Source organism: Rhododendron vialii, chromosome 8a (genome assembly GCF_030253575.1).
Source record: "Rhododendron vialii isolate Sample 1 chromosome 8a, ASM3025357v1".
Lineage (NCBI taxonomy): Eukaryota > Viridiplantae > Streptophyta > Magnoliopsida > Ericales > Ericaceae > Rhododendron > Rhododendron vialii.
Window position 1 is genome coordinate 9,168,273 of NC_080564.1, and position 66,090 is coordinate 9,234,362.

The 66,090-nt window shown below is 36.8% G+C and overlaps 5 protein-coding genes across 7 annotated transcripts; 1 reads left to right on the forward strand and 4 right to left on the reverse strand.

Annotated features, from left to right (window-relative positions):
- Positions 1–2,410: 2,410 nt before the first annotated feature.
- On the reverse strand, positions 2,411–6,338 carry LOC131335662 (AP2-like ethylene-responsive transcription factor ANT). Of its 2 annotated transcripts, XM_058371130.1 has the most exons (9): positions 5,586–6,338; positions 4,878–5,454; positions 4,422–4,504; positions 3,999–4,007; positions 3,817–3,905; positions 3,576–3,649; positions 3,430–3,480; positions 3,243–3,319; positions 2,411–3,150 (listed from the first exon to the last, which is right to left on the reverse strand). In XM_058371130.1, the coding sequence occupies exons 1-9, from the start codon at positions 5,869–5,871 to the stop codon at positions 2,594–2,596; spliced, it is 1,803 nt and encodes a 600-aa protein (XP_058227113.1). In that variant the 5' UTR covers positions 5,872–6,338; the 3' UTR covers positions 2,411–2,593. The 2 variants fall into 2 exon arrangements, with proteins under 2 accessions (XP_058227113.1, XP_058227114.1); XM_058371131.1 differs by lacking the exon at positions 3,999–4,007.
- A 6,064-nt stretch (positions 6,339–12,402) lies between these two features.
- LOC131335663 (heterogeneous nuclear ribonucleoprotein 1-like) lies at positions 12,403–18,532 on the reverse strand. Of its 2 annotated transcripts, none has more exons than XM_058371132.1 (3): positions 18,080–18,532; positions 14,369–15,209; positions 12,403–12,609 (listed from the first exon to the last, which is right to left on the reverse strand). In XM_058371132.1, exons 1-3 carry the CDS (start codon positions 18,293–18,295, stop codon positions 12,533–12,535), a joined length of 1,134 nt encoding a protein of 377 aa, XP_058227115.1. In that variant the 5' UTR covers positions 18,296–18,532; the 3' UTR covers positions 12,403–12,532. The 2 variants fall into 2 exon arrangements, with proteins under 2 accessions (XP_058227115.1, XP_058227116.1); XM_058371133.1 differs by having other exon boundaries at positions 14,325–15,209; positions 18,080–18,530.
- A 1,161-nt stretch (positions 18,533–19,693) lies between these two features.
- LOC131335664 (thioredoxin-like protein AAED1, chloroplastic) lies at positions 19,694–25,041 on the reverse strand. Its single transcript, XM_058371135.1, has 7 exons — positions 24,536–25,041; positions 22,394–22,440; positions 21,961–22,075; positions 20,491–20,535; positions 20,348–20,407; positions 20,151–20,246; positions 19,694–20,045 (listed from the first exon to the last, which is right to left on the reverse strand). Exons 1-7 carry the CDS (start codon positions 24,815–24,817, stop codon positions 19,926–19,928), a joined length of 765 nt encoding a protein of 254 aa, XP_058227118.1. The 5' UTR covers positions 24,818–25,041; the 3' UTR covers positions 19,694–19,925.
- Positions 25,042–36,519: 11,478 nt separating this feature from the next.
- LOC131335665 (growth-regulating factor 1-like) lies at positions 36,520–42,299 on the forward strand. Its single transcript, XM_058371136.1, has 4 exons — positions 36,520–37,174; positions 38,642–38,869; positions 40,015–40,315; positions 41,240–42,299. Exons 1-4 carry the CDS (start codon positions 36,802–36,804, stop codon positions 42,039–42,041), a joined length of 1,704 nt encoding a protein of 567 aa, XP_058227119.1. The 5' UTR covers positions 36,520–36,801; the 3' UTR covers positions 42,042–42,299.
- Positions 42,300–56,343: 14,044 nt separating this feature from the next.
- LOC131335666 (light-inducible protein CPRF2-like) lies at positions 56,344–57,964 on the reverse strand. Its single transcript, XM_058371137.1, has one exon. The coding sequence runs from the start codon at positions 57,724–57,726 to the stop codon at positions 56,776–56,778; it is 951 nt and encodes a 316-aa protein (XP_058227120.1). The 5' UTR covers positions 57,727–57,964; the 3' UTR covers positions 56,344–56,775.
- Positions 57,965–66,090: the final 8,126 nt, after the last annotated feature.

The window sequence follows — 66,090 nt, forward strand, 5'->3', positions numbered from 1 at the left end:
TAGCTAGGGTTTTGTTTAGTCTTTAATGGATTGAGCTCGTCCCATTATTTGGGCTTTTAGGCCGCTTAGGTGTTCGGTATTAATTTTTTCTTATTTGGGCTTTCAAGCCGACGAGTGTGGGCTTTGTCCCAATGGGTTTTTCGTGTTTGGCTTCTTGCCAAACTTGGGTTTTGGGTCTTGGATAGGCATAGGATTACGTACTCTTAAGTGTTGTAGAACGATTGGATCTCAGACTAGGATTTTGATGCCATCATTCCTTGTTCCTATTAATCTTTGTAACAATTTCAGAGATTAATGAAATTTTTTTGCCTTTCAAAAAAAAAAAGTTTCAAAACTAATTTTCGAAGCAAAAATAGGATATAGTCTCTAAATAATTCTCCCTATCCACCATTTTTCACTTTTTCCCAATGCACATTATGCCGAATTTACAAAGAAAACTACCAAATGGTAGGTGATAAGTATATTATACCATTACCAGATCACTTCAACAAGCAACTGGTAAAGTTGTGCTAGCTGTTGGAGATTTGGTCTCAGCGTTAATGCCAACTATTACACGTTAATCTTTAGAAAATGCCAATACCTTACAAGTTGCAATCATCCGAAAGAATTTCCACCAACATAATTATGATAAACTGTTTGCAATCAGAGAAAAACGACACTTGCTAGCTTTCACAGCTAGCAAAAATCTTTTTTAGAGGTCAAAAATAAGGGCAATCAACCCTACTGTTGGTGACACCGTGACAAATCTACGTTGTTAGGTGCGTGAGACACTATAATTGCGAATTCTCCTGACAAGACGCTCAATAACTCAGCCAAACTTTCGGTAATAATTGACAAACTAATCTTAAACATTTTGCAGATTTTCTGCAAGGAAGAAACTTTCACTTACGCGATCTCCTCGTGCACATCTTCTGGGACTATAACAGTGATACTATACTTAGACTTTTCAATAGTGACTGTGAGAAGGAAAGAAAGAAAAGGAGCGAGACATAACTGGTTATTAGTCGTATAATTTCGGATCCCAAGTGCTCGTGTATTGGCTCGGTAGATCACACTATACATGTCCCAATACCTTGTTCTGGTTTTCGTTACCAGTGTTCGCACCCTTGATAACATGAATTCGTATAGGTAATAAACTAGTATAACCTTTTGATCCAAAAACTACAATTTCCTTGATTAGGTTTTGCATAACACGTACATGCGTCAGTGAGTATAGTTAACAAAACGGTAATGGAAACCTTGGAATGTACTTCTCATCCATCGTGTTGCTCAATTGCATGGCCTAGACCAGTTATTTGACAACCGCATCGTTCTAGAATATGTTAGTGCATAACTCAAAACCCTGAACCACACCAAGTTCAATTAAATTCCCCCGGTAGATTTTCGTTTCGGCGTTCTTGAAAAATTTACTCCAAAAGGTTCGGAGGAATTCAAAGGTGGTAGATTTTCGTTTCGGCGTTCTTGAAAATTTACTCCTAAAGGTTCGGAGGAATTCAAAAGGTGACAGAAGCAGGATAACCAAACTTTTTTTTTTGGATCAAATGTCCAAGGGACTATTGGGCCAACTCATGATGAAGTGCTTTACAGGTTACTAATAGACTCCTTCAATCATGGTATGGGCTTATGATTCGGACCACATTATTATGATCAAAGGATGACATCCGCGGCCACACGTGACAAGGGGAACAAGGCCTACGTACCCACACGTGCTAACAAACGCGGTTTGACAACCATCATTTGTTAATTCTAAATAGAGATCCTAAAGGTAAATATTCAACAAGAAAACTTTCTCCATAGAACAAATCATATTGTTGCAAAGTACTATTTCCTTGCTGGTAATAATTATGGGGAACTAAATCATTCGTCGAACACCCTTCACATCTTCCTTTTGAAAAATGGGATAAAATGTCCATCACCTTTGGAGAAAGCTAAAGCGAAGGAAGAAAGATGTGTATGGTAATGATGGGGTCAAGAGAACTTAACGAGCTGCTGAACGGATCATACGTGTTGTGGTCAAAGGCTTAAAAGGAAAAAAGACCCTAGTTTTTCATTATTGGTTAAACACTCGGCTGGTTTCTGTACTTTACAGGACTAAGTAAGAAAGCTAGAACATCATTGTGAATGGGATGCCACAAATTGTCAAAATACCATCGAAAATGCGGACCAGGTTACGTACTCTTGCAATTTCAACTGCATGATTGGACAAAAGTATTTCACCATAAGCATCGTACTTTTGTGCAATTCTGTAATTGAAATTACACATCCGGTACAGGAAATTGACCTCTTGAAAAGGCTTGATTACGATTGGCTAAACAAAGATCCAGACACGTATATGTTCCAGCAATGTGTTGCATGCGAGTTTCACACGTAAGACTCCGATTATGATTATGTAGGATGACTCAAACATTAATTTCCTCGTGCAATTCAAGCGTCAATATTAAGTTAGAAGGATTGAGTTTGGAAATTCTGGAACCCATTTTCCCAAATAGTTAACCCATTTTACCCCCAATCCCAGCCACTAATTCAGGAATTTAAGAAAATTACACCTACTATACCATCTCTCTCTCTCTCTCTCTCTCTCTCTCTCTCTCTCTCATGATGCATCAGTCCACGCAGCAAACACCGGCACATGGGGCAAGGAAATCCCGGGAGGCCTCAGCTGACTTGAGGAGATCCAAGAACTCATATCACTACTGGACGCCGTTGGGGGCATTGCGAGAACCAACGGAAGGCTATTACTCTGCTGTTGTTTATCAGGACTACCTTCTCTTGAGCTCCCCAAACTAGTCACCAACGACGACGCGTTCGACGCCGGGTTCACCACCACCTTTCCCGCGTCGTTCAAATCCTGATAATAGTTCTTGTAACTCGTCATTTTCCAAACGGATTCGCTTCTGTTGTGCTCGCTCTGGGGAGCGGATTCTCCCAAGGGATGGTTCGGAGCAACGGAAGGATCACAACTGCGGATGGGGACGGGTGTAGCGGACTCGATCTCCTTGATCCGACGAGCATTCTCGCCGGCTAGAAGGGTGTTGCTTGCCATGATGCGGTCGACGTCGTACCTTGAAATGTCGAAGTTGGTGACCGCGTTGACGCCGCGGAATTTTATTGCCGCTATGTCGTAGGCCTCGGCTGCTTCTTCTTGGGTACCTAATAGAAAGAAAAGAAAATGGTTGTACGAGCTGAGGGCCTTTTAGAAGGAGATTAGAACGGATGCATAATAAGATGAAAAATGAACTTACTGAATGTGCCTAAATAAAGGTCTTTGTTTCCGGCAACTCGGCCGATCCGAGCTTGCCAACGTCCATGTTGATGATGTCTGTTAACGATAAAAAACAGAGTTAAGAGGCTTCAGGACTAATACCAAATTTCCCTTAAAAGCAAAATTTAAGCTAATATGAAGTAATTGATGAGAAAAAATTGCTAGACCTTGTTACTCCTCTGTATATAGAAGCCCCCCTTGAGAAGCCACTGCTTTTTCTGCAAAATTTACATAGAAATATTTTTTGAAAAATACAAATAACTATGGTGTAATATGTTAAATATACCTAATGAATCTGTGGGGAAAAAATTACCTTCTTAAGTGAGCAACATATTCTTGCCGAGTCATGTTTTTCATTCCTTCGAGTTCTTGTTGGTAGTTATCCAACTGCATCACGAACACATGGTTATATTTCAGCTAGAAACGACGTTTTTCCTAAATTAGTCGGTCCGTTTAGTCGTGTATCCAGTTGTAAAATAATTAGTTCACTTAAAAAGTAGTTTCTAGGTCAATGAAATGAAGATTAAGAACAGAAGCATCGATCGGCCAATCACCGGAAAATTGATATGAGTTGAGGCTCCCCAGTACTTGAGTGCCGCTAAATCGTAAGCTCTAGCAGCTTTTTCTTCCATATCATAACCCCCTGCAAAAAAATCCAACATTTTGGTAATGATGTGGTAAAAGAAATGAAAAACATGGTCATTGCTCAATCATTGTCAAAAGAGAAAAGGCTTACCCAGATAAACTGATAAACCATCATTAGATTCAAAATGTTAGCCCCCCCAGCAACCGAGAACATGAGACATTAACGAGAAACAAAAAAAACTAGGATTAGTCACTTGAAGAAATAAAGATCAACGCTTGCATGCCGAGCCCTTAAGGCGGTTTGTTTGGATCATCGAGACTTTTTAGAGTTACTACTACTATTTATGAGGGAATAGTAAAATGGTGTGCAGATGGGAAATCAAAGAAAGAACTACATATGTGGAGCATGTTTGGTTATCATTACTTATTTAGAATAATAGTCAAATTAGTAAGAATAACCAAACAGCTTTTAGTCGTCGATTTTCTTTGCCTCCAAAACTCACTCCACAAAACCTTGATCCAAACCGAGTCTTTATAGCAGAATGTACACGGAGATTTTTCCATTTTTACATACCTTGTCTTCCTTTCCTGCTTTGGCCCTCTTTCTTGCAACTGTTGTCCCAAAGATGAGCTTCGTATCTTCCAGTCCACCTATGCCTGATGTACAAAAATCCCCCAACAGTCAGGGGGAGAGAGAGAGAGAGAGAGAGAGAGAGAGAGAGAGAGAGAGAGAGAAGAGAGAGAGAGAGAGTAAAAACAGGAGATTAACAAGATTTATGTGTGGGATCTTCGGGAAGGTTTTTAAAAAAAATGCAAAACATGACTGTAGAACAGAGCAATTGAAAATAGAAGAACACAAGAGAAGATCAGGAAGCAATGTTGCTATAAAGAGGATATAAAAACAAAGTAAACATTTTTATAATGAAAAACAAAGAGCATGAGCATCACATGTTTCGCAACAAAAATAAATTACTGTAACAATAGTAAAAGAAATAGGTGAAGGAGAATAAAGAACTGGAAGAACTCAAACCTTGTGACACCTCTATACTGTGAAGTCCTCTGTCCAAATGTATCAATAGATTTCCTATGAACAATCTGCTTCTGCTCCACCTTTTCGCAACCCCTCTTCTTTGTTTCCATGCCCAAACACTCGGTCACAATGGGTGAGATCTGCTGCTGCTGCTGCTGCTGCTGTTGTTGTGAACCAGTTACACAGCTTGACTGGGACCCAGGGCTCATAGACAAGCTCAAAGACTGTAAATCTCCATACCCTAAAGTACTGCCACTGCTCATGGAGCCACATTCTCCCCCATTTTCGCCCATTCCTTGACCAGGTGTGAAATTCCTAGAAACCCATTTCCTCATCCCAGTAATTTCATCACCTGCCATTGCTAGTGGTGCTTGGTACACCTCATGCCCTCTGATGGAATCTGGGTAGTTATGGGGTTGGATCTGCTGTTGGTGATCTGGGTTCTGGTTGTAGTACATGTGGTTGCTGTCCAAGGTTAGAGCCATGGCTTCTCTGTCCCTGGTTTCATAATGATGGGTCCCCATTGTTGCACCACCAAAGAAGTCCTCCAGTTTTGGTGTTGAAGTTGTTCCCATTCCTACAAGGGAAAAAGTCCAAAAAAAGAAAGAAAGAAAAGAAAAAAAAAATCAGATGAGTCCATAAGCTCAAGAACAAAAACATAAGAACAAGAAAAACAGCACAATAATGGAGGGCAATTTTTGAGCTGACCTTGGGGGTGTGACCTGGTGAGGGCTTCCATTATACAGAGTGAACCATCAGATTTGAGGGGCATAACAGTCAAAGGAGAGTAAAATCCACCATTTTCACTCTCAACTCCGTAAGGAACACCAGAGTAGTTGAACTGAGCAGAAGAATGGAAAAAGCTTGTTGGGAGTGAATTGGTGACAGAACTAGAGGAGGGATGGGTTTGAGGAGACAGAGAGAACCCTAACCAGTTGTTGCTATTGTTAATGTTATTGCTATTGGTGTTAGTATCATTACCCATGGACTTCATTTTCTTGCTGTGACTCTCCTTTTTCCAGACAGATTCTTGGCTCAAGTTTTTTTTTTCCCCTTACTCAATCATTGGGTAACGAATAAACTAATCATCATACACAAAGAATGAAAGAACCCTATGGTGTTTCCTCCATTTTGAAACTGGGTTTTGCTATTTTGTTGTTTAGTGGCTGCAGGATTCGACTGGGAGAAAATCTAAACACTTGACTGGATAAATCTATGCATTTTCTCTCTCTTTGAAAAAGAAGAAGAAAGCAAGTGCCTTTAAACTAGTAAACAAAGGGAATGAGTTCCAGCAAGTAATGTTGGGCATCCTTCCTGCATTCCGTTGGGATCCGTGCTTTGAGAAAGACCTCTTCTTTTGCTCTCTCTCTCTCTCTCTCTCTCTCTCCCCGCTCCTACCTTCGGCGATGCCTTCTCTTTCTTTCTTTCTTTTGTTTTTCTTCCTACTCTCTTTTTTCTTCCTTTATACTTGTACATGTAACCCTATACGTATATTCGTTCAGACCCTTGACTTGAAACAAAAAACAGCATAACCTTATGCAAAAAAGGACTAAAACCTGAATCAAGACATGGAAACCAAGAAAACCATTTGCTGAAACCGACTGGACCACAACATCAAATGCAAATTCTGTAGGGTCACGTTTCTTCGTCTCTCTTAAGTTAATTGGCAGGAGTACTAAAAGGAGTTTCGTTTAAGTGTTTTATGGCATTCGACGTCCTAATGGCATGTCTTAAGATTTTTTAGATTGATACCATATGTTAAAATAATCTGTTGTTAGAATGATTTTATGACATTCGGCATCCTAATTAATACCAGCTGATGTTAGAATAATTTCACTTTCGACATTGTGTACCTAATACTTCTCTTTTTACAATGTGTGGTTCTAATATTTCTGCCTTAACAGAACTTGCGAGATTGTGTTCCAACGTCACAATTCTATTAGCATTTGCCGGACAATGTTTTAGCATCATTCTTGAAATCAATTAGTGCCGTGGAGAATTTTAATGCACTCATCTATAGTGTTCGCTATCGTACCCACATTTTTGCTTTCGAAATAAAACATGAATTACTAATAGAAAAAACTTGAATTTTGAGGAAGATTTTTAAAAATAATGATTGTAGAAGAATAAGTCAAAAAAATTATTGAAAATCGTGACCGGAATTTTGAGACCCTTCTCCCTTCGTCTAAACTCTTCCACAATAAGTGCATACTATTAATTGTGACATGATGTATGACCATTAATGAACTCAATTCTTGCCTTGTAGCAGTAATGCCTTGAGGCAGAGAGCTTTTAGATATAGATGTAGATTATTGTCGATTGGGTAAATGATTTCACGGGAAAGAAAACAGAGCACTGTACGTAATTTCTTGTCAATTCTGAAGGGATGGCAGATGGCTCCCCAGTGCATCGGCCTTTCTTTTTCTGTACTGATGAGATGAAGCCTAGCAGTCTAGTTTTGCAAATTATGAGTAGACTAGAGAGGTATGTGGGCTACTACAGTACTGGTGGGAAGACAGGGCAAACGGCGCCGTTTCTAAAAGCAGTGTGAAAGGTAGCTCAGCAAATTCAAAACAAAAAATCTGCCATTCTTGTTTGACAAATGTATGCCTCAGAAATTCTGGTGCAGAATGTTGTCAGAGAAATCTGTATTTCTTTCGGGTTTTCTCATCAAAACCTGCTTCTGAACAGTGTGAGCGGATTAGTCTTTTTGCGGTGGTGGTTAGTAGTTTGCAGTTTAATAACCATAGTTGTGGTGTGGTTCTGTTTTTTGATTATGCATTATAGTTGGCTTATCGGCCATTTAGTTGTATGCAGCTCTTCTATGCATACAGTATTCTCTATCAAAAGTGCAAAAAAGTCACCATAGTGGTATTAGTCGTGTTAGGTTGGCATTGATCGGTCTATGTGGAAAGCATTGGGCATTGTCAATGTGGAACTACTGTAACAACTGGACACCGACAAATTGCATGCGCATCTCTAGCACCTGACCGTCTGATCAATTTATCACTGGACTTGAATCCTTCATTTGGTTTAGATGTGTTATCTGTCTCCCTATACATAATAGGTCTTTGTAACAGTTGTATTAGTTGTACACGGTAGATTGTAATCATCGTTTTCATCAATGAATTTTTTACTCTTCCACTAAAAAGAAAATAGTGTGAGTGGATGGATAACTCGAAAAAGAATTTTCACAATCTTTCTTTTTGTTATATGCTCCTCCGTTCCTAAATAAATCCAGACCACAAATTAACTTAGATCTTTAAAAGTGTGTGTGTCTATATATATATATCGTTAAAAAATTCAAATTTTTTTCACAACTTCAAATAACTCATTGATATCTAATCTAATGATTTGTGAAAAAAAAATTGAATTTTTTTATCAAAAAAAGTGTATCTTTTTAGAGGCTTAGGTTTGCGGTATGGACATTTATATCAAAAGGGCTTTTACCAATTTTGTCCTCATTTAAACTTATTTCGCATTTGTTAGTTTTGCGACAAAATTCTGTGAATTAGAAAAAATAGAAAAAATTGGCTTTTTTTTTTGGGCTAAAAAGTGGTTACTTCCCAAAATATTTGAGTAAAAGTAATTTTTTTTTTTTTACTTTTCCAATTTTTCTCATTAAGATGAATCAATAAGCCACAAAAATTTGACACAAAATTAACAAACGCAAAAAAAAAAAAATTGAATAAGAACAAAAGTGTTAAAAATTAAGCGGAATGGGTGACTCATATATTGGCAAAATAGGCCTAAATGTTGTCAGGATAAAACGTGAAGAGCCGTCTAAAACAATTATTGGGGCATGGAAATAAGTAGATTATTTAAAGTCGCTTAACCTGGTCATAGATATGGTTCAAAATGTTGTACTCGGAGTAGTAGTTATTACAATGGTGGATCAAGGTTTTTGCCAACATAATAAAGCTTATCAGCCGTTTTTAGACGATCATTTGGAAGGGAATAAAAGAACAATTAATTCTCTAACCGCGGACATGCCTATGTTTGATGTGAAAGAATTTGTGTGATTATGTGCGTGAGTGTGTAGTAGCAGCAGCATAGCGTTAATAAAAGAATGGATAACTGCACTTAGAAGTGCTAAGGAGAGCCCCTTATATTACCAGGCCAACCTTCGATCTTGCTTACCATAATTTTAACTGTGATTTCTATGTTAGGAACAGTGGCGGACACAAGGGGTTTCAGTGGGTGCTCTGGTCCATACACACCTCTAAATATTTGGTATATTGTTCTAGTTTTTTCAAGTTAATGAAGAAAATTTTATAGAATTTGTCCCTGCAAGCCCATTGGGTGAAGAAAGTCCTTAGAAATTCCTATATGTGTGGAAAAAGCTCCTAAATTTTCAAGTTATTATCATTTTTAAGGCGAGCGTACAAACTTAAACGACAAATAGACTATATATATTTGTGAGATTTATTTTTTGTTATTACTTTAAACATACATGTGGTTATAACCCTGCTAGTCATAAATTTTGCGTCTGCCACTAGTTACGAACGCTCATGCCTAAATACATATCGGTTGAAATAAGAGGATCCCCCTCTCAATGGTTGGTGGAATAAAACTACCCAATTAAAGCATAATGATGACAATAATAATACTAACAACAACAACAATAATAATAAATGCGCAAATTTCACAGGCAATTTCCAGAATGTTTCTTGTAAATTTATAGAATTTCGGACTTTGGTAGCCGTGTGGTAGGCCTTGATAACTTGATTGATCCGGTGAATCATTTTCATGCAAAATTTGCCGGGCAATGGAGACAGATTTTCCAGGGGAAATGATTTGGTTTGAAAAGAAAAGGGGATTGGGGTAATTGGAGGCCAGGAAAGGGATGTGCCAAAGGATGGGGGGGAACGTAGAGGATCCGGAGAGGGAGGAGGCCTTTTTTTGATTGAAGTAATGATGAGTAAATCCACTCAACCACTACATGCCAATTGGCGTTTTGCCCAAAATAATGAATGGCTTAAATAAAGAAAATTGATTTTTACACTTTTCTAATTGATGAAAATACTTCTTATTCCGTTTTTTAGTAGGTAAATTTACGAAATAGTCCCTGAATTTCGTAAAAAGTGTATGCATGCAAGGACGGTTTCATAAATTCACATACTAAAAGATGAAAAAAAAGAAGAGTGTTTGCATGAATTAAGGGTGTAGAAATCAATTTTCTAAACAAAAGGGTTTTCTTTTCTTCTCCCTTTGCTTTCTTTCATATTCATCACCTTTTGGTGGGAGGGAAGCAGAGATGGGGAAGGGAAGGGTTAGTGGTGCCTCTTTTCCTTATAAAATAGGAAATAAGTCTAGAACCACAAATAAATATTTACACAAACACTTACAACACATGCGGATGGAGCATTGTTATTAAATAGGCCTTCAATTGAGTAATTTTTGTTACCTCCAAGGTCCTTCCTTGCTTTTGCAGGTCCATTATGCCCTTTAGAATTGGTACACCCGTAAGCACTAGAGAGATCATATGTATGTGAGACAGAGGAGGGAATTTGAAAGGTATTCTTGTTGATTATGTATAATTGGTGAAACTAAAAATGAGGAAATATAAATTGACTCCATTAGATATGTGATTGAGTTACAAAAATTTAAGGCACAACTTGTTGCCCCATTATAAGTTGCCCTAATGTGTCGATTTCATAGTGGTTGGCTGTAGCTCAGCTAGAGGGCCTGTATTTTCTATCCAATATTATTGATTAAAACATCGATGGACACATTCTGATATAGATTTTTCCACCGCGGACCCTATCCTCTCATCAAACAAGATGTTGAACTCGAGCGTCTTGATGTTTTTTTTTTCCTCACAAGAGATCAAACATGTTATGGACGCTTTGGGAGATGTTTGACGCTATGACATGACAATTTTGCTCGGCACATGCCTTGGAGTATCGGTACCCAATACTGCCTTTGGATGACCGAAAACTACAACAAATTACACTGTCACTCATGTTTTGAAGTCCGCTTTGAAATAGCGAACACTCTAACTCCTAATCTTTATAGGTGATGGGACTAGTTAGAAGAATCTATGCTTGGTCGCCCTTTCTGGTAAATAATTTCATCACATTAGGAGGACTTAAGACTTCAGAATATGCTTCAGGGCATATAGTACTTCCGGAACTCGGTTGGTTTTTGATTGCGTGCATAGATCCATGAGGAAGAAGCCATAGTCATTACTGATGTTATAAACAGGGGAAACATCTGCACAGAAATAGTACGCGGGTAGGATTGGAATTTCGCTTGGGTACAGAAAATCCAAAACGAAATCTAATTCAGATTATCACAGGTCAGCAACACAGCAAACAGTTGTCAACAGGAAAGAGGATAATGTGGATGGCAACCCCAACTGAGAGCGACCATAGAACCATTGTACGTCCTCCTGTATGAATGAGAGCAAAAGGTCTTTCGACTCCTAACCCATTTCAGAGAGAGAGAGAGAAAAAGTCCTTCTCGCCATTAAAGTGCCCTTCATTAAAAACTCCCTGCCCAATTTCCTGCATCCTAACATCTCTCTCTCTCTCTCTCTCTCTCTCTCTCTCTCCTGTGTGACATATCACGGTCTGAGGCATGTGTGTCATGTCATATTCACATGAGATTCTTCCTGCTCTTTATCACCCCCTAGACCTACTTTGGCCATGCCTAAAGCTTGGGTTTTATTTGTCTTCTTGTACTGCATATACATGTAAACTTTTGCTTATATTTGGAAAGAAGAGCCACCACAAGATTTTCTAACACGAACAAAGAAAAATTCCAAGAAATACTTGTAAGAAAGCTAGCCAAATTGCCAACCACATATGAGCATTACTGGTTGGTCCATCCCAAGGCAGTCACAGAAATACCCCACATTCCTAGGACCCTTCTATTGCCCGAAAGAGGATGGGAAAATAGAGGAAATTCTGTCAATGAAAGCATTGAATAAATCTGCTACAAGTGGTTGGTGGGGTTCCTTTCAAATTAAAAGAAGTATCCGATCTATTTATGAACCCACCTTGTATAGTACTTACAACAAATAAGTGCCTTTCATTCGCTAAAAATGATCCTGGACATATGGGTTTCGTTTTGCCATCTACGTGTGTGCTCCCTCTTTCACGGCACAAGCAGAAAATTGTTTTTATTTTTCTAAGACATGCCGGGTTGTTTGGAAAAAGTTTTGAGGGAGGTTTTTGGACTATAATAAGCGGAGAAAGATAGATAGAGGAATGAGAGTAATAAGTTGAGTGAAAACTCATTAGAATAGAAAGAGGGGGTGATTCTGGGAATCGAAGTGAATTTTCAATTTTTGTGGCTCAAGATTATCCTTCCACATGAAACCCATATCAAACCCGAGTTGCAAATTACAGCTTGGACTTTTATACTCCACGACGGATCTGTTGGTTTACAATGGTACAACTTGGGTCTTCTAAAACTAGAGCTACGAATGTTGTATATGTAGGGATGTACATGAAACCTTTCCTAACACCAGTTGGTTTTGGGAGAAAAAAATGAGAATTCGAATCCAGAATTTAAATTAAAAAAAAAACGCTTATTCATCAAAACCGTGCTAAGCATCCCAAAAAAAAAAAAATCAAGTCCTTGAAATGAATTTAGGTATTGAGTGTTAAATCTTGAAGTCCGTCTCTGGATGCTGTGGATATTAGTGTTTACCTCTGCTGGGTCCAACCAAACTTCATAAACTGTGGAATATCTGAGTTCAGATCCAGAAGCACAAAAGCCAAACCTGCACAATTAAAAAATCACAAGTCTTTAACTAGTCAAGGTACTCACCAAGATAAACATCCCAGCTTTACAAGGATTAAGGTATAGTGATTTACAAGTTTAAGATGGAAGTAATGTATCAGTGCCAAGCTATGGGGAATACATGATGGCATGCAACTATCATAAATCTTGGTTTCGACGAAGGGGACTCGGAAGTAGATTTAAAAATTGTAATTCAGTTGATTAATGGTACAATAAATGAGCATCACCACCTTAATAAACTTGTTTGTGATTGAACTTACATTATGAGGAGCCTTGAGAAGATGATGCTCAAACATATGTGCTGTGAAGCAAAGTGGTGCTGATATCGTAGCAAATACTATTGTTCAGGCCGTACAAGGACTAAATATTACAGCTTCAATTCCAAGTTATGTTGTAATCAATTTAAGCAATGGTATACCGGCATCCAATATCCGAGAACTATGCATTACTCTTAAGTTTATTCAAGAATGCCCCTTTTGAACAAAACAGGAGGCCAATATACCATTTGTGAAGCACCGACACTCCTAGAGAACACCGTAACTGTGCCCGACACTCCGGTAACACACGGGGACACGTATGGGACATGCCACGTGGCATGTCGATTATACTTTAGACATGGGATTACACGGGAGGGACATGCCGGACACATGGGGACACAACAAGGTGATTTTTATAAATTTTAATAGTTTTCCAGTTAAAATATTTAATTATTTATAACTTCCAAAGTATTGCCACTTTTTGCAATATTTCCTAGAAGCAATCTCCCCGCTATTGTAACTCTCTCTTCTCTACTAAAGGATAACCACCACCATTTCATTACCAAGGAAACTCCAAATTCTTCAAATACCCACACAGAAGTCAGACTTAATATCTTCGAATGCTCCGCATAAGGAAGTTTTAAAAGGGAAATAAATTTACGCTGTTGTTTCACATACAAAAACCCATTGAAGTATCCCAAAGGACTGAAATGGTCATGGGCCTAAGGCTAACTAACCTTGCTGTACTCCTGGACTAGTTATAGGAGTGTCGTATCAGATGATAATCTACTGTAAGAAACAATTGAACAGTATGATACTAACCTAAACAACTCTTTGACCTACATTACTGCACCTGAGGTCCGTGTCATCACCTTATTTGACTAAAATCCCCCAGTCCACAAGGGCTGCTAGCCTAAACCACTCTTTGATCTACGTTTTCCTGTTTCTTACGTTTATTTTGAAATAATCACTTCACATTTCAGTCCGTAAGGGTTGCAGTGAATGTCTTATTAGTTTCAGAATAACCAAAAGCTGTTTAATCATAAACTGATCTAACATGAAGACATTCAATTGAGCAGAATCGATTCGTACGTGACCACTATTCTACATGCTCCATTTCACCAAATTCCTGTCATTTGAAAGCTATTTCAGGGGCTCAAAATGCCCGCCTGAACAAGCAGTTCGACATTTAGAGCAAAACAAAATACAAGAATTATATGCATCCAAATAGTAAAGCTCCAAATAAGTTAAATGTCTAACCTTGATTATCTAGCAGGTAAAGTTTGCTTAAACAGATCATATTGAAATAAATAAGAGAGCACATTATGACATTAAGCATCAATTTAAACGATACGAAAATGATTTACCAAAAAATATAAAAGGCAAAATTGGAGCATGCATTCAACTTCTGGAGTCAAAGTGTTCAATTTTTACTGACCTGAATCTCTTAACTAATGTACAGAACGAGTCAACTAGACTCGCAAGGAGTTGGCTGGCAATTCGGAGCTTCCATCTGATGCTCTACATCACTGCTTGGAGAACACAATGCATCATCTGCTTGAGGTTGGATAGGCACCAAGATCATACGTGTTGGAAGCTCAGTATCACCACCACTTTCCTTCTCATTTGAGCTAACATTGTTGGCGGCCATTTCACTTCCTTGTCCATTACCACCACCATCGCTCGAATTCACTACCCCACTAGCCGCTACTGGCCCACTAGGCCACCCGTTGGCATAATCCCCACCGTTAACAGTTTGCATTACACTTCCTTCATATGTACCATTACCATAAGTCGCACCCATTTGCTCATTATCCCAACCATTCATGTTGGCGTTCATGTATGGAGGATAAAATACAAGATATTGATACACTATTGGGCTCAAATTAGGAAAACCTTCCCCGTAGGGGGAGTTAACTCCATAAGGGAAATGACGCCCAAAGCTACCTGACGATATCTCACAACCTAGGGCTGTATTATTACATTTGTTAATGCATATATGCCTGCTATTCATGTCCTTAGGCTTAGCCCTTTTTACTTCCACATTTTTATCATTCAACTCATAAAATCTTCTTTGCAACACATTGTCCACAGCTTCTTTGGAATCAAAAGTGATAAACCCAAAGCCCCTGGGTTTGTTCGTTTCCTTGTCACACATCACAACCACATCTGTAGTTGCACCGAAACGCTCAAAGAAATTCTTGAATTCTTCTTGAGTTATGCTTGGTGGTAAACCCCCAACGAAAATCTTTTTAGCACTCGAAGGTTTCATCTGCTGATTCTCGTACCTCTCACATTTGGGTTGCGCGTGTTTGACCTCTACCTATACATCCAATGTTCAAAGAATCGATAAGAACCAAAGCAAATTATCTCCTCTACCCACACATTCACCATTCACAATACTAGTCCAAAAAATTAAAAGAAAGGAAAAAAAAACCCACAAGAACCATACAAATTATCACCTCTACCTTAATATTCACAAAATCAAAATAATATTCCCTCCGTCCCTAAATAAGTGTCCGGCGCATAAAACTAGGCCTTCAAAAAGATGCATTTGTTTCGGTAAAAAAATTAATTTTTTTCACAAATCAATAGATAGCAATGAGTTCTATTAGATTATGAAAAAAAATTAAATTTTTTAATAAAAAAATGCATGTTTTGTAAAGCCTAATTTTGCGCGTCAGACACTTATTTAGGGATGGAGGGAGTATAAGGAATAAATGAATAGAAATTTACCTAAACATCCTATTCAAAAATATAATAATCACAAATAAAACATGCGTAACTTGGTAGTCCAAAAAGTTATCCCCCCCCCACCCCCCCTCCCCCCCCTTTTTTTTTTTTTTTAAATATGGGAGATGCTTTACATGTATACCCCTAATTTAAACTTGATGAGAATAATAAATATAATATTCACCCTTTTGCGAATGTCTTCCCATAATAGTCAAGATTTATTCTTTCTTCCATAAAGTTTATTTGAATGCAAAATTTGTCTCTATCTATATCTATAATGTTGAAAAATATCTATAATGTTGAAAATCACTGATATCTATATTTTGTTATAGCTATGTAATACAATGATGGAATCAGTTTTGCACTTCTCATTTTCCTTTTGTTTCAAACCCATCCATTTGTAACTATTTGAGTACATGTTGGTTCTTGGAAGGAAAGACAAATAACTCTTGGAATAGACAGAGTTACAGTACAAGTTCTTGCAGATTTGTTTTAACACTGTCCCCTAAAAGATAAGTATTTAGCACACCATTAACCTTGTGAGTAGCCCATTTGAAAAATCGCAGAGAACTATTTGTAGAATGGAGATATTCTTCAGTTTTACCACAGATTGTAGATAAGAATTTACTACATATATAACTGAATTTTTCATTGCTGTAACATCAGTTATCTGGTGAGCATCACCACAAAATAGAGTTGTTTTTATTACTCTAAAATGAAAAACCGTTAGATACGAAGATTCTGTGAACGGGGAAAACAAAAAACTGAAAATTTTTCATTAACAAAAATGAGAAAGTCACAAGCTTCCAAAAAGTAAAAAATTCATGATACGCTATTATATGACTGGTGTGAGAATTCCACATCAAAGATTGTTTTAAATAGTCAAAATGCATATAGGCACTTATGATCTACATACACAACATAAATCGCATCAGCCACTGCGACGACGGAAAATTCTCATTTTGACACAAAAAGTGAGAAATTTCAAGATGAGAATAGCTCATATGCAAATATGTTTGTTTAACGCATAAAGAAAGTCACAAACTTTAAATGATCCAACAAACCAGGAATTTTACACTTCCAACGAACCAAGCATACTGAGTAATTAGGTAGTCAATTTAAGTTCTTAGTCGATTCTGAACACCCAGTTCATGCTTCCCCTAAATATGACATGAGAATTTTCCTCTTGATTATATCAAGTACGTTGACAACTTGATTGGTTGACAAAAGTTTCACCCATTTATTCCATGACCGTAAGGCTCTTTGGACATATTTTGATACTTCTCCATATAATTCAGTTACTTCTATTGGTTTGCATGAACTGAAATATAGGGTTTCAGGCTTCGTTCGTGTTCGAGGGTTTATTGTCGTTACCAATTTGAGCGCCATAGGAAATGTCAAAACAGAGGAAATCTTGAGGGTGTTTTGGTGAACCTATACTCCATAAGTTGCTCTCGTCAGAGCAATAGGCTCCTGTCCAGTCTTACTTTCTGTCCAATCCGGTCCAGTTTGGACCATTTGTGGGCCCTTGCGCACAACAATAATCGAAGCCTTTGGCTGATCATCTGAAAAGACCAATTAAGCATAATCGCCTTGGTCTGCCTTTTTAGAGCTCACCGGGTATCAACCATGCCAAAAATCACATTAATAGGATACCAACAACGAAATGCATTAAGCTCCAAATAATTATGTCAAATGAGCTGCAATCCAGTGTTACACATTTTTTTTACAATCTTAATGAATGTCAATAGTACATCAAACAGTCTTCGATCAAAGTGATTTTTGGTATGGTCGATGTTCTCGGCGAGCTCTAAAAAGTGAATGGTTCTGATTATTGTTTTAGGTTCAGGAAAGGCCCACAAATAGCCCAAACTGAACCGGATGGAATGAGACTGAGCAGAGCCCGGTCCGCCCAAACAGAACCAAATGGGATGAGACTGAGCAGAGCCCGGTCCGGCTTCATTCACCCTCGGCAATGGTATGCTCATTCCAGGTCACATGTTTATGATCAAAATCGTTTATTTTGTCTAGATTCAGTTGTTAGAAGACTAGGCAAATTTTCAGCTCAAGCAGGATATTGACAAGTGTTTCATCTAGTTTTTTTTTTTCTTCAAAATTCTCAACCGAAAGTGTGAACTTTTAGATCACGCCCTTATTGATATTTGATTGGACTCATTTTTTGCATTATCTCTTAACAACTGAATATGGACCAAATGAATGATTTTAATTATCGATGTGAGATATGAAATGAGCAAACTCTCACGAGAGGATGAACAAAATGGGGTTGAACAAAATTGACGGCCCACCACAAGAACAAAATTAAAAATGAAGAACCCACAAAAATCCTGAAAAAAAATATCAGGAGTGCAAAAAATATCCATGACAAAATCACGAAACAACAAAAGAAACGCACATGAAAAGAAGTGATGAAAAGCAGAGACAGAGGTTGCATGGGCGAACCGTTCTCCCGAGGATGGTGTGCACGCCGTTAATGACTTCTTTAGCGACAGATGGTTCTTCGAACTTCACGAAACCGAACCCTCGTCCATTGCCAGTGATTCTATCTCTGGGAATCTCGATTTCCTTCACTCCACCATAGTTCCCGAAGTACTCCCTCAACGTCGCTTCGCTCGTCTCCTGTGCGATTCCCCCAATGAACAACTTCCTTTCGTCCATTTCCGTAGATATCCACACACTAAAAACCCTAGAGGACGGAAGAACAGAGGCGAAACAGAGTAACGTTTTGATTACGTTTTCTTACGAGCACTTGGAAGTGTTGCATGCTTTACTATGGTGTTTCATTAGAAGCAAAACTCCCGATCGAAGAGATACGGTAGGAGTTAAGTACTCATGTCAAAGTAGGAAAAATCTGCTAAGTGGGATTTTAATTGGCGTCGTTATTGGGTTAAGTCAGATTATGTGCTTATCCTATACGAAGGTGGAGGGTATCGAGAGTTTGTGTTTGTGTTGAACAAGTAACTGTAAGACTAAGGCTCCGTTAGTAAAAAGCGAAAAAAAAAAGAAAGACTAAGGCTCCGTTTCACTATGATTGTTGGCGAGACGGGGCCTAAGAAGATTTATAGTATATTTGTATGCGTTGTTATTTAATTTATGTAGAGCGAAAAACATGGATACATTGTTGAAGTGTCGTATTTTTAGTGGTCGATAGTCCTTAAGATGATTGACGTGAGCTAATATAGCTGACATTTCATTCAGGGTGCCGAGTTATTACTCGTCCCTGACCCTCCATCTTTTTTATCTTGATCTAGATCAATTTTTGGAATAACTCTACCGCTACTACACATTAATTACCAGTCATTCCTTATTGCCATATTGAATTTATTTTGACAAATTTTATATACTGTAGTTGTTAGATTAGAAGCACGAAATTCTAAAAGAAGAACTGAACATAGAACAAACTTTCCTAGTTTACCAATTGATCTCCGTTCCAAAACCAAAATAAATAAATTCTCATTTTTTGTTTAATTTGCAATGAGATTAGGATCTTTTGAAGGGTGTAATGAACAATTATAGTATTTTGAAACATAGATAAATGTATGTGTACAGTTTGAAATGTTATAGAACTACCACTAGAAACTGAACAACTAGTGCGGGGTGGAAAACATTTTTCCTGTTTCAAAACCAAAAATAAAAAAATTCAAAGGTTTGTGGTTAATTAAAGAGTTTTTCTTAAAACTATAGATGTTATGGTGTATAGGAAATGGGAGCGTGCTGCAGTGTTGTACCTTGGGTACACCCCAAGCCTGAAAACGTGATTAGAATTCTTCAATTTTAGAGCTCGACGCTTAGAACAACCCCTAAAAAATCAAGTCGATTCTTATCAATGTCCTCAAAATTAATCAAGCTCAAAAATGGGATTCCTTCAAGTTACCAATTCCTGACCAAATGGTCGGGTAGTTCTATGATTGAGCTCTATGAAGTGGGCAGTTCTGATCGTGTTGAACTAGTCCAAAGTAAGCCAAGCTCAACCTTTCGCTTGGCACTTCATCGTGCTCAACGAGTCGGTTTGGACCTATAACTTTCCAAATTGTAAGGGCCTAGTTCAGTGACTGGTTTATACTCGAATCAAAGTAATTGATCCATGGAAATCATGAATATGTTACATGAAAAGGTTTCCACAATACCATAAATCTATACGCTTTTAATATAAGAGTATGTTATATTACAAGAATATATGCCCACAAGTGCACCAAAGCAGAGTCCGTTGATCGTCTAGCTGCTTTTTTTTTTTACTACGATCTAGAGCAGCCTATGTAAACATCCAAATGACATAGCAGTAGCAGGTTCAGGCAACTGGAACTTTGCAACATATATTGAAGATATCATCTAAAGGGGCATGATCGCCTGTTCCCTCATCTTTCCTTGCATACAACAGCTGCTTCCCTTTAAACACAAACATGCCTCCCTAGAGAAACAGAAGCAGAACAAGGTAATTATAATGTTTGTGTAACCGATTCAACCACATGATTTGTGAACATAATCGTAGAATACAGGGGAGGGTTCATCAAACCTGTTGCAAGACACTACTCTTGTCATCTGGGGTTGCTTTCAGTGTATAGTTCTTCAAAGATTTCTGCAGATCCTCAAATCTCGAGAAAACTTTAGCCTGGAACATCAAAAGTGAATTTGGAAGGAATTTGGATGTCATCTGTATATATTTCAAACAGACCAATATAGCTTCTGTCGAAAAAGAAAGATGAGACTTACACTGGCTGGATTAAAAAATGTACGTCCAATCCCATAGTACAAGCCCAAGACATCATATGCCTAAGATAAAATCAAAAGTTTAAGAGTATGCTAGAGGTTGGTAAATAATTCGTGGGTTATGGAGATGGAGGCATAGGACTTACCTTGCGCTCAGGATCTGCATAAAGGCAATCCAATGGAAATGGTAACTGGGTACATAAAATCAGGGAGAAAAGAATCAGTTCCAAGGATGAAGAAAACACCCATCGTACCCAAATGCATGAAGAGAACTACTGCGACCACAATTTCATCCCAGTCCAAGGAAAACAAAGAACAAGGACAAGAAGAAGAAACACTTCACCAACTCCTTATTAGGATCATACTTGGAGGACCCATGTGCCCTCCAAGAAGAAAGGATATGATCGATTTCACTAAAATTTGCCGGTCGCACCATCCATCTCGCAGCTATTAATTGATGATGGCGTGGATTAAATGTTTCCAGGCTCCAGCATTCTACATTAGCAAATTATCCCTCAAAAAAAAAACAAATTCCCTCGAAGACTTCTCACCTTGTCAAAGGAAGATGCTCCATGAAGCACATTTCTTAAACAATTTTTACTTGCTAGCATCTTAGCAACATAACATCTCTACTAATCAACGGCTCCCCCGACTGTTCAATACCACATGTACCATGTACTTTTGTCCGATTATTTGCAAACAAAACAATGTTACAAACAGGGGAGACAATGATAAAGCAAAAGGGCTAGTCCCTTATGTTCGTACATAGCTCAATACCAGTAACTATTACTCACAAATTTCTTCATTCTATACAATAGTTTCATGGCAGCACTCCTAGCTCCCAAAAATTTAACAATTTGGGAGTTCATAGCAATAAGTTAAACAATAAGAACTAACCAGGTTTCCACGGTGACAACATAGGAATAATGCAAATTAACACAAAATTCAAGCAGTTTAAGAAATTGATATGGGGATGGACAAAGTTACCAGGTTTCAAGTGAGACGATTTGTTCCCCTTCTCTCATATTTAACCAACAAATGAAAACCAAAACAAAATGAAAGGGGGAAGTTTCCACAGAGAGAGAGAGAGAGAGAGAGAGAGAGAGAGAGAGAGAGAGAGAGAGAGAGAGAGAGAGAGAGAGTTACATCTAGTCATGTATGCATACAAATCACATAAATGCAGTAACAAAGGATAAATCAACTTGTTTGTCGCACATTCAACTCTTACGGCCAGAATGTAACACAAATTTTAAGTCCATTTCCAGTAGTTGGAAGAAAATTAATCTAAGACAAAATATCTCTGAAAAGTAGTTGAAGCTTCCAATAAATGGAAAACACGTTGGTAAAAGTTGAAGAGCTTATCAATTACTACCCTTTGCGTGCAATACCAGTGGCACAGGAACACCACCACATAAAAAGCGAGCCATATGCATTCTTAACGGCACAACAAATTTGTCAACATAATGTGAATAAAGCATCCACTAGGACCACTACTAAGTAAGAAAAATGTTAAAAAAGATAATAAGAATATAAACCTGACCCACTTACCCATAACTGCAAAATATGATTCTTACAAATAATGTTAAATGTACAAGCATAGATGAAAAGTGAATTACCCTCTCAGCAAGAATACGAGCTTTGTTAGGAGTACCAACACCAACAGCAATCAGCTTCACACCAGCTGCGTCGAATTTCGGTTTTGATTCTTTGAGAGCTGAAGCAAGCTCCCAGCTATTACGGTCAATCAACAAAACAAAAGAACAGTGACTAAAATAAAACCTTGTTCCGTGGTAAATCAATTCTCCTATTTCTTAATGTAGTGTTTGGTACACTGGAATGTTTTTAAATGAATGGAATGGTCATTCCTAGGAATTTCCAATGGAATTGCCGCTCGCCTAAGATGGTTAATTGTGATTCCATTTGTAATATACGCTGGGAATTTTTTTGGTGTACCAAACACTGAAAATTAGTATTCCAAGACAATGACCATGCCATTCAAAAAGGTACATTCCAGTCAACCAAATGTTGGCATATAGTCCAGTCATCTACCAGCAAACGCATCCAAAGTGCCTCAAAAGTGCAACCACAGCCATTCCCTAAAACAACAAAATGTGCTTGAGTTTAGAAGAGCACATTACATCAGTTAGAATAACATCATTTCCCTGTATCAAGGTTGCAACCTTCTCTAAAGAATAGCTTTTTCAGCATTCAAAGTGAAGCAACAAAAGAAGGTTGAAATATGATACAGAGTCCACAACAGTCTACAATAGCCAAACAAAATTACAAACTTTATTATGAACTCAAATTTATCCACTAACCTTATCCAGTTGAATTCCCATGAGGCCAAATCGTGCAACCAAGTGTTAGTGGTTTATGAATCTCATTCCAAGTGTATAAATAATACAGTAGCAAGCTCCTTCTGGATTATATTCCCTTTTCATCCAATCTCCATAATAATCATCTTTCTTTCTATTCCATTAAGGGATGGAGGCACTGGCGGATGCAGTAGGACGCCAGGGGGTCACGTGCCCCACCTGCTTTTTTGAATAATCTCACTAAGAACCACCTATATAACTATGCGAGTAGTACTCTTGTTTAACCCCTTACAAATTGTACTAGTACCCTCCCTGTCACTTTTATACATAGTGCTATAATTTGAAGAACCAATAACACATAAAACTGTTCTTGAACAATGCTGGAAACTTTGGATGCATGCATAATATTTGCTAGATAATTTTAGAAACTATTCCAAAAGTACACATTACAAACTTTTTCGAAATTGTTGAATCCTCCACTAAATGGTTAAATCAAAATTTTGCAATTGTACTTGGTTGTGAAAAAAATGTTTTAATGCTTATAACTAAGATGTGACCCTCCTGCACTAAATTTCTGAATCTTCCTATTCCTTGTTTTGTGCAGGTTCATCCGCCACTGGATGGAGCCATGACTTGGGGTGAGGGTTCCAGGTTTTGAATATTTCCATGACATACTACATATAAATATATATCCCCACAAAATTTCACAAAAACTTATGCAATGGCACCCCTGTAGACTAGAACATATCTAAGGCCTTAACATGATAAATTCTCATTTTGTTTTATAGTGGTTCATCAGTTACAGTCATTTTATTGATGGAGCTTCATCCAGAAATCCTCGAATGGTGGCGGCGGGTGGCGTGGCCCGTGACAATGGGGGAAATTGGATCAGAGGTTTCTCAAGTAAGATTGGGAATGTGGATGCGTTGAGAGCTGAGCTTTGGGGTATTCGGCGGGACATCATGATGGTGCCGGACATGGGGCTACATCAAGCCATATTGGAAACAGACTCTCGGTTGGTCATACAAGCATTGTCAAAGTGTAATAACCACGACCGAAACTATAATTTGATTATGCTTATTAAACAAGACATGGGTTTGTTAAGGTATGGCAGTCTAATCTTTGTGTGGAGCGAAGCTAATGGGTGTGCTCATAAGTTAGCAAAGATAGGCTTGAAATTGGAGCCAAGAGAGTTAATCCACGAGCAAGCCCCTTTGGAGGTCCTGGAGCATTTGGGACACGATGTTGATGGCATTGGCAGATTAAGATCCGTAGCTAGTAGTGGCTTTGGCATTCAAGGCTTTTTTTTGGAACATGATAGAAATGCAATGATAAAGGATAACAGTTTACAGACTACAAGGAGCCAAAACGGGGAAATACAAGAACAAATATATACAAACAAAAAGGAGCTATATAAACAAAAGCTGAGGGTCAGTAGCAGCTCCGGTCCGAAAGGGGGTTCCTCTTGCAGTTGGAGTAGTAGTAGGAGACAGCAACGCCCGTTTGGCTAGGCAGTGGGCCAAGTGTGTGTCCTTGCGTTCAGGCTTCCGTTTGTAACCAAAAAATTAAAAATTTAAGAGTTCTACAGCAAGTGGAGATTTAAATATCTAACCAATTACAATGGGCCCCAAAATAATATAATAGTATAAACTTCCAAATTGTGAAAGAAATCAATAAAGATAGGTTAAGTTGAAAAGTAAATAGCACAATTCATTGGTCATTTGTTTATATTTCTTGAGACTCAACGAAACTGATTCCATTTTATATCTGCAATTTAATTTTGCTTTCTACTTCTTTTTTGCGTTAAGGATTAGTATGCCGTTCTTTTACTAATGGAAATCATACCGCGACAAGAAGTAGAAAGAAATAATCGAACCTCGTTTTGGTCCCACAGGTCTTTGAACATTACTGGTGCACCCGCCGCAGAAAAGATGTCAACTTCACCGAGTGCATCACTGATGTTGTCGCTCAACCCAGCAGTGGAAGCGGCAGCTCTTGCGGTGAGAGGAGACCCAATTCGCATCGCTGATTTTGGGGAATGGACGGCGGAGATGGGGTGGAAAGGAAGGGACGGAGGTTTAGATGGGATCAATCGGTGAGATGGTAACCTGGAAAGGGAGATTGGTGTAAACGCTATGTTCTGTGAAGATATCATCATCGCTATCCCGAATTTAATAGATAAACTCTAGGATCTGGAGAGAGAGAGAGAGAGAGAGAGCCACGACTGCCAAATACCAGTAATTTTGTGAGGCGGGAGAAAGTCAGCTGAGAAGTGAGAATTTTGTTCACCATTGCTTTATTCTCTTTGTTCACACTCTGGAGTGTATACTACTTGACCAGACCGTTTAGTGTTTTCCAAATTCATTTTGAAGAGGTTGTAACAAAATTTAACTTAATCGAATATTGATAAGTATTTTATTTAAAAAGTATATTTATTTAATTTAAAATCGTTGACTAACAAATTAAATTTTTGACTCAAATGCTTACCAATATTTCATTAAGCGGAATTAACGTTATCGTTTATTATAATATAATGAAAATGTGGAATGAGTGCATCATCACGAGGATGAACAAAGCAATGATGAATAAAATGAACTGATTTGACAGATTTGTCTTCTTTTGGTGGGGCCGATTCGGTTCATAACAGGCCCAAATTTTGTGGTAATCGTCCAGGCCCATTTTTTCAAAGCCCAAGCCCCTTTATACTAACTTTCTACGTATGACGGTCTTCGTGAATGATGTGTGCTTTTACTGGGCATGAATCATGGTACCCTGGTTTTTGAGTCTTACAAGCCGTTAAGTAAAATTACTCTTTTATTCTTTTTAAAAAAAGTCTTACAGGCTGTTTGGGAGAGGGAAATTTATTAAGAAAGGGATAAAAAAGTAGATAATCAAAACGTAAACCATTGGATTGGGTTGGGTGGGGAGGGGAGGGGGGAATTGTAATTTGAAGAATAAGAAGTTTTTAATTAAGAAGGGGATAGAAATTAATTATGGACGGGATAGAAAAGTAGATAATTGAAACGTAAATCATTGGGTTGGGTGGGAAGGGGAGGGGGGAATTGTAATTTGAAGAATAAAGAGTTTTTAAATATTCATCCTCATCAGTCATGTCACGTAAGTTTTCACGGAATTTGTACTATATATACATGGTGAAAGTACGGGCAATATTGGGTTTATTTTGAAGTGAGGATGAATACATAAGTCGAGTATGAACTGAGGATGGATATTTAAGTACCCCATTGAGCAATTGGGGAATGAGGACTGATTTGTGGTCTATCTCGATCTGGAATAAATAATCTAATTGAAGAGGGAGTAGGATAAGCTAATTTGGGTATGTTATCCTTGCAAAGATGGGTAGACTCAATTTAACTACTCCTAGTCCCTATCCCAAACAAAAACTTCTCGTTCTGCTAAATTTTTTATTTTTTAAGTACTTATTTTTTCCTTTACGAGGATGGAGCCTTATTCTTATCCAAATTAACTATTACTAACGAAAACTTAAGTTTTGTTATGCAATAATGGTGGATCGAGCGCTCGTTAGAATAGTAGGAGTAGTACTAATTATTGGTGACGGTTGGGGAGCAATTTTAAGGCCATGGGCCTCCCCCTTTTAATTGCCCCCTCATTTCTTTTGGGAAGGCAAAAGTACAATGAGAGAAAAGGAACTGGGGGCGTGCTGAGCACCATCCCGCTCGTTCATCTTGGCAATTGATGATCCGGATTTTAAAACAAACTCTTTTAAGAAAGAGTTAAAATTCGGACTATCCAAAATATTTTTGAACGGCTGAGATTGCACTGCACCGCCCTGCGTTCGAGAGAAGAAAATTAGAAAAAAAGAAAAAAAGAAGAAACACTCATCCCATTTCTCTAAAGAAAATAAGTACTTATTTTTTCGAATTAAAGGTAATGTATTGTGAGAGAATGATTTATCTCATAAAATGATAAATAAGTACTTAAAAAATAATAACCTTTAACGGAACATGTTTGTTTTTGGTATTTAATTTTGTTTGTGTAAATTTGACAATATTGGGTTCTTAGATTTATATATTAACAAGTTTCTATTATATAGTATTATTAGCAAAAAGAGAAACTTTTGTATATCACAGGTATAGAAGGGGTGAGGTTGAAAATGAGCCAAACCAAGCTAATTAGCTTTAGAATGTTCATGTTAATTTGTTTGTTAAATTTTTAGTGAATTCGAATGCGAGCTTGAACCCAATGAAAACTTGAAGAGCCAAGCTCGTGCTGAATGGGCCTAAGCTTGACTTGAGGGCGAACTTGTTCATGAGCCTTGACGAATGAAAGAATTCATATATTTCTGCATGTATTAGCTGCAAATAATATTTGTATTCTGTATATAAATAAGCTCATAAATATAAAAGTTTATAAGAAATGAGTAAAAATTCATATATAACTAACAAAACTTTTATTTGATACCAAATTCTGGATGGTTGATCCAAGCACTCTGAGAGGGTACCCTGTCGACACAGTGGGAGTTGTGGCATGATTTGTGGGATGACTCAACCGGTTCATAGGTTTCCTTACCGGGCAAGCCTGCCGACTGGTATAATCCTTGCCGAGCATCCGACCACGTGTCATACTTGTAGTCAATGGCGGACCCAGGACTTTGACATAGTAGGGGCACCAATTTTTTTTGTACCGTAATATATGAGTTACAGTTAAGCACATTTACTCCAAAAATAATTTTAGCATTCATGATAATTTAACAATTTTAAAGTATATATGTATTCTATTACTAACTCTACGATTACAGTTTTGGGAACCAAAAGTATACAAATGCAAAGTGGGAGTAGACTCGAACCCACGAATAGTATAAAAAACAAGATATGCACTACTATTTTCTACTGCCTTTTAATTTGGAAAAAACAAAAACAAAAAAACACATTTTTCTACTACCTCTTGGAAAAAAGGAAAAAAAAAAAACCCAAAGGAGAGTGTGAGGTAGACTCGAACCCACAATCTCTTGTTTAAGGGGAGAGCATTTCACCACTACACCAACAGACAACTATGTATATGCATTCAACATAAATAATATATATACAAAATCGCAAAAAAAAAAAAAAATTTTGAAGAGCGTGGGGGCACATGACCTCACGTGCCCTATGGTGGGTCCACCTCTGCTCGTAGTGCTCAGCATCAATATAAAAATTTGTACTCATCAAGTTTATATATGAAACAAGCCTAATCGAGTCAAACACTGTTAAATTTAGGCTGGGCCCATATATATATTAAACGCGCTTAAAACTGAGGCTTAGGTTCAATTTGTTAAATAGACGTATCATACTTGAACAAATGTTATCGCATCAAATCTTGAACTGTCTGTGAACGGCTCAATTAATTTAGAGCCCTAATTAAAGCCAATATTCACTTCTTTTTCTTCTTTTTTTCGGTCAAACGGAAATTTAAAGCCAATATTCACGAGTCTTCAATATATCTGTATAAGTTCATTTAAGTAATCTCACGTGATATTACAATGTGATGCTGGCATGGTGCTCTGCTTCGTGATCAGGGCGCGATGAACATGACATGGACATTTCATTCCATACGTGCATATGCTCCTGTATATAATACGGTCATCAACTTTACCTTACAAAGTTACATTGACAATCTTTTGCTAAAAGGGCGTTTGGTAACTTTTTTATTTTTAATTTTTGGTTTAAATTTTTATCTTTTTGAAAACTTGTTTGGTAACAAGTTTTTACTTTTTTTTTGTTTTTTATAAATTTTTTTAGAGTTTTTATAAACTATGGAAACTTCAAAAGATGTTTTTCCCAGTTTTTTTTTTTTTAGAACCACAGATATAACCAAACATGTTTCTTGTTTTTGTTTTTATGAAACATAAACCTGTTTTTACTTTTAGTTTCTTAAAAACAAAAAACTGAAAACTGAAAAGTTTACCAAACGCACTCAGGTGTCCAACCTCGTCGAATGATATATCTTTTTCTCTTGGAGCAATTATTTGTATGACGCCCCCATCTGAGTCCCACATAATGTGACGTATGTTTGATGTACACAAAATGGTTTACTCCTAATTAATTTTTTTTAAAAATTATTTCCAGGTCTCAAAGCACTTCTTGCATGGGCCATTGCTGTGGGACCCACCTTGATACGAGGCAAAAATATACGGGAGTAGGCACACGCGATATTGTTTGATTGAAGTTTTGCTTGCAATAATAACTGCACAAAATAGAAAGCTCAAACCCGTAGACAATGAGAATCTTTTGAAATCTTAAAGTTAATTGATTTATGTGTAAGCTAGCCGAGACACATATGCATATACATATATATGAAGTACTCCCTCCGTTTCTTTTTTAAAGTTCAGTATTTTATTTTTGGTTGTCTCTTAATAAGTGTCCATTTTGTAAATTTAGTGGGTAAAAGTTAGTATATTTTTCATTTTGCCCCTAAAAGTAGATTCCATTTTGAAAAGTTAGTGAGTAAAAATGTAATAATGATGTCTCCATAGAGGGTAAATAGGAAAAATGGAGGTAAAAGTTGATGTGAAAGGTGTAATGATGATATTTTCTTAATAAGTTGAAGTTAAGAAGCGGAACATTTAAAAAGAGACGGAGGGAATTGTTATTCTAATTCTTGTGCATAACACGAGCCTACTGCTATTGTACAAGGATGGATATAAATATAATATTTTTATTAATGTACACAAAATAAATTAATTAAAATGAACATCTCTCTCTCTCTCTCTCTATCTCTCTCTCTATACACACACATATGTAACTATACAGGCTCCTATTCCATCTGGTTCTGTTTGATAATAATTTTCCTGTTCATGTTGGACGTTTGGTGTCATGCACTCAGTGGAAGGAATAGAAAGCATGGGAAACTCGGAAATAAATTTGACCACTTCAGTGAATTAATACTTGTACGTCAATGCTTGTGATCGAGTTGTGATCATACTCTCTTCAGTCCACTGTGCCTCAAATTGTGATGAAAATGACCAAGCATTGTGATATTCAATACTGTATAGGTGTACTATCTACAGGTTAATAAAAAAAAAACAAAAAAAAACCCCTTACTCTCCCCGTACCGCTTTTATTTGCTTTCTAGGAAGAATCTTGTCATTTTGATCTCAAGAAAAGAAAAAAAGGAAAAGAAAAGTAGTTTTGAGTAAGGCTGTCCATGGTCCGGACCGGATCGAATGAGTAGGAATTCGATGACCGAATCGTGAGTCACGGTTCTAATAAATTGCAATCCGTGTCCGGACCAAAGTCCTATGGTCAGTCCAATTCCGAACCATTTATTGATCATTAAACTTTGTAATACAATGTATGAAATTATAAATAAGAAATGCATCACTATATTTGAATGCATTCTGAACGAGGTTGGCATCTACTCAACTATCAATCATTTGAAATTTTTAAAATAAAAAATAATCAGGTTTGTGTTGTGCCCTTATACGTACGTGCTCATGCTGTGGGCTCCAAAACGATGGCCTTGCCAGCCCAGCCCACCTTAGTGTTCGTGTCATGTCGTGTAAACGTAACGTGCCATACTCGTGCAAGCAAGACCTGACCCATTCGACACCTCTACTTTAACCCCTTCGGTTTTAATTTATACAGAATTAATAAGTTATATTATTGTTATAACTAACATATAATTAACTTAATACTAAACTATAAGCATTCAAGTAAGATTATTTACTAAATATTGCACATACATATATATATATGGAGTATATATTTACTTAAATCTATAAGTATAAATAAGAAAATGAAAAATAATTTTCACACTTTCCTTTTTACAATCCACACTCTATTTTTTTGTCTTTATCCACATGAATTCACATTATTACCCTTGGATGTGTAAAAAAGTGCATTGAGAAAATGGCAAAATACTAAATTCTTGTGGATAATGACAAAAAATGGAGTGTGGATTGTAAAAAAAGGAGTTTGAAAATCACTTCCCTATAAATATCTCAGGGTCCGGCTCGGATAAACAACGGTTCCAAAATAAAAATCTGTGAACCAAACCATATCTCACGATTTTCTAGTTTTTGAATCCGTGTTCGGATCATTAATCTACAAATCGGGACCAAAACGTATATTTTGGTCCGGTTTTGCAATTTACCCAAAAAAATTTAGCAGCCCTAATGTTGAGAGAATAATTTTTTTGAACTTTTTTGGACCATTTGAAAGAATTCAGTGAGATCTTTTGTATGCTATAAAAAATTCAAATTTTTTTTTGAAAAGAACTTTTCCTTGTGAGGTAAACATAACGAAGTCTCTCGCAGACCCGTTCGGACAAATAAGCCATAGTGGCTTATTTTTTGTCCTTATTCAAATTTTTTCGTATCACTTGGCTTATTGTCATTTTTTGGGGGATTATTGCATCCTCACCACAAAAGGAATCTAAAAAGTGAATTTTTTTGACCGAAATCCAATTTTTTTTGAATAAAGACGAAAAAATTGGCTTATTGATTTTTTTTCGTCTTTATTCAAAAAAAATTGGAATTCGGTCAAAATTTTTTACTTTTTAGATTCCTCTTGACGTGAGGATGCAATAATCCCCAAAAAAATGACAATAAGCCAAGTGATACGAAAAAAATTTGAATAAGGACAAAAAATTAAGCCAAAGTGGCTTATTTGTCCGAACAAAATAGTACTACCTATAATTTTCGTTGCTTTTGACCCAATAATAGAAGTTTTTTTCTTTTGATCCTAATCCAATAAAAGAAGATGAATAATTGTGTTACGTTAAATTGGATCATCAGAGCAACATTAATGCTTCAAATAATACTCCGATCCATACATAAACGGCATTATAGAAAACCGATGTTGACAATGGCATATATTTCGGAACTCGCATTTTTAAAATAAATGGGAAAGACTACAATACACACCCCTTATTTGAGTGTATATCATATGCACCCTCCCAAATGTTATGAATTGTAGAGAAAATATTACGAATCATATTGCTAAAAAATTACGAATCATATAAAGGTTACGATATACACCTAAATGTTATGAATCATCATGAAAATATTACAATCGTACTACTAAAAGGTTATGAATTATAGAATAAAAGTTACGAAACACACTAAAATGTTATGAATGAACCATAAAATAGGTGCGTATGGTACACCATTTTAAGAGATGTGTATTGTAGACTTTTCCTAAATTAATAAAACAAGTTCGAATCCTATTTAATTATTACTCAAAACCACTTCCTAAGTCAAATGTATTGCCTATTTAATTAATTATTTGTCTAGGAGTAATTAATATAGAGTATATAGGTGGCTATGCTTTGGATGGTGAAATGAGACCCCTCTTTTGCTGTTGTTGTTGTTGTTGTTAGTTGATATATAGAACACCTTTAAGAGGACCGGCCAGGCCCCTCCCCCAAATGTAAAACAAAGAGACATCTTTGTCCTTTCCAAATTAAATTGCCTAAAGTTGTTTGGTTTTCTTACCTCTTTGCTGATGGGAGGCCCTCCATATCTCTGCTAACTCCCTCGTTCTTTCATTTATTACTATCTACTATCGATCAACGGGGCATAAATAATGAGGTACAATTCGATCTCGACTGACTGTTTTTGCATGTTTTGAGTCATGCTCATAGAGCATATTCTTGCTTACATACATGCATGACCGTGACTCTGCACAACAAATTCTTTCTTGACAACGTGCACAACAATTTTTAAGTTGGCATTTTGAGCACGTTGGTGTAACTCACTTTAATTTGTTGGTTTCATATCTTCGGCATTTTTTAGGGAGTGGTTCTAAATTAAATGTGATTTTTGAAAACCAATCAAATAAGAATTAAACACAACACATCGATTATAAACATATTTAGGGGTTTTTAATTAATCTTATATTAATTTCTAAGTTAATATTAGGTTTTTGTCTCTTAGTTAACCTAATGTTTTAGCAATTTCTAGAGAGAAAAAGTACTAAAATCAGGAAAAATTAAAACGGAGAGAGAGAGAGAGAGAGAGAGAGAGAGAGAGAGAGAGAGAGAGAGAGAGAATTTTGGCTGTTATAAATAATAGAGTTCAAAAGTTCTTTGTGTGTGCTTTGAAACTTGAAGGTGCCATGTGCAATTTTCAAAACAACGGCAATAAGAAAGTGAATTTGTAGCGGAACGTCAAAAAATTAATTTCCAAGGAAAAACGTAATTTTATGGTCCTCTTTTCTTTTATGTTGCATGCATGATTCCTCCCACTTGTCCTTTTGGCATGAAATAGTTTTGTTGTTTACTCTAACAATATTTGTTCTCTTACTCCCAAGTTTAAATGATGACATAACGCTTGTTTGGTGGCTCCATTCAAAGGCCGTTTGTACAAGTTCATCATTTCAAATCCAAATCACTTAAATGGGACTCGAACCGTGAATTAGTAAATTAGTGTAAATTACTCAACAAGAAATTCAAATGGGACTCGAACCGTGATCTCTCACAAGAAAAGAACCAGGAGATGCCAATTAGGCTAGAGCCAATATATTGGCAATCCCTTAAATTAGTGTATGACCTTTTTCACAATCTTTTGTTGTGGTTGATTGATCCTTCATTTTGGTAAGTTCTTTTTTGGTTATTAATAACTGATCGAGTTGATTTTTTTTTAAAAAAAATATTTCTGAATGACATACAAGATGAACAATTCAAATTTTTGGGCATTATATAGAACACAAATAATTGTTTGGAAGAGTGTAGAGAGACAAAGTACGGATACGATCCCATCAAATGCACGCAAAATAAAAATGTCCAGGATAATTTACGTGCACTTTGACAAATTTCGGAGCTCAAATACATGGATCTGTGTAGTGCAGGGTGGCACACTATCGTCGATCTCATCAATCAACGGTCTGTTCGACGGTTGTATGCCGAGATCGCCGAGATCAAAGGTCCGTGTGCCTCCCTACACAACGCACTACACTTGTTGCCCAACAGAACCCCTAGATCCCAAATACATCGCCCGCTTAAGAAAAGCTCATCAATTAAAATCGGAGCAAAATTCTGTATAAACTAGCCTCAAAATAGTTGATAACAGTCGTCAGCCGGTATCTTTTAGGCTATAAATTCCAACCGTGATGTCACGTGCCCATGCATGCTCTTCCATAACCTAGACACACGGCATTTGAGCCCATGGCCATTTGGGAAACATGGAGGGAATTAGGGTTAGGAGGTTCTTGGGCTCGAACTAAACGACGAAACCCCATTTAAGTCTGAGATAAGATCCTAATTGTGGTGGGTATACGTACAGTTGAAATGACATGAATACCCACCCTCCTTCAACTTGCAATTACCAAAAGACCCCCTTTTCATTTGGATGTTTTCTATACTTTTGTTTTCTCACGAGACTTGTCTTTCATTTTTACATCTCACGGATGGTTTGGACTTTGAACTTCTCTGTTCGATGGTATCGTACGAGAAAACGAAATGTTGTTTTAGTTGCAATTATTGTCCTTCGTGTTAACGAAATTCCTCTTTGGTCCTCGGATCAAATTGTAGTAGTAGTAACGAGACGTTAGACATAATCACGGTGTCATAAAGTACAATAAAACAATCGTACTAATTAAAGAAAATAAAATGAAAACGGGTTGTTCGTTTTAGGATTTAGGATTTGGGAATAAGTGGAGAGAGATAAAGAGAAAAAAAAAATTATTGAAGACCGTGCACAGAAAATAAGTCAAAAGTCCAAAATCTCAAAACGAACATGGTCTAAGTTCTGTATTTTGCCGAGACTATTAGCAGAACCTATGAGAATGTGTTGATTGTAAGCTATCATCGCAATAATTTTTTTAATAATAAGATGTCCGGGCAAGATTGCACACATCTCGACTAATTTTGAGACTTTAAAATTAACAACCAAACAAATTCTTCCGTGGCCCCAAGCTATCATCTCATTTTAACAATAGATAAAAGACGATCATACAATTTTAACTTACAAAAAAAGTTTAATTTTAAACATCAATTTCAAGTTCTAATTTGCACCCAAAGTTACCTTATAGGCATAGATGGACATAACTATCTTGAAAACATTTGATTTTATTACTAACTTGTATCCAATAAAGTCAAATATGTGCCTTTTCACAAAATTACGATAGAACTTAAAAAGTAGTATGCAATTGGAAATCTGGTACGTGCTTATTGTGGGAAAAAAAATGCTGCTGGAATCATAAATAACCAAAGAACATTTTTCACAAATTCAATGTATATATTGGTATAGAACTACAAACTGCAATGTTTTTCTCTCATGTCACGAACATGCATGTATGTAAAATATTTCGTTACCAAGTGATACTTTTTTTCCCCTCAGGTCGGTAGATTTTATGATGAGATATCACGGTATGAAGAAATTAAAGTACCACCAATAAGTTAAGCGAGATATCGACACTGTAGAATCACAATTTCTAGGTTTTTGGTTGAACAATAAATTCAGTATAAGTTGTATATTTAAGCCCACAACTCACAGTTGTTTGAGAGAAAGGGAGAGTAAAAGTGAAGGAATCCTTACTTATGATGATAATCTGTAACAGATGGAGGGAAAATATGAAGGAGTAGAAAATAGGATTGAGAACAAAGAGGAGAAAAGTACACAATCGAAACAAGAAGTGACATAATTGCAAAATTAGCAATTGTGATCATCATGTGGGATAGTTTTCAGCTTCATTCAAACCGGAGATCTCGATTTGCCTTCAAGTAAGCGGGGTAAATATATCGGAAAACATATTTTTCATTGCATTTTTGGTGTTGTATGCCGGTTGAGTCTAGCTGACAGGCAAGTATGACCCCGAAGTAGAGATACAAGACGGGGAATCAAGGTATTTGTTCGTTCAACCTTCTTCCTGATTTCAATATATAACTAGTTGTCAAAGGATGAATAAGATTTTGTTGTTTGACATTCTAGTTGGTGCCTTTATTAATGTATCTTTGAAGAATGCCTTTATTTTGTTGTTTGACTACTGTACATAGTTCCCAAATTTCTCACCATAGTGGTTGCTTTAGATTTATAAAAAAACTAATGCTCATGAATGTTTATATCTTACTATAAATGATGTCCAATAAATTGCATGTTTTTTTTATTTATCAGCACAATAAATTCATGGTTGATAGTTTTAAACTTTTCTAATTCCTGATATTGGCTTAAACATGGAGAAGTGATTTTTTGTCCTTTGTTTTGCCCCTTTGAAAACAAAAGGATATAAGTATGAACTACGAGATTTTTCTCCCTTTTTTTGCACCTGAAAAATAAAAGGTGATATCAATGAGCAATATGAAATGTAACTTCAATGCAATTGGTCTAGAACAATGAATATATAAATTCCAATCTCAAAGAATAAAGTACACATACTAATTTGTTATATATTTCCCCCTTTTGGTCCACTTTTATGTCATTAACTTGAGCTCATTCATTATGATTTTCCATTTTTTTTGAAAAAACAGACATGGATGGAAGCACTTATCTGTCGTGGATTACCATCCTCAACACCACATAGATACCTGCAGAGGATCCCACCGCATTTATGCCGAGAAAAAATTATGGTCCCACTTCAAATATGTTTAGTCCGACCAAAGAGCTACGATAAACATTGAAGAACAAGAATATGGTTGTACTTATCAACTGCATTAAGTAATTGAAGTATACATGGTATGATATTATTTTCGTTTATAACTGTTTGAGCTATCTTACGCGTACCTCAACTAATTCTTGAGAATCAATTTCACAATTAATTGGCGGCTAGAGTGAAGTTTTGTATAAACTGACTCTAAAAGATTCGATATCCGTCATAAATTGGAGGATGAGAAGGGAGGGGGAAAAAGTTCGGAGTACAAGGAAAATATCTACATATAGCTTGAGTTCTCGCCTATTTATCCCGTGAACAAGTTGTAACCAATGTCGGAAATGTGGAGATAGTTTTTGGAACCAAATTTGTCCCCTCCACAGTTCCAATTCTCTCCCCCCCTCTCTCTCTCTCTCCAATTATTTTTTCTCTTCTCAAATCTCACTCCTTTAAATCACCCCTGCTCCCTACCTTTAAGCTCTGCGCCTCCACTCCCCTTCTCTTCCCATAGCCTTACCGGCCCCTCTCTCTCTCTCTCTCTCTCTCTCTCTCTGATGAACTCATGCTCTGTGGAGGTTCATAGATTAGTGGGAATAAAAAGATGGATTTTGGGGAGGTGGGTATGGATGGATTAGAGGGTCCAAAGAGCAGTAATGGATCTGGGTTTCTCAAAAAGGGGAGATCTGGGCCTGGGGAAGAGGACTGGAGGGGATCGAAAGCAGCCAAAACTGACGACTCTGATTCCCAGAAGACAATGTTGTATCAACAGGGGACTAACCAGCTGCTGAGATCTAATTCTCTGCTCTCCTTTGATAATGGCGGCCAACGTGAGAACATGCTCAGCTTCTCTTCCCCTAGATCAGAAGTTACTTTCCTCACCAAGAACGGAGTTGCAGCAGAAAGGACTGGCACTCAGAACCCATCTTTCCCCTACTTTCAGCAAACGCCTTCTTACGCTTACAGCAGAAACTCAGGTACAGGATAAAATCAGTTCTTTGGGAATTACTTAGAACGTGTGGGCTATGGTTTTGGATGTTCTTTTTTGGTGATTGGTGGATGCATCTGAGATTTTGGTCAAAATCATTTGATAAAAAATGGTTTGTTAACATTTCGTTCGTACTTGAGTGGACATCTAACCAAACAAACTCGATTTCTGAGCCAGCTCAGCCAGGTGGTTGTTGAAATTTGGGAACAGGAAAAAAAAGAGGGTTAATAGTCTCTTTTTTTTTTTATCACCTGGGTTAATAGTCTTGTCGAGTAAAATAAGGTCGTTTTTTTTTTTGTTGCTTCGATTAAGTTTCCGGTTTTTTCTTTTACTACATGGAGCACTTTCCAAAAAAACCCATCTTCCTTTGCTGCCTGCAGTCTAATTTCTATAGTTTTCTGTGTAAAGTTTGAAACTTTTAATGGTATTTGGGTATACTCTATTAAATGGTAAAGGGACATCACCTTTGATTTCTGCTTCCACTGGGTTTTCAGATATTTACTTCTTTCTTACTGGATGGAAACCCTTCCTAGGTTTTGGTTCCCCTGTTTTTTTTTCCTTACCTCAGTTGTGACTTCTTTCTATTATATCATAAATGTCACTTATCAGAAAAGATGTAAATGCAGAAAACTGCAAATAAAATTCGTACTGACAGATTAGGGTTGTTTTTGCTTAAATTAGCCAACTTGTTTGTATTTTCTTGACATTTTCCTCTTTTAATTTAAATTTGACACTTCTCATCGTATTTTTTTTCTTGGGGAAAGTTAGAATTATTAGACTAGTTACATTAGCACCTTATATGAGTTCAAGTGTTCAACTACTCACCTCCTTGCTTCCAGCACCGAAGTGCCCTCCTCTGCCCTTGGGGCAAAGGCCTTAAGGCTATACTTTTCATATTGTTAGAGCATCTCTCGCCCTTACTCTATTTTTTACCCAAATTTGAGTAAAAGTAAAAGCTTCATTTGGTATGGAGCATTCCAATGGACAAATACAAATTCAAATGTAAGCATAAATTTGAGTAAAATTTATTAATGGGTAGTTGAAAATTTGAGATGGATAAAATAGCATTCAAAAAATTTATTTAAGTGTCTCCCTTGATTCGGTTAAAATTCGAGTAAAACTCAATTTGAAATGGGTTTGAGTCAAGGGCTGGAGAGACATTTTGGGGGTTTTACTCAAATTTTGGTTCTAAGTTTAGAATCGAGTAAATGCTAGAGATGCTTTTAGGGCAAATGATTAATCCCAATATTTTGACAATAAGTTGAAGAAATTTAACACTACACTAAGAATACTTACTTTCATTGTCTTTAGGGATAACTAACTAAGTCCAAACTTGTCTCTTAACCAGGCATAAAACAGACCACCTCTAGAACGAATTTTATTAAGCACGTGTTGATTTTTTTCCTGTGATGAACATTCCTCTTACCACTTCTTTCCATTACTTTTCATGTTTCAGGGTATGGTTCTGGGGGCTTGAATGGAGGCATTAATGGGCCTCTAGGTCTGGGGGCTAGGGGGCCATTTACTCCATCTCAGTGGGTTGAGCTGGAGCACCAGGCCCTCATCTACAAGCACATAGTGTCAAATGTACCTGTTCCAGCCAATTTGCTTATAGCCCTCAAGAAATCTATCAGCCCTTATGGGTTATTTGGGTGGTCTTCTGGATCCTATGCCCCAAACTCATGTAAGGATGCTCTCTTCCATGAAAATTCAAAAGAATGTAGTGGTTTCTTTTGTTCCGAGTTTGCAAAGTTTTGTGCCCCTGCCTGTTTTAGGTTGAAAAGTTTACTTGATATATTGATTCAAAGAATCAAGAATCTCTAATTGTTGTTCAACTTTTAGAGTCACATGTTTGCATTGTCATATGCCTTCTTTTTCCGTTTCATTTTGTTTGTCGTTTTTGCTTTGGGACATGTCATAAAATCGGTGCATATATTCCATCTGATATTGGTGAAGTTCTTTTGATTGGTCTAAATAAATTCACCAAATTACGGCATTTATTGGTCTGAAATCTGAATGATTGCTGAAAATGAACAAACAAATTGGGACAACGGAGTTGGACTCAATTGTTCCGCGCTATGGACCGTATATATATTCAGTGGCGGCTGCATTCCAAGAGATGGTGTGCAGTTGAAATCCTCATTTTTTGTACTTATCTTAGTAGTATTAATTTTCCATTAGGCTTCATTTTAACGCACAGCTCAAACAAAACCGACACTTAGTATCAGTATTTACTGCTATTCGTATTTGTATCAGTATCCTGCCCTGTCTTCCCTCTCAAAGGTGGTCAAGACAACTGTAAAATCTTATATATCCTCATATTTTTTGTCATACTATTCATACTATTATATGAGATTTTGCTTATGTATTGTTTGTCGAAGGAACTAATAGAGTTAAAGGTAGTTTTTCAATACAATGCTACAAATTCATGAAGCCGCCCCAACAGTGAATTGTCCAAAGTACATTGTGGCAGCAACATTGCATTCATCCTTGTGGTGTGGGGCACATCTAGAATACATGCAGTTACGCGGGCACTACTCTGAAGACATTCCATTCAAATTTTTGAGTGTTCTGAATTGTTTTCCTTGTCCAAAACCACGTGTCAATTGCTCGTGTCAAATTCCTGTTACTGGTTTCAAGTATGTTTATTTCCATGAATCCCAGTTTTATGTGCTTCTAACCTACCAGTCTTGCTGTAAAATTTACCTTCATTTTGAGTCTTTGACCCTCTTTAGTTTTATTTGTAGACTGTTTTTGTTCTTATTTTCAACTTTTTGTTTGCTGCTTTTGGCTTTGTTCTCTTCCCCTTTCCCTTTCCGATCCACGCAGTGGGAGCAGGTTCTTTTCATCTAGGTTTCTCTGGCAACACTGATCCTGAGCCAGGGAGGTGTCGTCGGACAGATGGAAAGAAATGGCGGTGCTCAAGAGATGCAGTTGGCGATCAAAAGTACTGCGAACGGCACATTAATAGAGGCCGCCATCGTTCAAGAAAGCCTGTGGAAGGCCGGTCTGGCCAATCCGTATCTGGAACCACCACAAACGTGGCACCGATTGCTTGTTCTGCATCATCAGCATCGGTGATCTCCAGCAACGGTGCTGATAATTCTTCTGCAGGGGTGATTCTCAACAGGTAAAAGGACACACGTAATGGATTCCAGTATATGTTTGTCAGTTACTTATCATTACCTATTTGAGTTATATAAGAATTCTAGCAATTCAAACCTGTTATTGCTGACCCAGGGTTCTAGCCAAGTGGTCGTGAGGGGGCACTTAAGTGCCAAATAAACAGTTTGAAGAAGTTTTGTTCAAAACTGTGTTTCAAAAACGGTCTTCATTCAAAACCAAAACAGCCATTTTCATAGCTCTTTATTTTGAAAATGAAAATGTCATCGTTTTGGAACAGTTTTCTGGGAAAAGTTCTGTTTGTTAACAGTTTTCTTTTCAAACCATACGTACACATCTACTCACCTTTTCTTTACTTTCAAATACTCCATTATTTCATCTTTACTTTTGGTGAAAGTGACTAGTCCTATCAAGTGAGAACTTAGATTCCTTCTTTTGGAGGGCTTCGTTCTGTCTCCTTTGTCCAGTGTCCATGCTCAAGGCTAGGGTGGAAATTATGGTTTCTGCATCTGTATCATTGTTTCTTGAGAGACTTTCTGACTTTTTTCCTTTGCCTTCCTTGCCACCAGACTTGTTTTTGTTTTTGGGTTTTTGTTATGGAGTGCTCCAAGGGCACTATTTAATAAAGCTTCAAGTACTCCTACACTCTGCGTGTTGTGCATTTCATCGGAGATTATACAACAATTCCAAGCTTCTTAACAAACGTGGTTAGGGTATTCATTGGCACAACTGTTAGTTTTAGGGTCTTGTTAACGGGTGTCCTAAACAAAGTTTTAAATGGTCGTCTATCCTTCACGACACACTTTGACAAAGAATGTCGGTTTCAAGCTTGTATAACAAATCACCTTCGGGTACCGTTCACAAAACTGTTTGTTCAACCTATTTCTTGTGTACTTACTAATCAAGTGATGTGTATGACTGTATGGGACAGAATGCAAATTCCTCCAAGCCACTCTGTGGTGTCTCCAACCACCAACCTGAAGGCGAAAGACTCTCCATTCTCCATCCCAAAACAGCATATCCCTATAAAAGAATCCCCTCACTCACAGTTTGGACTCATCTCTTCCGATTCCCAATTGAATCCTTCTCAGATCACAACCTCCAGAAACTACAACCCTGTCTTGGATTTCAATGCCCATGAGTCCCATGACCAAAAACCGCTTCGCCCTTTCATGGATGAGTGGCCCAAGGACCAATCCAGTAGTGCCACCATTGCATGGCCTGAAGAACTTAAATCGGATTGGACCCAGCTCTCAATGTCGATTCCTTTGGCCTCCGATTTCTCATCGACCTCATCCTCATCACCTCAGGACACAATTGCCCAATCACCGCTGAGGTTATCTCGTGACCTCAGCCAGATGGAAAATTGTATGTCTCTTACTAATCACCACAGTGAATCAAACCAAAAGCAAAAGAATTGGATACCAATATCTTGGGGGAGTTCAGTCGGAGGTCCATTAGGAGAGGTATTGAACAACACCTCTAGCACTGTGGGAGGATGCAAGAACTCATCGGCTTTGAACCTGACGAGGAGCGGAGTGTGGAATGGAAGCCCCCAGTTGGGATCATCGCCCACTGGGGTGTTGCAAAAGACGAATTTTGTTTCGTGCTCAAATAGCAGTTCGGGTGGCAGCCCGAGAGCCGAAAACAAGATCGCCGACGGAAGTGGTAGCATCGGTGATGATGTTCTTGGTTCGACTCTTTCGTGTTCGTTCTCCCTTCCATCATTGTGATCGTGGGCGGGCGGAAGTTGATTGAAGAAGGCGTTGGAGTTTAAAACAAACGGTATCAAGAACCATAAATTTCTTTCTGTTGTTTGTATTGAGCCTAGTTAAATGTATTTTCTGAGGGACTGGATTATGCAGTCTGTGAAATGCAGTTAGTTCTGCTTTGTTTATTAGTGTTTCAGTGTGATCTTATATTTGGCACTTTCCCTTGTTTCCTTAACCATTTGAGCAATATAGACTTATCTGCATAGATATTCAGACGGACACAGACATCGGTGTCCGGTTTTGTGCACATGGATTTCGTCGAATAATTATAAGTCTGATCTTCACAAAAAACTTGGCTAGAACATGCTTCTACCTCGAACAGAATTTGATATACGGAAATGTTGGAGATGATGCTTCGGCCAGTGTTGCGTTTGAGATCCATTGGGTGTGCTAAAAAACTAATGAAATGGGCTGGCTGCTGCTTTCGGCTGTCTCGATTTACGGTAAGATGCCTCACAAGTGGCCTCACATGTATGAGCCTCGTTTTGTGTTTCACTTTTCAGAAGAAAAAATGTTTGGAAATTTCTTTTTCTGAAGATGGTTTTCAGAAAATTTGCTAAAATAAACCCTTGCTCCCAGGAGACACCCATAAGTTTTCAATTTAAAACTCTTGCTTTGGCGAAAAAAAAAAAAAAAAAACATTTGGCACGTACTTTGGAGCAGGATTCATCCCGGCGCACAAACTTCTTTCCAGTTAGCAAACGAATGCAGAACGCCGCACTGTGAAATGATTATCATTTCTAGGGCCGAATTATGATGTTTAGATTCGTTAGTTAAGTTTTAAGTGAACTTGAACTTGAGCCGAACTCAATGAAAATTTGACAAGCAGAGTTCGAGCTCAGCTTGCCTACGTTTGAGTTTAACTCGAGTTGGTTCACGAGCCTTAACGAGCCAATAATATCATATATTTATCCTCTCTCATAGGAATAAAAATGCAAATAAAATTTTACTATGTGCATAAATAAATTCATACATATATAAAACGATACAAAACATATACATAAATAAGTTTTTAGGAATTGCAAGGGTTTATATTTCTTAATTTTTTATTATGTACATAAACAAAATTCTCATAAAATAAGTGTGAAGGCACCCTACTTTAATAACTAGCTTTTGGGGTTGAGTTATACATGACTGTGTAACATGATATTAGAGTTGGGTATGTCAAGGATGAGTAGAGACGTAGAGTGCATGTCTTTAGCCTGCACGCGACTTGCTACTGAGTGAGCTCCGTGAGCGCAAGGGAGGGTGTGAAGCGAAATCCCACATTATTTGGGTACCAAAGTAATATGAAGAATATATAAGCGTGTGGGCACCGTCACTTCAATTTACCGAGTCGAGCCTCGAACAGTTTACAAATGGCTCAGTTCATTTACAGTCCTAAGCATTTCTAATCCATGTCTTGGAATCCTATGCCGCGTATATCCATTAGTTTTCCCCAAAATCTGTTCTGGCTGTAGAAATATGGCCCCTAAATCTTCTTGAATTTGAGACACAACCAAGAGTAATTATTCAGTGGTTTTGACTCTTGAGACGCTGTCACATGGTGCCCCAATATTTTTATTCATCACATATTTTCGTGGGGTTTAAATTTGATAGTAAATGACACATCAATGATGTGAGGTAGGAAAATGAGATAACTAAGAGGACAGGGGATCCACCCGGTTGCGTAGTTTTCCTCCTTGTTCGAGATGACACTGTAACAATTAATTAAACCAGTTTTCCCTCTCATATACCCCACTAGGCAATAACTTAGGGAGGAACACAAAACAACGAAAATACCCCTTCTACTATTCTCTTCCATCACTAAATGAACAAACCAAGAATGTAAAATACTTAATTTTAACAGAGTAAAAAGAGAGAGAGACTAGAATCACACTTGTATATTACCGAAAGATTAAGAGGCCAAATCTTCTTAATTGGAAAAATGGCTTGGTAAATTATATAGGCTTGATCTCTAGTGTCAATTTATTTCTCTCTTGTATGAGATTATTTCTTGGGGTTGTTCTGTGTGTAACTTGATTTCGTTGCTGCATACCTCATACGATTAATGTGTGATACCTCATTATTAAAATTATTTTAAATGTAATTCTCAAACCACTTCATATAGTCATATAAAACCTACTACAGTATATGACATGATGTTAGATATATGTCAATTAATTAATTAGTTTGGCTTATTAAACATTTCGCCTTATATAGTCAAGCCTCCTTTCTTACATTTTACTCTTTACTCTAAAAAGTTGCTGCCACTTTTAAGATCATCCCCGGGCAGATATATTACTAATTGGTACGTACCATTGTTGGTTGGTTGCTCTGAATTTTCCACATCGATCAAGGGTACTTGCGTATGCTACTAAACCACGGAACGATCGTTTCAAGGAATTACAGAGCATCAAAATATAGTGAAAAGTAGGAGTACTTGTTTTGCATCATATAATTTTAAGAAGATCGAAACTTGGTTTCTTGAACATGAAGGCAAGGCAGCGTACAGCACAACGTACTCTCTGATTGCTAGCTCTTTCTATCGCCTAGCTAATTGATCATACTCCCATGACTTTGACCTTGTGATGCTTACAATAGCTTGATGTTCGTTATCTAACTTCCCCACGTGATGTGAATGACTTGATAATCCTTTGATGTAGTAGCAGGAGCAGAATTCATGACTGGCAGGAGCCAAACCCACACGTACTTTTTATGTTGGTAACGAAAAATATGTAGTATTTCACGAGTACTACTATAAATTGCTACTTGTGAGTTCTGAGGAAAAGACGAGATTGTGTGTTCGTGCATAAACGCTGTTTAGGTTTATGGACGCGATGTAAGAATGATTGATAACTCGAAATTGTTGGGGAGTTTTGCTCACATAGGAATTTTAAGAAAAGTTCTCTCGAAGAAACTTGCAAGGGTCAATTTTGTATTTTATATAAAAATTAACTTCAAAAACTAGTATAAGGGTCTATAATAAAAAATGAATGACCAAAAGCTGCCACATCAATTTTTGATTTTTCATTTAAGAGATTGCTAAGGTTAGCAATGTAGAAGTTCACAATGGCATAATAAAAAATTGGATAGTCAAAACTTGTGCCATTACCTTTTTAAACTACGAAAAAACTAAAAACTGTGAACATATAAAATAGTTTTTTCTAAAAATAGTTTTTAAACTAATAAAATTTAAATCGAAAATATTTTTTTGAAAAAAAAAGTTTTAACATTTTTTTTTTTCAAAAAACAGCTTTTGTGTAACTACAGTTTTTGAAAATAATTTTTATACAAGAAAAGGTTTTAAAAAAACAGTTTTCAAAATTTAACAGTGTTTCCGAAAAAAGTACTACACATTTTTTTTGGTAAACAAACTATTTTTGAAAAATAGTTTAAAAAATAATTTTTTTGGAAAAAATAGTTTTTTTTTTAAAAACAGTTTTTTAGTAAACTATTTTTTTAAAAACATTGTGTGTGGGGGGGGGGGGGGGGGGGGGGGGGGGGGGGGGGGGTGGAAAAGGAAAAGAGAGAACATTTTTGTGTACTGATGTGTAAAAGGAAAAGAGAGAACATTTTTGTGTAATGATGTGTATATTTGATTGAGAATATAAGAGGTTCACTAAATTTGATTATTGGCAAAATGTTGCTAGTTTTGGTTATCCAACACCTAAAATCTGATTATTTTTATATAAGGAGGTTGTTAAGTTTAATTATAGCATTATGAACCATATATATTTTGCACAAACATTGTTAATTTTACAAATCTATTACTTTTGATTATGCCATTGTGAATACTCTAATGTGCCGAATATTTGAAGTTGTCCAAGGGCTTGGCACCCCCTTGTGTCCACCACCGCCACTGCTTTGATGCTAGACATTTTATTACTCCTACAAAATAATCTACGCTAAATAAATTCAATCAAAATAAATATTTGTATATTTTATATAGAATTTTTTTTACAAAATTTTCTTTACAGTTACGTCTTCGCTTAACTAAACTCTTGCAGTTGCCCCATAAAATAAGTAATCAAAAGAAATTGATGCAGAGCCATATATATATATATATATATATATATATATATATATATATATATATATATATATCCCCTTCTTATAAGAACTACCTTATTTTAATAAAATGCGGACCTCCATTTCCTGATTGAATTTCGATGATCCGAGCCGCTCAATGTGTTCAGAACGTAATTTTAAGGGTACTTGTGAGAAATCAGCAAAAAAAAAAGACCGGGAATGGTTTTATCCGAGCAGTTTTTGTTTATTTTTTATCTAACGGTTCAAATAACAATTGCTCAAATCAAGCCCTTTTCGGTCTTTTTTTTTGCCGATTTCTCACTAGTACCCTTAAAATTACGTTCTGAACACGTTGAGCGGCTTGGATCATCGAAATCCGATCGGAAAAGGCGAGAAATGGGAGGTCCGCATATAAGGTCTTCATTTTAAGGTCCTTACTTGAAGATTTTTGTATATATATATATATATATATATATATATATATATTCTCTAAACCGCTGTAAATAGGCTGTTCATGGAGCCGCGCGATCTCGGTCATCTGTTTCGGCTTTTGACAATCTAGATTTAAATGAAACTTTCCCGAGGAAGATTTTACCCAAAAAAGTTTCATTAGCATGTGGACTGTGAAAATACTCTTGGACGGTCGCGATTCACCTTCGTAAATAGCTGTTCACGGAACTTTCCGTTAAAACGATTTTCATATATATTATATGTATATTTAATGTTCGAAATAAAATTTATTTGCATCTAACCATGCCCAAATCAGTTTGTAGTTTATTATTTCTAGCTATTAAAAACAAATCTTCATTTAAAAGCAAAACTACCTTCTCCTTCACGCATTTCTTGAGTTATTTTGCCGTTAGGGAGTGTGCAGTGTATGACGTATACCATATATATCTCCTACAAAACCCTCAATTTTGTTTCATTCAATCCACAACATGAGCCACAGAAAAGTCCATTCCCAATGCAGCGTTCCCTTCCTGTGGGAGGAAATCCCTGGTGTGCCCAGATCAAATTTCGTCCATCACTCAAGTCTTCCACCCCCAGATTCATTGCCTCCAAGTGATGATAATAGCCCCAAACTCTCAGCTCATCATGAAATGAACATGATTCCTCTTCCTCCTCCGTGCCCGCTTCAATCGATGCATAACTACAAGAGAAGCTCTTCATTTAGAGGGAAGCTTGCGAAACAGGAAGACCCTTTTGTTGCAGCTTTGAAGGAGTGCACCAAGGGTACCGGTAGAAGCGGAAAAGCGGCCGCTGGCCGGAGCAAGAATACGGGAGGTGGTACCACTTATGTAGGGTTGAAGGGGAGGCAGAGTAAGTTTGGTTTCTCGTGTATGTGTTCGGACGATGTTAGCGTTGATAATTTGGTGAGGTTGGCTACTGTCCCTCCTTTTCCTGGAGGGAGATCACCATACGGAGGATCTGTTAACAAGACAAGGGTAGAGTGAAAGAGGCAGACATGCATCTTCGGTCCCATACCGTATGGGTAGTATATGTACGTATTTGGAATTCGGATACAGATGTGTTAAAAATTATCCGATATACGTGGGTCCTGCAAAGGGACGAGGGCTCGGGTGCGATAAAGGATAAATAAGTCACGTGTCACATCTGTATCCACATCGATGCTCATAAATTTGTTTATTTAGCATTGCGTTATTTATATTTATTGCAATAGATTGTATACGTTGTGTGCACCTCGTCCTAGTCTAAAAATTTACACGCATTATGAAAATATTTTTAAGATGCTAATTGTTTCTTGTTCTATTTCGAGTTTAATCATCACTTGGTATCACTGAATTTCATCCAACTGGGAAATGGATTCTTCACAACACGCTGTATGAGTATTTTCCTTTTTATTTGGACGGAATGCGTGCGGGTTAGTGTATAAGTTATGTTGAATACTATTCGGAAAATATTCGTGTATAAATATTTTTAGACAATACCGCAATTTTATGAGATTCAAATTTGTGAATTAAATTTTAAAATGCATAACACTAATGTAGAATTTGCGAAATTGAGTCAATTGACTCTACATCCCTCGGTCCATAAATGAAATTAGATAAAAGCAATAGACACAAGAATTTACGTGGTTTTTCACTAATCTAAAAGGAGTAAACAAGTTGTTTCAGTAATATATAGCCAAATTGTTTCCCCTAAACTAAATTGATCAAATTGCATTCTTTGACCTAAGTTATTTCCTTTGCAAATTCAAAAACGCTTTTGCGCTCACGCTCACGCTCTCATACCCACAAGCGAATTATGTGAAGGGCCACCCCCACAACTTTTGCCAACCAACCCACCTCGTCCAGGTCTTTTGAACGATGAGGCGGGCTCGGGCCACATGCTGAACCCAAAATAAATGGGCTGGGCCAAGATTTCAGATCATTCTGGAAAAGGCTGAAAATAGGCCGAAGCTGGGTTGAACTGCTACCGCGAACCTTTCTTGGTCCATTCTAATTTGGGCCGATTCTTTGACCTTTTGGTCTTAATAAGAAGCAACAGTCTTGGGCCGCCTTAGAGACTGTGAAATCGTGTTATGTGCATTCCTGTTATTTGTTGGAACCAAACGAGGTATTAACAAGTTCTCTTCTTTTTTTTTCCTCCCAATATTGTATACATCAACAGGGGTTAGCGGGGTGTTAGTAATTAGTCCACATGAGATTTCAGAGGCTATCCATAGTCATGAATCTCAAACGCCCACGACGGGGCTCATTTGTTATTAAAATAAGTTCTTACTAGCATGTAACTAATTATGTTAATTATGTATAGGACCCTTGGGAAGATAGTGTGAGATATATTTATCAATAAAGTGTAAAACTCGTAATCAAGTTTTTAAAACTTAGTGACCATGCATGATTCAAAAAATTTTTTTTTTTTCTGCCAAAAAGATATATAATTGTTCACCTTAGTCCTTACCTTATTGTATGGTGGACCTCAGACCTGTATACATATACACATAGTGGTAAAAGATGGAGCAACTGGGCACATTTTTTTAGTACTGGATGGGTACTTTATTAGTGCTTATTTTCGTACTTAATTTATGGATAAATTATGGAGTATTCATATCATAAGCTGTTACGATCTCATGCATTTTGCCCAAATTTGACTTCGACGGTGGCGTGCTCAACTACGTCCAACTTAGAAACATAGTATATTCCAAGTGCGCGCCCCAAACGTCCAAAACTAGCTTAGTGTACTCCATGCATGGAAATTACACACACACACACATATATATATATATACATATATATATATATATATATATATATATATATGTTTAAATGAAAATCAATCCTCGTAGTCCATAAATACTTTGAACTTTGTGTGGAATTGAGGAGAGCCATGTTGTAATTTCGTGGAACTCTGCACTACCAATACGAATAAAAATATGACATTAAAAGTCATTAACTTGAAGATCACGGGAATATCAATCATAGGGTGGCATCCTACGTTTTACCTAATACCCCCTCCAACTTATTATTATATTTTTCCAGATTGGGTCCGGCCCCGTTCTGCCAAGGAAAATAAGTACTTATTTGAAAAAACGTACTTTTTTTTTTTTGAATTAAATGTGATGCATAAATTGTGATAGAATGACATGTCTCGTAAAACGAAAAATAAGTATTTAAAAAATAAAAACTTTAGCGAAACGAGGCTAATTAAATTTCAATAGGAGTATTTTTTACTTGATCTCTTGTAGTTTTAAACTACGTAAGACATAACTCCACACCAATAAAACTTCTGATTAGGTAGCTTAAGCTGTTGGGTCCTTACTCAGAATTTACGTGTACAAAATATTTCTTTGATGTAATTGCTTGTGTATATTATACCAAAAACAAAAATCCCAACAACTCCAAATTTGTGTAATTTTATCACCTCAATGCATCCTACATTTAAATGCCATTTGTAGTTGTGGATTTTTATTTATTTTTTGTTGTTGATGATTTTCATTGTTTTATCTTTAATAAAAATGAACGTAGATTTTTCTAACAATATACCCTTGTACTATATATATGTTCGGAAAATGGTTTCGTTCACTCGCAAAGATCCTTATTATATTGCGAATAATTATTTTGATCTGCAATGTTACTAACAAATTTAGTGTCTATTGCAATTATTACTATAATTGCGAAATGTGATACGAGTTAAAAATGATTTTCTTTAATGATTATTCAAACAATGATTGGCTATGAAATTATAAATTTTCTATGTCACCTTTAACGTCCTTTCGACGGACTAAAAGAAAGTACTGTAATTTGCGGGCTATGCTTATCACTTGTCATCCATTGTATAAAAATTAAGTAATGCAACAGAATATAGACTGACATTCGTTCACTGTCCGGCACCATTTGATGCATTTGGAGCCCATAACCATTGAATGGTTTTGTACCCATTTGTGATTTGTGTCCGGATTTATATAAAAACACATCTCCGTGCATAGCATTTTAATTAATTAGTGTTAGGGTTCAGTACTCCTTCGGTAAACCAATTATAAACTACTGGTATAATCCATCAAATCTAAGAAAATCTCACGAAGCCAATGGTCGTCCATTCTAGTTCCCCCCCAAAAGTTGTGCAATGAAATGATTTTATTCTGGTCAATCATTCGCAGTAATCTAATCCCAAAAACTTGTTTGTTTGCTTTAATTTTTTGTTTGATTGATTGGCATCTTTATGTACAAGTACTCGGTTCAAATCCGAAGTCTTTGGAACCTAATCTCACTTACTTACAAGTGAAGAAAGGAAGAGACAAAGTCTCGAATTAACTCGGTGGCAGCCTTTACATGCTTTTTCAAGTTGATTCGATACGGCCGGATTGTGATCAAAGATGAAGCAAGGTACGTTAGGAAAAAGTAATATTGGAACACTCTGGCCTGCTGGATTTGGATTTTTGAGAGGTTTTTTAGAGTAATGAATGAAGAAAGATAAATTGAGAAAATTAATTGAAGGTCGTGCCCAAGAGTTTTGAGATTTCAAAATGAACAAGGTCTCTAAGTTCTTCTTAGCTTTTTTAGAAGCTTTTTGGTCTTGTTCTGTTTGGGTTTTGAGAGAGATTTTTTAAAGTAATGAGTGGAGAGTGATAGATAGAAGAAATTTTTGGTGCAAATCGGGTACCACTGATGGGGTATCCGTGCAACACATCTGAGCTGTCCAAACATGTAACTGACAGCTCGGATTGAAAGGTACCGAACATAATTAAAAAAAGGAAAAAGAGAAAGGAAAAGATACAATGCGTGGTACGTACCCGATTTGCAATAAAAAATTTCTCGAAAGATAGAGAAAATTTATTGGAGACCGTATTCAAGAGTTTTCAAACCCCGAAACGAGTATTTTCTTTATTCAAAAAAAAATTGGGTTTATTAATATTGCGTTAAACTTTTGTGGATTATTGATTCATCACGACGAGAGGAATAAAAATTATTTTTTACTTTTCTAATTCCTCTCACCGTGAAGAATTAATAATCCACAAAAGTTTGAATAAATGCGAATTCTTTTTAAATAAAAACAAAATGCTCAAAAAGCCGAAAAAGCTAGAACCATGCTACTGTTTCAGACAATCTGTGCACAGATTGTGCACAGATTTTGTGGTGGGGCCTACCACGGGTTCTATACAAATGATCCGAGTCGTTCATTAAATGTAAAATATTTTTCCAAGAGTCCCCGTAAAAAATCAGCTCAATCTAATACTTATAAGTGCTTGATCCAATCATCTAAATTTTCAATTCAGATTTCCGGATAATGAAAAGTTAGATGATTAGATCAAGCCTCTATAGGTATTGGATTGAGTTGATTTTTTACAGCAAACCCTTGAAAAAATGTTTTACATTTAATGAACGGCTTGAATTATTTGTGTGAAACCCGTGGTAGACCCCATCACAAAATCTGTGCACAATCTGTGCACAGAGTGTATGTACCAGTAGCATTTCGGAAAAAGCTAATGGGGACTAATCCATCTAACTGTAAGAAAAATAGATGAGCACTTTAAAGGCGACAGAGATTTATGGGGCTAATGATACATACGTATACCTAACCCTTTACACAGAAAGCAGACCACCCAAACATTACTCTCTGCATCTGTACCGTGCATTATCCAAAGTCTTTGTTTTTTTTTCCAGACGATATACATAAGTGGGGTTTAGAGGGATATTAGTATGTTAGTCAACGAGGGTCTCAGAGACTATCCATAACCATGAAACACCAAACCTACTCCCCATGAGACTCGAACCTTGGTCACCATTAAGAAGAGAAGAGAACAAACCACCTATACTAGCATGACGTTCCACTATCATCCAAAGTCTTTGATGATGTGCAACCATCCTGAAAATACGGTTTTGCTATTTTTTTTGGTCTTTTCTAAAGTATTCTCGTTTTGTTTATATTTTTATACTCTTAAGTTTCCTATCATTGAGATAAATGATTACTATTCTGAGAATCAGATAAAAAAAATTTATGAATCCTGCTAACCACACATACATCTGTGCACATATTGTGCACAAATTTTATTGTGGGCCCCACCACAGGTCCCACACAAATGATCCGAGCCATTCGTTAGATGTAAAAAAAAATTTCAAGGGTTCCCGTAAAAATAAGCTCAATCTAATACCTATAGGTGCTCGATCCAATCATCTAAATTTTCATTCAGATTTTCAGGTATGAAAAATTAGATGAATAGATCAAGCACCTATAGGTATTGAATTGAGCTGATTTTTTACGGGAACTCTTGAAAAAATGTCTTATATTTAATGAACGGCTCAGATCGTTTGTGTGGGACCCGTGGTGGGCTTCACAACAAAATCTGTGCACAGATTATCTGTGTGGACAGATTTACCAAAAATTTATTACTTTTTTTAAGAATAATTAAGTCAGTCCAAAGTAGAACCAACAAATATATTTGTGATTTTATTGTCATCCTTCGTCAGTATATCCGGGGAAGATCCATTTGGCCATAACACAATTTAATTAACAACTTTATTTGCCCACTACAACAACTCTTGTGTTTTTGATTATTTAACTAACACTACTTTTATGAAAGTTAATTAAAAAATGCGGTGATGTAAACAGCCTCTTTTGCTGTGGGCTGATTGGGGTAGTTCCATGATTAAAATTTCCGGGCCCAAATCATTTTTTTTAATTGTTGCACTTTAAAGTTCCATCTTCTTTTGCACTTAATCCAAAGCCAATCAATTTCAAGAAAGAAAAAGTGGAATGGATTCCTCTAGCTGATCATTTTGGTCATTGATAGTATTGTAAATGGGGGAGGTTTGTGAATACACCACTCTTTTCACTCTACACCCAAGTTAAAAATTGTGAAATTTTCAAGTTGTGCTCTTGACACTCAGCTATGGGGACCTACACCAACTTCAGCTCAACACCTTCACTTTGCCTCAAAGTTTTTCGTTTGTAAAACATCCTCCCCGTCTTGGGCCTAAAATTGGAGCCCCCTAGACGGCGGCCTAATTTGCCTATGCCTAGGGTTTTTTCTGGCTGCGCTCGCCACCACTTCGCATGATCAACTCAAAAACGCTTTACGTGTCGAGAAACCTAAATCAGTCGCGGTGGGGTCGCAATGTGGAAAGGGGTGATAGAGCGTGATGACGGACAAGGAAGAAGGTTGTTATGGGGATGGGGAGAGAAGGTAGTGTTGGGGGTGGGAAGAGAGGGTGATTTCTTTGGAAGAGAAATGAATGAAGGGAGGAGAGGAGAGGGTTGTGACGGGGATGGGGAGAGGTAACTGTGTTGAGGGAGGAGAGGGTTGGTTAGAAGAGGGAAAATCGGTGAGTGATTGGAAACTATTTGGAAATCGGAAAACTATTGGGGCTCTTTATAATTGCTCTAATCTCATTTAAACTTACACATTTTGATGCAAGGTACTATTAAGTACATGAAACTCACCATGCTAGTGGTGTTGAGGCAATGGTCATGGATATTGAAGTAATTGATTAAAAAACTTGTCGTATCCGTTATGAAGAGATAACTGTCTTTTTTGATGTAGTAGCCCTTTTATCGTATCAATAATATCTTCTATACCATTTTGACAAAAAAAAATTCAAAAACTTGCCGGAGTCTAAAATACACACCACAAATCTCTCTGTACATTTCTTTTCAATTTTTGTATTGAAAAATTCAAGTTTGACAAGTGACAATTGGCCGGATAACTTTGGGCCAAAATTAAAATTAAAATTAAAATGGAATTCACACGCCTTTTGAGGCGCGTTCTAGTTGAAACGGATTGACCTCGATCGAAAGAAGACTAATTTTGAATATTTGCTTCACCAAAACGATTTTTTAAGTAAACAAACTTCAAATTTTTATTTTTCGGTATTTGGTTAACACTTGAAAATATTTTCAGAAATCAACAAAATAGTGTAGAAAGATCTAAAGGGGCTTAAACAGTGGATAGATCTGAGAATATTAAAATTAAACGTGGGTCAAGACTGACAATCGAAGAAACCGAACAGTGAGAATTGCCGTAGAAGGCAGCGGATTCATTTCGAAAAATAACTTATGGAAGATTTAAGAGTAAATCATTTTCATCCAATTAATAAAAAATATTTTATACGTAAAATATTTCCTTATTTTTTACACAACAAAATACTGAAAAATAGATAAAACATTTTGCGCCCAAACAAACGGAGCCTTAGAATGTCACTAATTTTTTTTTGATCCGCAGAATGTCACTATTGGGATTGGCAAATTAGCTTAGATCCCACATTGGAAAAAATTCGTTGATTATATGACACTCAAGCTCAAATCTGCATTTGGGAGCAATTGTCTATCCAAGCATTGCATTTGGGAGCAATTCGTTACTTGACCGTGCTGGTTTAGAATTGGGTCATTTAGCGAATCCAACTTAGATGTGTTTTATAAATTAAAATAAATACTTATTGTTTGAATTAAAAATGATGTATTATAAAAGAATGATCTATATCGTAAACTGGTGCATATGCAAAGGGTTGGTTCCTTAATATGTCGTAAGGACATAATGCTTAATTGCCCTATATCATTTTTCTTTGTTTTTGTTCGTCAATTCTGAAATTTTTTGCAAGTGCTCTAGAAATTCAGATTTTATTTCACATCTGCCCTGTTTTTGTGAGTATCTCTACTGCTTGTTTCCATTCATGCACTAGTCTAAAACTGTACTTAACCCCGAGGGATTGACCCAATTTTTGTCGTCTGCGACCTAGGGTATGAACCCTTTTAGGTCTTATGTTTGATACCTCCTAGCTGCAATTAAAATTTGTCAGGACAACCCATATGAGGTTTTGCTCCGGTCTTGATTGGGTCTCCAATTAGAGAATACTATGTTAGGATCATAACACACACGCACAACAATTCACAAGTATAAAACAACAAAGTAATCGACACAGCAGTATACGTAGTTTTTCAAAGTCGGGTACATTCACGAGAGCGAGAGAGCAGTCTTTTTATTGATGATTACAGTACATAAGGTTTTACAATAGAGAATATTTATACCTCATCTATTCCTACCCTTATAACACCATACGTTTCGCTCCACCCACTCCACTTTACTACGTTCACAACTGACCCTCATTGTAGAATTTCTCGGTACCTTTTATATATGAGCCACAAGTCCTAACATGCTGCATGCGATTAATCTCTAAAAAATAAGTCGAGAATCAAGATGCGTATCTGACAGTTGTATTTAGGGAAAATAACGGCTCAGGACATGTTTGGATAATTAATACCCGCCAAGAAAATTTTCAACATTAACAATATTCTTAACTTATCTTTGGAGTGTATTAATTATCTAAACACGTCATTGGTCGTTATTTTCCCTTATATATTTATATGAAAGAGAACATTTTCCTCTCACAGTACAAGCATAGCTGTACGAGAGTGCCCCTACGTGCACAAGTATCTTTCAGTCTTCGGTGGAGTTGAAATTTGTCGGTGACGATGTATTTCTATGATTGATTAATTTGTCAATGATTTTTGGGATCGATGTTATTATTTGGCACCATAGTGTTGCTGATAGCGATCTGTAGTCTGTAGCATTACAGGAAGTCGGAATTACCCCTCATATATCTAAACAAGCCGGGCCAATCATCACAATTTAGAAAGGGACAGTTTCGACATTTTAAAGCCCTTTAATAATTCGGTAGTATGACCATTGCGGGCGGGACTCGAGAAGCACCGTCTTACTATACAGCACTTTTGAATGCGACAATTTTTGTTTAAGTGATTAAACAATTCACGTGATGAGAGAGAGAGAGAGAGATATATATGCTTTTGATAAAGCTTTGAAGTACAAAAAAAAGCAACTAAAATACACCCCAAGACTTTAATTAACATAACAACCAATGATACATTAACCTTTACATAGTGCTAAACCCTGGTTTTGAGCAAAGCCTGCCATTTCGCAAACAAACCGATTTCACCAAAAATCATCGGATCCCATCACAATTCCTTAACTTCCTCTAGTAGCTAGCTAGCTTACATAGTTTATACAGAGAGACAAAGAGAGAGACTCGATTGATTAAATTTTAGAGATTCGGATGGTAATTTTAAGTGATGCGATATGATTATATTCGCAAACGCTGTGTACCCAGACAAAAAGTACCACTAAAAAAAGGTAAGTGCGTACGTATCTAGATCCGATTTGTTTGGAACTATTTTTTTTCCCTGAGTGCATAACGTTTCTTAGTTATGTGATTCATCATGAAGCTAGGTATCGTTCATTGAAAGACGTGATGGTATTATTGCATGGCCATGCGGAGGCCGAGAATGGTTGGAGTTCTCGGACGAGCAAAACTTGTTGTATGGCCCACAGTCTTTGCCGGAGCATGGCCGACTCCGATAGGAACTGGTCGTTCTCTCTCCTCACGAGTTGGCCTTGGTGCGTGACCATACGCAGCCGGTTCTCCAGTTCACGGTTCCCGATCCTAAGCCGGTTCACATGGTTCCTCAGGTTCTCGAGGTGTTTCTTTTTCCGCATCCGGGACCGCCTCGCTGATTCCCGGTTCGAAATCATCCGCCTGCGTTTCCGCTCGTCAAGAATCAACCCGGTCTGGTTCGTTTCGTCCGAACCAGGACTGTCGGAGCCGGAATTTGAAAAAAAAGGACTTGGGTTCGGGTTTTCGGAACTGGAATTGGACATAACCGGTTCAGGTGGTGTGTTATTAGGCGGAAAAAACGGGTCTTGTTTTGAGAGGGAAAAAAGAGGTTCCGGACTCGAAATGTCCAGATTCGGGTCCGGTTCAGATTTTGGAAAACCATGATTAAGATGTGAGTTTTCCGAACCGGAATTGGACATAACGGGTTTATCAGCTATTTTATTAGACAAAAAAGACGGTTCGTGTTCATGGAAGGGGAAAAAGGGCTCTTGGCAATCCCACGGCGGGAAACCGCCCTCGAAAGCCAGAAACGGCGTTCCGAACATTCCGTCGGCTGACGGAAAGGCGGAAAAGGCAGACAACATGGCCGGAAAAACAGCTTCTAATAGGGGAGGAAGGTGGGAGGAGGAAAGGGAAGGAACGAAGGGAGTGGGGTGGGTATTTATGGACAATGAGGGGGAGTGTTGGTGGGACCCCCTAGTGAGGGCATTTTCGTCATTAAGGACATTATTTTGGGGCAATTGGCTTTGGGGTTGGGGTGGATGTGGCACCATAATGGTTTTGGTGGGGTAGCCCTAGCTTTTTAAAAGAGAGTTGGGGGGTGACCTAAGATTGTGGGTCCCTGTGGAAGATTGAGGAGATTTTAGCTTAGTCATGAAGAAACAAGGTTTAAATGGGATCCACTAAAGACACGTGTCGAGCCCCCATGGGTTGAGCGTGTGAGCGGCCAACACCTGGAAAGCTGCTTACGTGGAGCCACGTTCGATGACCGGCTCTACCGAAAACGAAAAGCTAAAGGGACATTTTTCGCAGTCTATTTTTCCCAAATATCAAATTAAATATGCAATCAACCCTTGTGTCTTGCCTAGGTGGGGTATGAGAAAACAAATGAGTACTTGTCTTTTATGAGATTATATGCTCGAATTATGCAAAGACCAAATATTTTAAACGTTGAGTCATTGAAAAATTTATTCGGTCGTTAATTTCAGTACTTGCAAATTGGCCCGAATGTCCAATTATCAAAAAGCATTAAAGCAATCTCTGTTTGGTAATGACAAAAACACACGGCAAGGCTTGATTCGACACAGGAAATACGCGATGGAATGAAATAGCATTTGTGCCGCCACGTTTAACCAATGATTTCGGAGGCTAAGGATCCCATTTCTATACTACGGCACTAAAAAGCACTGTAGAATTACTATAGTGCGCTTCGTGGGACAATACTCCAAAAATAAAAAATAAAAAATTATTCCATGGTTAGGTCATGTTCTGCTAAGAAAGAAAAATAAGTATTTATGTGGAGAATGCTGATTCCGTTTAAAATATTCAATTCCTAATTATTTTTACATTTAAAATACTTTGCAAAATCTGTATAACTATTGGGTCAAATCGGATAATATAGTATCTAAAAGACCTCCATTGACAGGCACTACGACTCCGTAATATATTTGGTGCACTACAGATCGAGACCTCATGTCTAGTTTGAATACTACCTCTGTTCCAAAATGTTTGTTCGGTCCGCAAAATGAGGACTCAAAAATAATTCATTTATTTTAAGAAACAAATAAAACTTTTTTCATAAATTAAAAGAACTCATCAATATTTTTTGAATTGTTGAAAAAAATTTAAATTTTTCTTGCAAAAATTATATTATTTTTATGTTCTCGTTTTGCGGACCGAACGAATATTATTGGATGGAGGAAGTACCAATTTAGGTCTTGGAGTCGTACATACATAGCAGAAAATGATATTCAAACTCCACTTTGTATTCAATACACTCTCAAGTTTGTCTTAGAGTGCATGTGTTGTGTGAAATTTGAAGTGCTGGGGAAAAAAATTTGAAGTGCATAAATTATTAATTAATAACCATAACAAAATGGGGAACTTTTTTTTGAAATGTATGGAGTCATGGACACATTACTAACTTTTTGATTAATTTGATGGTTGGGATTGAGCTTGAATTTTGAGCATTCACAACAACATTAGAAACTGATAATTCGTTAACTTAATTTTATTTGGGTACATATTGCAATTGCGCGACTTGTAGAATGACAAAATATGTCTTCCTAGAGATTTAGACAAACTACTGAAATATACTACTATCAGGTAATTGTATTAATGATCTTACGCACGCCTCAACTAGGACTTTCATACGAATTTTATGATCAATTTGTATAAACGTTCAATAATTAGGGCAATTAGTTCTAAAGTTGCGTAATTACAGTTAAGGTGCAATGAAATTATGGGTCCAAGTTCTACAGAGAGAGTTAATAATCTTGATAATAAATTGTCCATTAATTAGGTCGGGATAGTGTAAATGCTTTGTGAAAAAATATATAAAACATTGTTTTTAACGTTTCCTTTTTCGCTTAACAAAACTCAATCGGGAGAAGTACTCCGTAATAGATTAGAAGACAAAGTTAAATTTAAGAAAATAAATTTCATTCGAACCCAAATATGAAAAATGAATTATTGCGCACTCTCATATTCCAACCTAATCAAGATAAGTTGGTTTTTTCATCCTTCGCAATTATTGTTTTTTTCTACTTGAGGATCATCGTACGTAGACTCTTGAACTCCATAAAGAATTCGTAGTTTCATTTGGATATAGAGTGGTGCTATTTGCACCGATAGGATTCCTACCGATGGTATACCGACGGCCGCGCGCGGCCGTCTCCGGCCACCGGACGGCCGATCCGAGCCGTCCAAAAATTTAAAAAAAAAAAACCGAGGGGCCCAGTGCGGGAATTAACGGCATCCGATGTGTGTAGGGTGCTTGATCTAGACACCCTATTTTTTGTGTATGTATGTATATGGCCGGATATGACCGCGCGCGGCCGTCGGTACGATTTTCCTACACTTTTGGTCGGTACACATAGGATTTCCGTTGGATATATATGACTACCTAGAAAAAGATACATGACTCATCATCAACAATATTTATATTTTAATTGTGGTTACCGCAACATTACTGTTTTAACAAGTGTGCGGATTTTGGTAGACAACATTGTCGGTAGTAGAACAACAATAAAAATCAGTTTCTCTTCATCATGAGTGATTCCTTGACAATAGGCTCTGTTTGTTTGGGCGTAAAATTATTTTCGGTAAAATGTTTTACTTATTTTTTGGTGTTTGATTATGTAAAAAATAAAGAAAACATTTTACATATAAAACATTTTTCATTAATTGAATGAACGTGACTTACCCATAAATCTTCTGTAAATTATTTTCCGAAATCAACCTGCTGCCATAGTTGTCAGAATCGTACGATTCACGATTTGTATCGTACGATTCGATACGATTCAGTGGGTAATAGATATGAATAGGCTGCCGAATCGAAAATAGCTGAGAATCGTAAGTGAATCGGTGATTTACAATTCGTATCATACGATTCGATACGATTCGGTGGGTAATCGATACGAATAGGCTGCCGAATCGGAAATAGCTGAGAATCGTAAGTGAATCAATGAATCGTTCGATTCACTTAAAATTTCCAAAATTCATTTTTTACTCTTGTTTTACTTCTTTTGTTGTTTGAAAAGGGTTCAAAATTTTTTTTAAGGTCTAGTATTGTTATATGTCATCTTTTGTCTATGTTATGAGGATAGATAATAAGAAAAAGAGATTTATTACGAGAGTGAATCGAAAATGAGAAAGATAAATGGAATATAACAACTCTATAGACCTTCTAAGGGTTTGTTTTGTACTTATAACTCTTTCGTGCAAAAAGAACCATAAGTAGGCTTTACGAATCATCATCTCTTGATAGTTGCAATAGAAGCAACTTACCTATTATGCCACGTTATTATCAAATCATCATTTAGAAGAAAGTATTTATTGATTTAGCCCTAAATCTTTCATTTGTAGTATATATTGTTGTTACCCTAATCAATAAGCATAGGTTTCTATGCATTATAGAAGTCATGATCGAATCAGAGCGATTCATGATTCGATTCGATTCGATTCACAATTCGAAAAATGACCATTTTGATTCTCGGTTCGATTCACGATTTGACAACTATGCCCGTTGCTTTCTATTGCAATTTTTACTACTCAGTTTTCTCGATCGTCAGTCATGACTCACGTTCAATTCCAATACTTTCAAATCTCTTTACCGTTTAAGCACCTCCCATTTCTCTACACTATTTTGTTGATTTCTGAAAATATTTTCAAGTGCCAATCAAACATCAGAAAATAAAAGTTTGAAGTTTGTTTTCTAAAAAAACATTTAACATTATAAAACATTTTAGATGGAAACAAACAGAGCTAATGTCATATTTTTTCGGTGAAAGTACTTTCATTAGAAAGCTCGAACAAGTTACTAGGAAAAAACCCAAGTCCAGAAAGGGACCTTACAGCCAAAAGTCCTTCCGGCCGGCCTCAGAGAACAAAAGTCCATGCCTCAATCAAAACCGGTAACAAAATAGGCTGGAACCAAAAAAAAGTTCTTGCCTGGCCTCAACCAAAGCCATAGAGGGGACCCAAAAAGAAAAGAAAAACCAGATTAGAGAAACAGTTACAAAGTCTCCTAGAGACTGTGAGGAACACACCAAATAAATTGTTTTACCATGAGGAGAAGGGGTCCACACTCCATGCACACCACATAATCTTCGCCGGACAAATTTGGTCGATCGGAAATCCACATGCAGGAGGGTGAAGCTTTTATATCTCCTCAGTAATCCTATTCCTTTCCCTGGACATTTCAGATGTGAAAGATAGAGGAGACTTCAGCTGCTTCTAAAGATTTTAACTCAAGAATATTTCTTGTATAACGGACACGACGGTACTTTTTATATAACTTGTAAATTAAATTTACGTCCTTTAACGACTACCCGAACAAATTAAACGAATTTAGAACTGCCACTGCTGTGCTGCTGTTATACTACTGTTAATCAAACAGTTTCGAAAATTCTGCTGACATAATGAACATCATAGAAAAATTAAACCATATCGTTTACAGTAGTTGAAATTTGGAACAAACAGCAAGAAGAGTTATCATTGGATCGCTACACGTCAAGGATGGACAACTTTTGAACCACCATCATTTAAATAAGAGAGAAATGGCTCCATCTGTTGGCAGTTCTGTGGAGCCGCGGAGGCCGGTAAGCTCCATCATGCAAAATTTATAGGAAACTTCTTTATTTTGTCTTTTTATAGTTTAATTTTACTAAAACGTACGCCTCAAATCTCTCGATCGAACCATTATATAAATCTTGTGTATCATATATTTTTGTCAGTATATCACTACACCACTATCTCGCCAGCCATATAGCAAGTGGGAGTTTTTTTTTTTTTGGGTGAGTGGGAATATTTATAATTTTGTTACATTTGAGAATCACCGAATCGGGATTTAAATTTAATTTTTTTTGAACAGCGGGATTTAAAGTTGGAAAAAGCTAAAAAAAACAGGTTACTGGACTGTTATTTAGGCCCCGTTCCGCTAAATAAAAAAGTACTTATGTTTTTAAATAATTGCTTATTTTTTTAATAAAAAGTGATATATTATGAAAGAATGATCTGTCTCGTAAAGCGGAAAATAAATACTTAAAAAATAAAAACCTTAGCGGAATGGGGCATGGATAAAGTGTGGGGAAATGTGAAAAATGTATGAAAATATAAAACGTGTACGTATCAGAGTGTATGTTTACTATTCGTTTTGTTTAATTTATCGATAGTCCAATGAGCTGTCGATAAAAAGAACCCAAAAGTTTATCGAGAAAGAAAATGGAGAGAGTTCATTAAAAAAAATTAAGGCCCCGTGGCACTTAGGTTCTTATTTTTTCCACTTTAGAAAACAGATCATTCTTTCACAATACATCACTTTTAATTCAAAAAAATAAATAGGTATTTTAGTTAGTAAAAAACACCGGAGGATCTCACCAAATAAAGAAGAGAAGAGAAGAGAAGAGATGCATTTATTCCAACTCCGTTGGGAGTTCAAATACCTACCTCCCTTTATAAAGTCGAACTCTTAGATGTTTACAATAAGTCTAGATACACTACCTCCAACCACTACACCATCCACTACATTTTTTGTAGAGTCTACCTCGGATTTCAAAAAAATACAGAAAAATGTTCATAAATTTTAAAATAATATATTATGAGACCCTGTAAAAAATCAGCTCCAACAAATATCAATAAGTATTATTTCTTGATTCGTAAGGGCGAAACGGTATAGTTGAGCAGTTTCGCCCCTACAAATCAAAAAATAATACTTATCGATATCCGTTGGAGCTGATTTTTTACAGGGCCCCATAAAATATTATTCTAAAATTTATGAACATTTTTCTGTATTTTTTTGGGACCCAAGATGAACTCCACAAAATATGTAGTGGATTGTGTAGTGGATGGATGATAGTGTATGTAGCATCTCTCGTTATTTTAAAATTCTGAAAAAACAAAGAGTGAGAGAGACGATGGAGCGGATCAAAAAAAAAAAAAGAGAGAGACGATGGAGTAGATCAGAAGAGGCTCCAAATTCTTGGCTGGTGGCCTGGGGAACTAGAAAGAATCTTCATAGAGAAGAAACTGATCTGAAGCGAAAAATAGAAAAAGTGAGAAGTTGGATTTCTTTTTCTTTTGGGTCCTGAACTCTGAATTGTACGTTGGACGACAAATGGTTACCATAAGGCCGACAGTACTAGAAACTTAAAAATAAATTAAAAATAAAATGAAGTTTATCGATGGTCATGAGTTGATCGAAGGAGGCTAGCTGATCTCATTCTTTTTCTTCTTTTTATTTCATTTTTCCATGTCTGTAGTGAATAGGGATACATACATATATGTATACGTATTGCATTTTTTAAGTAACGTATAGTATTTTAGGTCAACTTGCGCGCACATCAGATCAATTCCTACATCCACCCACACACAATCGTATGCAAAAAAAGTTTGATATAAAAGATACCAGACACGTAGCAGGTTAGTATATAGGAGTAGTACTCTACAAGCAGAATTCAAGAATATTCTTTGCCCAAAACTTCTAGTACTTTGATAAAGATGGGGGAGCCAGTTAAATTCTGCTCAATGTACAAGTACTTGAGAGAGAGAGATTTGGGCGACCGACGGCATTGTTTATGGAAACCTGAAATTAAAGACTTTGGAGTAGGCCTTATGTGAAAGATACCCCTCTTTTCCTACACAGTTCTGTGATTGTTTTGGTAGTCACATATTATGAAATTGTGTAGAAATTTCATACAAGGAACGTCATGCGTTACGATTCTTGGAGATGATCATATAGCTAGTGTGGAGTTGGCTTCTCTGGTATCCTACTACTAAACTCTTTGGATTAGGCTACTAGGCTCTGTGTGAAAGATACCCTCAAGTGCAGTTTTTGCATGGACAATCTTTTTTGGGAAGTCTTGCATATATATACATATGTGCAGGTTTTTCTTACACAAAAGTTGTCACAAATTTTGATATAAAACTAATCGGAGTTTCACGCAAATGATCGGAGCCGTTCAATTTATTTAAAATATGTTGCTAAGAGTTCACGTGAAAAATCAACTCATTCGAATTTTTTTTTGATAGGCAGCTCATTTGAAGACTGGTAAGGGCTTTATCGTTTCGATAAGTTTTATCCTGTAAATTAAGATATGAATCAACTAAATGAACCCGATCAAACACTTACTGATATCCAAATGAGTTGATTTTTGTACGAAAACTCTTAAAAATACGTTTTAAACAAATTAAATGGCTTTGATCAATTGCTTGAGACTCCAAATTAAATGGTCCCTCACAAAACTTGGTACTTTTCTCTGAAGACTATACGTTTGGATCTTTGATGAGTGACCATAGGTTCTGATCAATCTAATTAAGTTATTGCAAGGATACCCTTTCCCTCTAGTCCTTCTAGTTGAAGATCACCAAACAAGGACCGTGGGGGGCCCATGTTGCGCAACTGCATCTTGTAGTTGGTTTACAGCGCTACTAATCCCACAGACATTTGCGCATAAATTGTGCAGAAATTTTGTTATAGGGCTCACTACAGATCTCATACAAATGATTCGAAATATTCATTAAATATAAAATAGATGATTGAATTTAGCATCTATATATATTGGATTTAGCAAATTTTGTCGCGGGGAAACCCCTTGAAAAAATGTTGTGAAAGATAGAAAGTGATATAACATGCAAACGTACGTACGTGTAATTTCTTTTACCGATCTGTACAGCAAAGGCGACCGGGGCTCACATGGGTGATCTAGCTGCAACCACGTAATATCCACCACATGACCACATTGCATGTATCCATCAATTCTGGGCTAGCTAGCTTTATCAATTCCACATTCACTTTTTCAAAGTTGAACCTCAAAATAGTAATATATAGTGCTAGCTGGAGGACCATCATATATATATTAATATATACACACACACACAGACTGATCAAGTCCCTTTCCAAAATCTGCTATGGTGTCGGCAGATGTGTCCCGGTTGCCGGTGGTGAAGACGCGGCGCGACATGGTCCGGAAACCACATTCCTCACAAGGAAAATGTGTATCCCTACAAGGCTAGAACTTTAATTTTGGCAGCCTCTTCCTTTTTGACTTTCGTTCACTTGATTCGCTACGTCTGTCTAATTTGAGGTTGTTTAGTTAAATAAGTTAAATGGCTTATTTTTTTTGTTTTTATTTAAATTTTTTTGCATTTGTTAGTTTTTCATCAACTTTTTGTAGATTATTGTTTCGTCATGACAAAAGGAATCTAAAAAATACAAAATTATGATCGAAACCCAAATTATTTTGAATAAAGACGAAAAAATTGGCTTATTGGCTTATTTTTGTCTTTATCCAAAAAATTTAGGTTTCGATAATACTAATTTTTTACACTTTTTAGATTCCTCTCGTCAAGAAGAATCAATAATCTACAAAAAGTTAACGAAAAACTAACAAATATAGGAAAAAAATTAAATAAAGACA

What these genes read in the sequence shown, in the direction of transcription:
- LOC131335662 (XM_058371130.1), bottom strand. Translation starts at nt 5,871, where the DNA reads ATGAAGTCCATGGGTAATGATACTAACACCAATAGCAATAACATTAAC. An exon ending in ATATACAGAGGAGTAACAAG is followed by an intron (nt 3,320 to 3,429) that starts GTCTAGCAATTT and finishes TATCGTTAACAG; the next exon opens with ACATCATCAACATGGACGTT. An exon ending in CCTTTATTTAGGCACATTCA is followed by an intron (nt 3,151 to 3,242) that starts GTAAGTTCATTT and finishes TCTTTCTATTAG; the next exon opens with GTACCCAAGAAGAAGCAGCC.
- LOC131335665 (XM_058371136.1), top strand. Translation starts at nt 36,802, where the DNA reads ATGGATTTTGGGGAGGTGGGTATGGATGGATTAGAGGGTCCAAAGAGC. An exon ending in CGCTTACAGCAGAAACTCAG is followed by an intron (nt 37,175 to 38,641) that starts GTACAGGATAAA and finishes TTCATGTTTCAG; the next exon opens with GGTATGGTTCTGGGGGCTTG. An exon ending in ATCCTATGCCCCAAACTCAT is followed by an intron (nt 38,870 to 40,014) that starts GTAAGGATGCTC and finishes CGATCCACGCAG; the next exon opens with TGGGAGCAGGTTCTTTTCAT.
- LOC131335664 (XM_058371135.1), bottom strand. Translation starts at nt 24,817, where the DNA reads ATGATGATATCTTCACAGAACATAGCGTTTACACCAATCTCCCTTTCC. An exon ending in CTCGTATTCTTGCTGAGAGG is followed by an intron (nt 20,536 to 21,960) that starts GTAATTCACTTT and finishes TTATGTACCCAG; the next exon opens with TTACCATTTCCATTGGATTG. An exon ending in ATGCAGATCCTGAGCGCAAG is followed by an intron (nt 20,408 to 20,490) that starts GTAAGTCCTATG and finishes ATTTTATCTTAG; the next exon opens with GCATATGATGTCTTGGGCTT.
- LOC131335663 (XM_058371132.1), bottom strand. Translation starts at nt 18,295, where the DNA reads ATGGACGAAAGGAAGTTGTTCATTGGGGGAATCGCACAGGAGACGAGC. An exon ending in ACACCATCCTCGGGAGAACG is followed by an intron (nt 15,210 to 18,079) that starts GTTCGCCCATGC and finishes TTGGATGTATAG; the next exon opens with GTAGAGGTCAAACACGCGCA. An exon ending in GAATTGCCAGCCAACTCCTT is followed by an intron (nt 12,610 to 14,368) that starts GCGAGTCTAGTT and finishes TTAATTGTGCAG; the next exon opens with GTTTGGCTTTTGTGCTTCTG.
- LOC131335666 (XM_058371137.1), bottom strand. Translation starts at nt 57,726, where the DNA reads ATGGTGCCACATCCACCCCAACCCCAAAGCCAATTGCCCCAAAATAAT.